The following is a 72,089-nucleotide window of genomic DNA, read 5'->3' on the forward strand; positions in this document are numbered from 1 at the left end:
ATATGTTATATCATACGGCTTGGCTAATTTCAAAACTTGATCCATTAAAGTACATGATAGAATCAACAGCACTAAATGGAAGAATGGCAAGGTGGAAAATATTGCTTTCAGAATTTGACATAGTCTATGTGAGTCAAAAGGCTATAAAAGGAAGCGCGATAGCAGAATTTCTGGCTAGCAGGGCTCTAGAAGATTATGAGCCATTGAACTTTGATTTCCCTAACAAGGGGTTGATGTATGTGGTAGTCATTGAAGAGTATCCTTAGAAGATGAACTTTGACGGTGCATCTAACGTAGTAGGAAATGGAATTGGGGCAGTCTTGGTATCCCCAAATGGTGATCATTATACATTTACATGTAAATTGGATTTTGACTGTACGAACAACATGGCCGAATACGAAGCATGCATTATGGGAATTCGAGTAGCCAAAGAGCGGAAAATTAGAACCTTGGAAGTATATGGAGACTCTGCATTGGTAATTTACAAACTTAGGGGTGAATGGGAGACAAAGGGCCCTAAAATGATCAATTATCAAAGGGTAGTTTTGGAGTTACTTGAAGAGTTTGATAACGTTACTTTCAGTTATCTCCCATGGGATGAAAATCAGATGGCGGATGCTTTGGCGACATTGGCCTCCATGATTAAAGCAAATAAATAAGAGGATATGAAACCAATTCAATGAGTATTTCGAGGTTCCAGCTCATTGCTGTAACATCGAAGAAGAGGAAAAGGATGACCATCCTTGGTATCAAGATATATTACGGTATGTGAGAAATCTTGAATATCCTGAGAAGGCAACTGAAAACGACAGAAGAACTTTAAGAAGGTTAGCCTACGAATATATGCTAGATGGGGATATCCTTTATAAAAGAAGGAAAGATCAGATACTTTTAAGATGTGTTGACACTGTGGAAGCTAAACAAATCTTTGAAGAAGTACATGAAGGAGTTTGTGGTACACATGCTAATGGTTTTATGATGGCAAGACAAATCATGAGGTTTGGATACTATTGGTCTACTATGGAAGGAGATTGTATCAGTTATGTTAAGAAATGTCATAAATGCCAGATATATGGAGACAAGATCCATATACCACCTTCACCCTTACATGTTATGACTTCTCCATAGCCCTTTTCCATGTGGGGCATGGATGTCATTGGGCCAATATCACCAAAAGCTTCAAATGGGCATCGTTTCATTTTTGTGGTCATCGACTACTTCATAAAATGGGTAGAGGTAGCTTCTTATGCTAGTGTCACCAAGTCAGCAGTAGGGCATTTCTTGAAAAAGGAGATCATTTGTCGGTATGGATTGCCTGAGAGGATCATATCAGACAATGCATTGAACTTGAACAACAACACGATTACGGAAGTCTGTAGCCAATTCAAGATTAAACATCATAATTCATCTCCATATCGCCCAAAGATGAATGGGGCAGTGGAAGCTGCTAACAAAAACATTAAGAAGACAGTGGGGAAAATGACTGAAACCTACAGAGATTGGATTCAATCGCGATATGACCAATTGAACTTGATCGAAGAAAAGAGGCTAAAAGCTATTCGCCATGGTCAGATGTATCAGAAGCGAATGATGGAAGCCTATGACAAGAAAGTTTGTCCAAGAGAATTCCATGAAGGGAACCTTGTATTGAAAAAGATCCTTCCTATACAGAAGGACTTCAGAGGAAAATGGATGTCGAATTGGGAAGGGTTGTATGTTGTAAAGAAGGCTTTCTCTGAAGGTGCTCTGATTTTAACATAAATGGATGGGAAAAGTTTACCCAATCCAGTGAATTCTGACTCAGTCAAGAAGTTCTTTGTCTAAAGAGAAGGGAAAACAAAGTGAAAACCCACAAAGGGTGCTTTGAGATTTCGAAAAAAAAAAATAGAGAGGCCAGGGTGAAATCCCACAAAGGGCACCTTGAGACCAAAGGGGTTTTTAGTTGAAAACCCGAAAGGGCTGCTCAAATATTCGAGAAACATGCGGTGACTTTGCTATACCAGATTTGACAAGAAATGGAGTGTGTTACATACCGGGGCATCAACAAAGTACTTTGGATCTTCTAAACACATGTTAAACTCAAAATAGTCTTTATGGAATTTTAGTACAGAAGCTCAAGCTGTGATATGTTGAACATCGAATTTTTGTTCTAATTACTATCTTTAGATTCTTTTTTTTCTTCTCAAAGATATGTTTTCAGATTAATTTTTTGTTGTACTCTGATGATTTCTTTGATTTTTCTCAAGATCAGATTACTTGTCTTCTAAAGTATGTTGTATTGAAATAATGATTGATGAACTAAATATTTTTACAAACGAAGTTTTGCATATTACTTTGGAAATCTCTAAAGAATACAAGAAACTAAAACAAAATAATTGTTTGAAGAATTCCCATGAGTAAAGGTCGGAGGTACTCAAGGAAATTTCTTTTTCAGTCCAAAGGATGATTGGATAATTCAAATGATTCAATCGTAGGAGAGGATTGCCTTCAGTAGGTCGTAATGTTAGGAGAATGGTATAATAGGACCAATTTGATTCAAAACACAAGAGCGGAGTATGATTGATACTTGGAGTAAAATAAAAGTGGAACTTTGATGGATGAACGAGTAAAGACATCCGAATTAGGAATCATTTTCGTAACATTTTGCATAATTAGGAGCATTTGATTCATTTCGAGCATGGCATCTTAATCATCAGGCATGAGTACATATGCATTCTACAGGTTATGTCCCCTAGGGGGTAATGTAAATCACCGGTGACAGATTTGGCGTCTCTGTATTGTCAGAGAGCAGATCGAAGGTGACAGATTTGGCGTCTCTGTATTGACAGAGAGCAGATTGAAGATAACAGATTTGGCGTCTCCGTATTGTCAGAGAGCAGATCGAAGATAGCAGATTTGGCGTCTCTGTATTGTTAGACAGCAGATCGAAGATAGTAGATTTGGCGTCTCTGTATTATCAGAGAGCATATCGAAGATAGTAGATTTGCCGTCTCTGTATTGTCAGAGAGCAGATCGAAGATAACAGATTTGGCGTCTTTGTATTGTTAGAGAGTAGATCGAAGATAGCAGATTTGGCGTCTCTGTATTGTCAGAGAGAAGATCGAAGATAATGGATTTGGCGTCTCTGTATTGTCAGAGAGCAGATCGAAGATAGCAGATTTGGTGTCTCTGTATTGTCAGAGAGCAGATCGAAGATAACGGATTTGGCGTCTCTGTATTGTCAGAGAGCAGATCGAGGATAGCAGATTTGGTATCTCTGTATTGTCAGAGACCAGATTCGAAGATAGCCAATTTGACATTCTTGAAGCTATCAGAATACCTCTGAGGAAGATGAGGATCAAGATTTGGAGACTTGGCCAGCCCCGACAAATTAGGTCCTTTTATAGTCTTTGCTCTATTCCTGTTACACAGTAATGAGCAAAGAGGGGCAGCTGTAATGACCAAAATTTGCCCGGCCCATAAATAAATAAATAAAAACTAGTAAAAACAAAAAATAATAGTTTTTATACAGTCCATGTACAAAGCCCAAGACCCGATTACTTTTTTAGCCCAAAGCCCCATAGTCGGTTACACTCTAAGCTCTTAGCCCATTACACCCAACCCACAAACAGGTACGGCCCAAATGGCCCAATTTTTTAATAGAGGATGGAAGACCTAGGGTTTCTGGAACCCTAGCCGCCGTAAACGGAATGTTCCAGAATTTGCACCGCAGGCCCGCCAATCGTCACACCCTTTTTGCGCCGTTCCAGTGACTTTCATCGTCACCACCATCAGTGCCGAGATTCCAGGCCCGTGTCGCGCCATGATCGGCGCACGGATCAACCCCAGCCCACTACTCGTTTTGAGATCCTCGATAGTACCTGCAAAAAAGGAAAGAGAAACAGCAAGGACGAATGCAAATATGGCAAGAATCGAGTAGAGAATATATGAACCTATAAATAGAGGCTATAAAAGCCGAATAATTTCACTGTAAAAGGGAGGCTTTTTTTGATACATACGAAATATATACAAAAGAGAACAAATATACGAATATTTAGAGAAGTTCAAGCAGTTTCTTTAAAAGGTGATTTAAATTTCATACTCTGTTATTTATTTTTCAACGAGTATACGAATCGTTTTTGCAAAAAAAAAACTGTTGATATTTAAAAGGAAGAAGAGGTTACCTGTGTTTCGCTTGAAAGGACAAGGGTTTCTAACCCTCCGACCACCGTGTGTGGTGGCGCGTGTGGCGCATGGGCATGTGCTGCTCAGTGGCCGGAGGCCGAAGCCGGGGACTCCTCTCTTCTCCCTTTTTGAGAATTTCAAAACTTTTTTTTTAAAACCCATTGTAAAATGAATTTTGGGTTAGAATTTGACATATATAGCATTACAAAAACGGTGTCGTTTTGCTTAATTCAATAAGCACTAAAACGACACCATTTAAGTAGAGGATCGACGTGTTGACCCGTGACCCGGGGAAGGATCCGCGTGTTTTTGGTAAATGGGCAAATTGCCCAATTGATCCCTCCGTTTTTTAGAAATTTTTAATTTCATTTTTATTTTTATTTTAAATTGGCCCTAACTTTTTACGTGTATGCCAATTTAGTCCCAGTGTCCATTAAAATCTATTCTGAGGAACGATGTCATTTTCTGGGATAAGGGCTAATTGCCCATTGAGTCCCTCTGGTTTAACGCGCCTTTTAATTTGGCCCCAAAATTTTCATTTATTCGTAATTAACCCTAAATTTTTAAATTAAATTAAATTTTTTATAAATTCAATTTATTCTAAATACTATATATATTTTTGTAAACATTGGTTATATAAAAGTGTATATATTATTTTTCTTTGTATATTATTTATTATATTATTATATATTATTATATATTATATTACGTACATTTTATTATATATATTATTTTATATATTACTTATCATATTGTTTATATTATTATATATTTCGTTTATGAATTTTATTATATATTATATTTTACCATATATTATCTCTTACATCACTTTTATTTTATTATAAAATATATATTATTTTATCACTCATTAATTACATATGTTTTTTTATTTTATTATTAAATAAATATGTGTAATATTAATATTTAGTACATTATTTTGTTAATATATTAAGTTATTATATCCTATAATATGATTTATTAATCATTTTTTTAAAAAAAGTTCTCCTTTATTATTTTTATATTATTCTAAATATTTCCAAATATCTTTATTTTTTATTTGATTTGATTTATATTTTATATGTTTACAATTTGCTTATTTATTTTTGTTTTCTTTTCTTTTGATATTGTTTAGTAGGTTAAATTTTCATAGATTATTTGTTTTTTCATGTTATTGTTTTACATATTCGCACGAAATTAATTATTTATGTTAATTTAAGTTACAATTGTATAAAATATTATCATATATATTTTAATTTATATTTGTTGTATTCATTATGCACTATGTTGTATCTTGTATGTAACGATAATGCATGTACATTTTTGTTATTTATGATTTCATATGCATAAAATGATAACGTATATTGTGTAATTTATGCCATTATTCATTATTTTTATATTCTATTTGCGTGGAATGTTAAAGAAGGTATTAATTAGGTTAATTTATTTAAATATTGATCCTTTGTAATGTGTTAAATGCATCATCACTTTAAAGAATTTTTTTTATTCGATCCAAAAGATTTTAAAAATGATAAGGCAATGTTTTTTTGGTAGTTAGAAATTCGGGAAATAGTGCCCTAACATGCTGGGTTACGATGTAACACCCCGAACCCGAGACCGACACCGGAGTCGGACACGAGATGTTAACAAACTTTGAAAAAATTTTTCCAGACACTGCCCAGTCTGAGTACTAGTCACTTCAAAAATCATATCTTGAGTTTCACAACTCAAAAATCAGTTTTGTGATTTTTCCCTGAAACTAGACTCATGTCCCCACCTATGGATTTTTTTCTAGAATTTTTGGTCGGGCCAATTAGTACAGTTTATTAGTCAAAGTCTCCCATGTTACAGGGGTCGACTACACTGACCTTTTCCCATTACGACTGGGATATCTCTCTGCACAGAGCTTCAATACTGATGCCGTTTGTTTCTATGGAAACTAGACTCAGAGAGGAATCCATACATATATGGTATGACCCCTAATTATCTCTGGTCAATTTATAGTGAATTTCCAAAGGCGGAACAGTGAATCCAGAAACTGTTCTGGCCCTGTTCCACAAGAACCCGAATATCTCTTTCTGTACTGTTCCTATAATTGTTTCGTTACTTCCATATGAAAGTAGATTCATCAAGGTTCGATTACATAATTTATTCACTATTTAATTCCACTCCTACGAATTCTTGTGATTTTTCCAATCCACACCACTGCTGCTATCAGCTTCTGTTTTCAAAGTGAACCTTACCTAATTTGGGGTTTCATGGACCAACTAGGGCCTTGTCATACATAAGCCCACATATGATTATACTTAGCCATTCTAGTGGCTGATCATTTGCTCAACACTTCCATTCCAACATAGTTACATCATGAAACCATCTATACATTCACAAATACGAATGGTCTAATGCCATACTCCACTTCTACAAGCCATTTTCGCATGGCTGTACACTTATACATTTCATAAAGTACTCGAAAGACAACAATGGGTAGTCCTATACATGCCATAACAAAATTCAACCAAAATAGTACCCAAAAGAGCCTTTGATAGTGTGGGCGACTTCGACTTCAAGATCCCGAGTCCGATAGCTGGAGAACCAAAAATCTATAAAACAGAGGAGCAATGTAACAAGTAAGCAATTTATGCTTAGTAAGTTTGAGCAAGGAATTCCAGCATGCACAAAGAATAGCACACATTTAGCTAAACGGAATATTTCATAATACGCAATTTACCGATATCAAACTTGCTTCACAACATTAACAACCCTTATGTACATACACAATAAACTAACTTGGCCGAAGGCCGGTAGCTCGTTTATCAACTGAGCGAACATTTATTTGTAAGGGCTCGATTAAATTCAACACATACGTAACATATCCCCATATTGGGATGTTTTTCGAGTATTCGCTGAAATTTTACAGCAAGCTCATTCATTACCAAATCACGTACCTTCGGGATTTAACCGGATATAGCTCCTCGTTCAAATGCCTTCGGGACATAGCCCGGTTTTAGTAACTCACACAATGCCTTCGGGACATAACCCGGATTTAACAACTCGCACGAATGCCTTCGGGACTTAACCCGGATTTAATAACTCGCACGAATGCCTTCGGGACTTAACCCGGATTTAATAACTCGCACGAATGCCTTCGGGACTTAACCCGGATTTAGTATCTCGCACAAAGGCCTTCGGATCTTAATCCGGATATATTCACTTAGCACAAAGCCTTCGGGACTTAGCCCGGACAGCATTCAATTAATCATGCACATCTAACAATAATTCATAGCACATTCATATTTCATTTTCGTTTACGAAACTCAAACACAAGGCACATATTGTCCTTGCACATTCGGCTCAATAGCCACACATAGAGCATGATTTAATCACATCGAAATTTAAGCTCTCTTACTCAAGAACTTACCTCGGGTGTTGTCGAACGATTCCGCTAGCTATTCAACCACTTTTTCCTTCCCTTTATCGGTTTTATTTCCCCTTTGCTCTTGAGCTTAGCCTAGCTACATGCATGGCCGAATCTCTTCACCTTTCTTCTTCTTTCCTTCTTAAAATTTTTGGCCAAGGATGAACCAAAGGATGAGAAAATTTTTCTTTGTTTTTCTTTCTAGTTTTGGCAAGCATGAAGATGAGAAAAGGATGAACAAAATTCCCCCCCTTTCTCTTCTTTAGCTCACGGCAATGGGGGGACAAACACTACACACACATTTTTTTTTCTTTTGTTTTCCATTTCTTTATTACCCATACTCCTTATTTTATTCTTCCACTAACAAAACATGTTTCATGACATGTTTTGCCCATCCTTCCTTGTCATGGCCGGCCACTACTCATTAGGGGGGGAAATTTGACATGCAAGTCCCCCCTTTGTCCACATGCACTAATAGGGCCTCACACATTGACCTATCACATTTTAGAATTTTCTCACATAAGTCCTATTGACTAAATTCACATGAAATCAACCAAATTGAAGCTTGAAATTTTCACACATTCATAATTACATATTCTACACAATAAGTATCACATTCAAACATTTCGGTGACTCGGTTTAGCGGTCCCGAAACCACTTCCCGACTAGGGTCAACTTTGGGCTGTCACAACTCTCCCCCACTTAAGAAATTTTCGTCCCCGAAAATCTTACCGGTAAATAGGTTTGGGTATCGTTCTTTCATCGAGCTCTCGGTCTCCCAAGTAGCTTCCTTGATCCCGAGTTTGAGCCATAACACCTTTACTAGCGGAACTCTTTTGTTTCGCAACTCCTTCACTTCACGAGCTAGGATACGCATCGGTTCTTCTTCATAGCTCATGTCGACTTGAATTTCAACCTCCGATGGGCTAATTATGTGCGATGGATCAGATCGATAGCGTCGAAGCATCGAAACATGAAAGACGTCATGAATCTTTTCAAGCTCCGGGGGCAAAATCAATCTATACGCAACCGGACCAACTCGTTCGGAGATTTCGTACGGCCCAATGAATCTTGGGCTCAACTTGCCCTTACGGCCGAACCTGAGTATCTTTTTCCAAGGTGAAACCTTAAGGAACACTTTGTCTCCCACCTGATACTCGATGTCTTTTCGTTTCAAATCTGCGTACGATTTCTGACGATCCGTGGATACCTTCAGACTTTCACGGATTACCTTTACTTTCTGTTCAGCATCTCTAATCAAATCAACTCCGAAAATTTTGCTTTCACCGAGCTCGGTCCAAAACAATGGTGTACGGCATTTACGACCGTACAAAGCCTCATAAGGTGCCATCTTAATACTTGATTGAAAACTATTGTTGTAAGCGAATTCAATCAAAGGTAAATACCGTTCCCATGAACTACTGAACTCGAGGATGCAACATCTCAACATATCCTCAAGTATCTGAATTATCCGCTCGGATTGACCATCGGTTTGAGGGTGAAAAGCAGTGCTAAAATGCAGCTTAGTACCCAGAGCTTCTTGCAAATTCTTCCAAAATCGTGAGGTGAATCTCGGATCTCTATCCGACACGATAGAAACAGGTACCCCGTATAATCTCACAATTTGATAAACGTACAATTCAGCTAGTTTATCCAATGAAAAATCCGTACGTACGGGGATGAAATGAGCCGACTTAGTCAGTCTATCAACAATAACCCATATCGCATCCTTCTTACTTGCTGACAAGGGCAGTCCGGACACAAAGTCCATTGTGACTCGATCCCATTTCCACTCGGGTATCATGATCGGCTGGAGTAATCCTGAAGGCACTTGATGTTCCGCTTTCACTTGTTGACATATTAAACATCTCGAAACAAAGTCAGAGATGTCCCGTTTCATACCATGCCACCAAAATTGACGTTTCAAATCATTGTACATTTTCGTACTCCCCGGGTGAATTGACATTCGGCTACAATGGGCTTCGTTCAGAATCATCGAAATGAGTTCCGAATTCCTTGGAACACACAAACGATTTCTGAACCTCAAACAATCATCATCATCAATTTGAAACTCCGATTCCTCGTTCGGAAAACACTTAGCCCGTTTTGCAACCAATTCATCATCGACTTTCTGAGCTTCACGAATTTGGTGAGTCAATAATGGTTTAGCTTTTAATTCAGCTACTAACACACTGTCTGGTAGAACAGACAAATGCACGTTCATCGCTCGTAAAGCAAACAATGACTTCCGGCTTAAGGCGTCCGCAACCACGTTAGCCTTTCCCGGGTGGTAATCAATGACAAGCTCGTAATCTTTCAACAACTCAAGCCAACGTCTTTGTCGCAGATTCAAGTCTCGTTGAGTCATCAAATATTTGAGACTTTTGTGATCCGAAAATACATGGCACTTCTCACCAAACAGATAATGTCACCATATTTTTAAAGCAAACACGATGGCAGCTAGTTCGAGATCATGGGTCGGATAATTCCTCTCGTGTGGCTTCAATTGACTCGACGCATAGGCCACGACTCGACCTTCTTGCATCAATACGCAACCCAACCCAAGTAGGGATGCGTCACTATAAATGACAAACTCTTTACCTGATTCGGGTTGCACCAAAATTGGAGCTTCAGTCAAATGAGTTTTCAGTTGGTCGAAACTTTTCTGACATTTCTCCGTCCACTCGAACTTAACATCCTTTTGAAGTAGCTTCGTCATTGGTGTGTCTATCATCAAGAAACCTTTGACAAATCGTCGGTAATAACCGGCGAGCCCCAAAAAGCTCCGAACTTCAGTAATATTTCTCGGAGGTTTCCAGTCAAGTATGGCTGAAATTTTGTTCGGGTCAACTCGAATACCCGACGCGGATACCACATGACCCAAGAAGCTAACCTCTCTTAACCAGAACTCACACTTACTGAACTTAGCATATAACTGCTTATCCCGCAAAATTTGCAGCACTAGCCTCAGATGCCCAGCATGTTCGGTCTCATCTCTTGAATAGACCAAAATGTCATCAATGAACACAACTACGAACTGATCCAAATACGGTCTGAAGATCCGATTCATCAAATCCATAAATACCGCAAGGGCATTAGTGAGCCCAAACGGCATCACTAAGAATTCGTAGTGACCATATCTCGTTCTGAAGGCAGTTTTGGGAATATCTGGATCTCGAATTCGCAACTGATAATAGCCCGATCTCAAATCTATTTTTGAGAACACTGAGGCTCCCTTCAGTTGGTCGAACAAATCATCGATGCGCGGCAACGGATATTTGTTCTTTATCGTCACTTTATTCAGCTGACGATAGTCAATGCACAACCTCAGGGTTCCGTCCTTCTTTTTCACGAACAATACTGGTGCACCCCAAGGTGAGAAACTTGGTCGAGCGAAACCTCTATCCGTCAGTTCTTGCAACTGAGCTTTCAACTCCTTTAACTCAGTTGGTGCCATACGATACAGAACTATCGAAATCGGCGTAGTCCCAGGTACAAGCTCAATACCAACTCTACCTCCCGAACAGGTGGTAAACCCGGTAATTCTTCCGGAAAAACATCCGGGTATTCACAAACCACCGGCACAGATTTGGGTTTCTTTTCTAATTCTTTGCCATCAAGCACATATGCAAGGTATGCTTCGCACCCTTTTCTTACATATTTCTGTGCCAACATTGCTGATATTACAGCTGGCATCCCCTCTAAGTCCGCAGACTCAATTCGGACTACTTCGTCATTTGCGCATCTCAAATAAATAGTCTTGCTCTTGCAATTCACAATCGCATCATGCGCGGTCAACCAATCCAAACCAAGGATAACATCAAATTCATCAAACGGCAAGAGCATCAAGTTCGCCGGGAAACAGGAACCTCGAATTTCCAGGGGACATTTCTTACACACTTTGTCGACAAGCACGTAACGACCCAAGGGATTTGACACCCGAATTACGAACTCAGTAGACTCAATAGGTAAAGTCTTACTGGATGCTAAGGTTTCACATATGTAAGAATGAGTAGAACTGGGGTCAATCAAAGCAATTACATTAGTATCAAAGAGGGTGAATGTACCGGTAATAACATCAGGCGAAGAAGCATCCTCGCGGGCACGTATAGCATAAGCTCTAGCAGGCGCACGGGCTTCGGATCTGGTTATATCATCTCTAGATCCTCTCTGACCACCACCAGCATTGCCCATATTTCCAGATGGTCTACCTCGAGCAGTGGTAGCACCCGGTCTCCCACTCTGATTTGCATTCTGTCCCGACAACCTCGGGCAATCTTTAATGAAGTGGTCCACTGATCCGCATTTGTAACAGGAGCGGTCAGGAAATCTACAACTCCCCGAATGCCATTTACCGCAATATCGGCATTTCGTCCTGTCTCGACGTTCATTCCCAACACTGGCGACCGAAGTGCCTCGTGTACCCACAGGGGGTCGATCACGATCTCGTCCAAAAAGGCCCGAAGTGCCTCTAAACTGGCCCGCATCATCTCGAAATCTCTTCGATGTCTGTTGAAGAGACCTCCCTGAGGATGTTTTACGAAACTCTCCAGTTCCCTCATCAACTCTTTGCTTTTCTTTTCTAAGCTCTTCGGCTTTACAAGCTCGTTCAACAAGTACCACGAACTCTTGTATTTCAAGAACGCCAACCAACATTTTTATATCTTCATTCAGCCCATCCTCGAAGCGTTTACACATAACAGCTTCGGACGAAACACATTCCCGAGCGTATTTGCTAAGTCTAACAAATTTTTGCTCGTAATCAGTAACCGACATGGAGCCTTGCTTAAGCTCAAGAAATTCCTTCCGTTTTTGATCAACAAATCTCTGACTGATATACTTTTTCCGAAACTCAGTTTGGAAAAACTCCCAAGTTACTTGCTCTCGGGGCACAATAGAAGTCAGAGTACTCCACCAATAGTAGGCAGAATCACGTAGCAAGGAGATAGCACACTTTAGGCATTCATCGGGTGTACAAGATAGCTCATCGAGTACCCGGATAGTGTTGTCCAGCCAAAATTCAGCTTGCTCGGCATCATCGCTATCCATAGCCTTAAATTCAGTAGCCCCATGTTTTCGGATTCTGTCAACTGGGGCTTATGTGACCTTATTTGGTCCGTTACCGGCGGTATTGTAGGTGCGGGGGTAGTATTTGTTCGGGAATGGAGGTTGTGGAACAGCCATATTAGTTCGAATGTATTGGTTAAACCAATCATTCATCACGCTATAGAATGCTTGTCTAGCTTCATCATTCTGATTACTAGCATTAGGTTGAGAGTTTGCCGGCACTGTCCCTTGTGCGGGAGCAGGCGCTACACTCTCAAGATCATCAGCTACCTCTCGGTCACGATCGGGATCCATTACTATAAATAAACACATTTACAATTGTCGGAAATCACCACACTATCAAGTAATCACATAAAATGGCATGTATAGCTAGACCCAAAACATTACGGTAGTCCTAGAATCGACTAAACCGTAGCTCTGATACCAATAAAATGTAACACCCCGAACCCGAGACCGACACCGGAGTCGGACACGAGATGTTAACAAACTTTGAAAAAATTTTTCCAGACACTGCCCAGTCTGAGTACTAGTCACTTCAAAAATCATATCTTGAGTTTCACAACTCAAAAATCAGTTTTGTGATTTTTCCCTGAAACTAGACTCATGTCCCCACCTATGGATTTTTTTCTAGAATTTTTGGTCGGGCCAATTAGTACAGTTTATTAGTCAAAGTCTCCCATGTTACAGGGGTCGACTACACTGACCTTTTCCCATTACGACTGGGATATCTCTCTGCACAGAGCTTCAATACTGATGCCGTTTGTTTCTATGGAAACTAGACTCAGAGAGGAATCCATACATATATGGTATGACCCCTAATTATCTCTGGTAAATTTATAGTGAATTTCCAAAGGCGGAACAGTGAATCCAGAAACTGTTCTGGCCCTGTTCCACAAGAACCCGAATATCTCTTTCTGTACTGTTCCTATAATTTTTTCGTTACTTCCATATGAAAGTAGATTCATCAAGGTTCGATTACATAATTTATTCACTATTTAATTCCACTCCTACGAATTCTTGTGATTTTTCCAATCCACACCACTGCTGCTATCAGCTTCTGTTTTCAAAGTGAACCTTACCTAATTTGGGGTTTCATGGACCAACTAGGGCCTTGTCATACATAAGCCCACATATGATTATACTTAGCCATTCTAGTGGCTGATCATTTGCTCAACACTTCCATTCCAACATAGTTACATCATGAAACCATCTATACATTCACAAATACGAATGGTCTAATGCCATACTCCACTTCTACAAGCCATTTTCGCATGGCTGTACACTTATACATTTCATAAAGTACTCGAAAGACAACAATGGGTAGTCCTATACATGCCATAACAAAATTCAACCAAAATAGTACCCAAAAGAGCCTTTGATAGTGTGGGCGACTTCGACTTCAAGATCCCGAGTCCGATAGCTGGAGAACCAAAAATCTATAAAACAGAGGAGCAATGTAACAAGTAAGCAATTTATGCTTAGTAAGTTTGAGCAAGGAATTCCAGCATGCACAAAGAATAGCACACATTTAGCTAAACGGAATATTTCATAATACGCAATTTACCGATATCAAACTTGCTTCACAACATTAACAACCCTTATGTACATACACAATAAACTAACTTGGCCGAAGGCCGGTAGCTCGTTTATCAACTGAGCGAACATTTATTTGTAAGGGCTCGATTAAATTCAACACATACGTAACATATCCCCATATTGGGATGTTTTTCGAGTATTCGCTGAAATTTTACAGCAAGCTCATTCATTACCAAATCACGTACCTTCGGGATTTAACCGGATATAGCTCCTCGTTCAAATGCCTTCGGGACATAGCCCGGTTTTAGTAACTCACACAATGCCTTCGGGACATAACCCGGATTTAACAACTCGCACGAATGCCTTCGGGACTTAACCCGGATTTAATAACTCGCACGAATGCCTTCGGGACTTAACCCGGATTTAATAACTCGCACGAATGCCTTCGGGACTTAACCCGGATTTAGTATCTCGCACAAAGGCCTTCAGATCTTAATCCGGATATATTCACTTAGCACAAAGCCTTCGGGACTTAGCCCGGACAGCATTCAATTAATCATGCACATCTAACAATAATTCATAGCACATTCATATTTCATTTTCGTTTACGAAACTCAAACACAAGGCACATATTGTCCTTGCACATTCGGCTCAATAGCCACACATAGAGCATGATTTAATCACATCGAAATTTAAGCTCTCTTACTCAAGAACTTACCTCGGGTGTTGTCGAACGATTCCGCTAGCTATTCAACCACTTTTTCCTTCCCTTTATCGGTTTTATTTCCCCTTTGCTCTTGAGCTTAGCCTAGCTACATGCATGGCCGAATCTCTTCACCTTTCTTCTTCTTTCCTTCTTAAAATTTTTGGCCAAGGATGAACCAAAGGATGAGAAAATTTTTCTTTGTTTTTCTTTCTAGTTTTGGCAAGCATGAAGATGAGAAAAGGATGAACAAAATTCCCCCCCTTTCTCTTCTTTAGCTCACGGCAATGGGGGGACAAACACTACACACACATTTTTTTTTCTTTTGTTTTCCATTTCTTTATTACCCATACTCCTTATTTTATTCTTCCACTAACAAAACATGTTTCATGACATGTTTTGCCCATCCTTCCTTGTCATGGCCGGCCACTACTCATTAGGGGGGGAAATTTGACATGCAAGTCCCCCCTTTGTCCACATGCACTAATAGGTCCTCACACATTGACCTATCACATTTTAGAATTTTCTCACATAAGTCCTATTGACTAAATTCACATGAAATCAACCAAATTGAAGCTTGAAATTTTCACACATTCATAATTACATATTCTACACAATAAGTATCACATTCAAACATTTCGGTGACTCGGTTTAGCGGTCCCGAAACCACTTCCCGACTAGGGTCAACTTTGGGCTGTCACATACGATTTCCCATTTGTCTAAATACTTAAAAGATCCTTCTAAATAAGTTTTGAAAATCACAAGATGATTTTAGTTATGAAAGTTTAAAAATATCGTGTCCAATCATGCTGGATATGATGATTATATTCTTTTGAAACAAAAGAATCTTGATTCTTTTTTAATTCATATTATTACGGTTTTAAAAGAGATCTTATTTCTAAATTCTTTCAAACTTTTGACATTAAGATAAAATTATTCAATTTGGTACCAATTTTGGGCGTTACGAGGGTGCTAATCCTTCCTCGTGTGTAACTGACTCCCGAACCTATTTTCTCGTAATTTCGTAGACCAAAACATTTTATAAAGTGATCCAATCATAGTTTAAAAGATTGGTGGCGACTCCCGTTTTTGTTTTTTTTTTAAAAAAACTCGTTTTTAAGGAGGTTTTGACATCATGTTTTCTAGAACATGAATTCTTCATTCAAACTGCTAGTCTATTTACCTATGGATTCACAAAATTATTTCCATACCTGAGGATAAACTTAAGTGTATGTAACTCAAATTATTCTTTAACTAATTAACCCATTCAGATTTGAAACAAATTAATCGATCTTATCTATCAAATAATAAAATTTCAAAGTAATCTCTTCTTCATGTTGTTAGAACAACTCAAATATACAATCTTTCATAATTCCCTCAACGTACTAGTCAAAGATCTTTACAAACTGCGTCAACTCAACAAATCATAATATGCCAATTTATCTCATGGACCTTAATCAAACTTGCCTGAGAAAAGAAAACCATTGTACAAATTGAGCTTGAACATCCACTATTTATACTTTTTCCGAGGTCAACCCCTTTCACGAAAACTAGGAAAACCTGAGATCAGCATCACCATGCTCCCATGATCAGACTAGAAATTATAACCATAATAGATATAATTATTTTCGATCATTGAATATCCTTTGCAGTTGTGAAGCTTATTTTGCATATGTGATTGATTCGAGAATGTTAGAAAAGAAAGTTGAATCTGTGCCTGTTGTCTGTGAGTTCCCTAATGTGTTTCCTGAAGAACTTCTATGATTACCTTCGGTTAAAGAAGTAGAATTTGGCATTGAATTGGTACCTGGTACTACTTCGATTTCAATAGCTCCGTATAGAATGGCTCCGACCCAACTAAAAGAATTAAAGTCTCAGTTGCAAGAATTAAATGATAGAGGACTTGCTAGAATGAGTTTCTCACCTTGGGGTGCTCTGGTTCTATTTGTGAAAAAGAAAGATGAAATGATGAGAATGTGTATAGATTATTGTCAGTTGAACAAAATGACTATCAAGAATAAGTATCCTCTACCTCGAATTGATGATTTGTTTGATCAGTTGAAAAGAGCTGTTGTGTTTTTGAAAATAGATTTGAGATCAGGTTATTATCAGTTGCAAGTGAAAGACTCAGACATTCTGAAAACTGCTTTCAGAACTAGGTACAGCCACTATGAATTTTTTGTTATGCCTTTTAGATTGACTAATGCACCTGTTATTTTTATGGATTTGATGAATAGAATTTTTAGACCGTATCTAAATCAATTTTTTGTTATATTTATTGATGACATATTGATTTACCCACATATGAATCCAAACATGCCAAACATTTGAGATTAGTGCTACAGATTCTGCGAGATAAACAGTTGTATGCGAAGTTCAATAAATGTGAATTCTGGTTGCGAGAAGTTGGTTTTCTGGGTCACATTGTATCAGCCTCTGGTATCCGAGTTGATCCGAGCAAAATTTCAGCTATTTTGGATTGGAAACCTCCAAGGAATGTCTCTGAAGTCTGAAGTTTTCTAGGACTTGCTGGTTATTATAGAAGATTCGTAAAAGGTTTTTCGATGATTGTGACTCCGTTGACAAAATTGCTTCAGAAAGATGTGAAATTTGTGTGGTCTGAAAAGTGTCAGAATAGTTTTGATCAGTTGAAAACTTTGTTGACTAAAGCTCCGATATTGGTATAGCCCGAATCAGGTAAAGAATTTGTGATATACAATAATGCTTCATTGATTGGTCTGGGATGTGTTTTAATGTAAAAGGCAAAGTCATTGCTTATGCTACGAGATAGTTGAAGCAGCATGAAAAGAACTATCTGACACACGATCTTGAATTAGTTGGGATTGTGTTTGCTCTAAAGATATGGTGCCACTACTTGTTCGGTGAGAAATGTAATGTGTATTCTGACCATAAGAGTTTGAAGTATTTGATGACTCAGAAAGATCTGAATCTGGGACAAAGAAGATGGTTAGAACTACTAAAAGACTATGAACTTGTGATTGATTATCATCCGTGAAAAGCAAATGTTGTTGTTGCCTTGAGTCAAAAATCGTTGTTTGCTTTACGTACAATGAATGCTCATTTGGATTTGTTCGATGATGGTTTAGTTTTAGCTGAATTGAAATCAAGACATTTGTTCTTACAGTAGATTATTGAAGTTTAGAAGATTGATAATGAGATTTTAGCTAAAAGAGCTCAGTGTGATGTAGACTCTGATTTAGAATTTAGAGTTGATAAAGATGATTGTTTGAGATTCTGAGATCGAATTTGTGTTCTGAGAAATTCAGAGTTAATTCAGATGATTTTGAGTGAAGCTCACAATAGTCGGTTATCTGTGCATCCGGGTAGTACAAAAATGTATAATGATCTGAAACAACATTACTGAGGGTCTGGAATGAAAAGATATATCACTGAATTTGTTTCTAAATGTTTGATCTGTCAGTAAGTTAAACCTGAGCATCTGGTGCCATCTGGTTTGTTACAACCAATTATGGTTCCAAAATGGAAATGGGATCAAGTGACAATGGACTTTGTTTCGGGTTTACCCTGTCTCCAAGAAAGAAAGATGCAATTTGGGTTGTAGGTGATCGATTGACGAAATTAGCTCATTTTATTTCGGTTCGATCTGATTACTCACTTGATAAATTAGCTATATATTTCTGATATCATGAGATTGCACGGTGTGCCATCATCTATTGTATCAGATAGAGACCTGAGATTCACATCACAATTCTGGAAGAAATTACAAGATGTTCTAGGTACTAAATTGCATTCTAGTACTGCTTTTCATCCGCAAACAGATGGTCAATCTGAGCTGATTATTCAAATACTTGAGGATATGTTGAGATGTTGCATTCTTGAGTTTGAAGGTACGTAGGAACAATAGCTACCTTTAATTGAATTCGCTTATAATAACATTTTTCAGTCGACCATTAAAATGGCACTGTACAAAGCTTTATATGGTCGCTAATGCCGTACACCTTTGTATTGGACGGAGCTCAATGAAAATAAGATTCACAGCGTTGATTTGATAAAAGAAACTGATTAGAAAGTAAAAGTGATTCGAGATAGTTTGAAAATAGCTTCCGATCATCAGAAATCTTATGCAGATTTGAGAAGAAAAGATATTGAGTTTGAGATCGGCGATAAAGTGTTTTTAAAGGTATCTCTATGGAAGAAAGTGCTTCGGTTCGGTAGAAAAGGCAAATTAAGTCCTAGGTTCATCAGGTTGTATGAGATTATCAAACGTATTTGGCCGGTAGCGTATAGATTGTTGATGCCACCAGAGCTAGAAAAGATTCATAATGTGTTTCATGTATCGATGCTTCGACGATACAGATCTAATCTGGTGCATGTAATTCCTTCATCTAAGATAGAAATTCAGTCAGATATGACTTACGAAAAAAAGCCGATCTGTATCTTAGCTCGAAAGGTTAAAGAACTGCTAAATTAGAAAATTTTATTAGTAAAAGTGATGTGGCATCGACACAGATTTGAAGATGCTATGTGGGAGCCTGAAGATATTATAAGGCAGCAATATCCGAATTTGTTCAATGGTAAGATTTTCGGGGACGAAAATCCCTAAGGGGGGAGAATTGTAACAGTCCAGTTCAGACCTTAGTCGGAACAGTGATTTTGGGACCACAAATCTGAGTCAGAGAAATGTTTAAATATTAAATTCTGTGTTTATGATGTGTGAATTAGCATGTGTGAAAGTCTCGTATGAAAATTTGAATGTTTGTGTGCTTAATTTAATAAAAAGGACCTAATCGCGTAAAATGTAAAAGATGTGTGCTAGATGTTAAAACTACCTATTTGATTTGGCTTTATAAATGAGGGATCCTTATGATGCAAATAGACCAATGGTTTAATGAATGGACAAATATGGACAATAGTTAGTGGAATTTTAATGAAATAGATAAGGTTAAAATTGGTATTTAGTAATTAAGTTATGTTAAATAAAACATATCATAAAATCATCCTTATTATCATCATTTTTGACTGAAAATTTGAAAAGAAGAAAGCTAATGGCTAGGTTTTTATTCGGCTATCGTTGAAGCTTGATTAAGGTATGAGTTTTGTTCGATTTTTTTATAATTTCAACGTTTTTGTGATCGTTGCTTAGTATACTATCAAGCCCATGTCTCAATTTCTGATTTTTTTTATGCTTTTGAGTTATGCCATTGATGAAACTATGAGCTTTGTGCTGTTAGTTGATGAATTATGAAAGATATGTTTTGGGTTAACATATGTTGTCTTTGAATTTTTGATGAAATTGAGAAATTTGGGCTAAATTGTAAAAATGTTATTTTGAGGGACTAAAATGTGAAATAAATGAAATGTATGGATTTTTATGAGAGCTATGAAAATTCAGCTAAGCTTGTGTACAAGCAAACTTTGTATATTTTGTGATTTAGTGAATTAGGGACTAAAGTGTCGAAATGTAAAAATGTGAGGGCTATTTTGCAAAATGCCCTAAATATGGGTCTATGGATTGTTTTGAATAATTTAGTAAATAAAAGGTTAATTTTGAATACTTATAGATAAAGAAAAGAGGAATTCAAACTTAGACCTAGGGAAGTCGAAGATTATAGAGTAGATGATCCGAGTCCACAATTTCGAGTACGAGGTAAGTTTGTACATAAAACATGATTTTATAAGTATGTTATGATGCTTTGTTTATACATAGATTGTATATACATTTAGCTTGGATGAATACGATGATAAATCAATGGTATTTGGCACTAAGTGTGCGATACCGAGATAGCTTTGGTTAATTGAGAAAACACTTAGTTTGCGGAATTATTATAGCTTTGGCTAATCTTTAAAGCACTAAGTGTGCGGATGTTTAAAGCATTGGTAATCTTTAGAAAGTCTTAAAATATCCAAACAAGAAGTGAGAATGAAAATGAATAAATACAGGAATGTTCAGGTAAGTATAATACCTATGTGGTAGATGGTATTATGCATATAAAGTTTATTGAATTGGTGTAAACATATGAATGATGTTGGCATTAAAATGAAAAATGAGTTGAGAATTTAAAAGTACTTATGTGTTGATATTTCATATTTTATATATTGTTTGCATTGTTTTATAGATATCGAAACTACTGTGAGCTCGGGGATCGTCAAGGATCATCACTACACTATCGAACCTCATTTTGGTCCTTTGAAAATGTATATATTAAAGTATGGCATGTATAGGCTAGAAGTTGTGGGATTTTATTTTTGTGATGTATATATATTTAGCCATGTGATATGGCTTTGTATGGTTGTGAATATGTCATGGTTTTGGTATAAGACATGTGATGCAATATGATATATTTGATATGTTTTAGTTGGACAAAAGAAATGGTAAATGTTGCTAAGTTTTGGCAAGTTTCAGCATGAAATTGAATGATGTATAGAAAGAAATGTTTTGACAAGTTTTTGACTTATGTTTTGATATATATTGGTAAGGCTTATGAGTATGTATTTGATTAGTTTTGATATGTCATGAGTGGCTTATGTTTTGGTTTGGAATTTGGCTAAATTGGTTGTGCATATATGCTTATTTCTTTGCTTGGAGGTTGACCCAAATTGGGGTGGCAAATTGGCTATTCAAATGGCCTATTTTTGTCCACACAGGCAGAGACACGGGATTGTGTCTCAGCCGTGTGTGACACACAGTCACGTCACATGGTCGTGTGTCCCTTGGGGTACTTTACGAATTAAAGGTAGTATACCCTCCAGTTTTGACATGGCCTAGGCACGCTCTATTAGCCGTGTTTCGTACACGGGTTGGCACACGGGCGTGTGGTCAGCCGTGTGGCCAAGTCAGTAGCCTCCCTAATTTTCACACGGCTTGGCACACAGGCGTGTCTTGTGGCCGTGTGGACAAGTCAATATGTATGCCATGTTTCCCCACTGTTTAGACACACGGGCATGTCTAATGCTGTGTAAGGCACACAACCTGTTCACACGGGCATGTGACATTTTAAAAGTTGAAAATTTTTATAAGTTCTGAAAAGTTCACATGTTATTGATTTAGTCCTAGACGCATGGATTAGACCTTGTATGCTCGATTTAAGTTTGTAATGAACAGGAATGAATGGTATTTTATAGAGTTGAGATGGTATTTGATATTTGGTTGTTTTGAGCTAAGTTACGAGTCCGGTAATGCCTCTTAACCTATTCCGGTGATAGATACGGGTTAGGGGTGTTACAATACCTGAATGACAACACTTGAACTCTTAATTTCACACTTGTGAGCTTATCCAATCTAAATCTTGTGAACTTCATTATATGATACTATACTGGTGAGGGGGTGAAGATTGTAAAGCCTCAAGATTTGACTCACATATATACACACATATAATACAACGTTTATCATCAACATAATATTAGGAAATTTTATTCAAGCCTTTATGAGTTTCAACTCATTGTAGACACATTTTTACTCAGATGGTTGAGTATCATTTTTAATATCATCGGAAATAGCTCGGTTGGAAAACATCTTTGTCTAAGAAAGACAAATCTCATTAAAGTCGGGAGAGATCACACTATCATAGTTTATATATGGCATGTATAGCTAGACTCTCACATATGCTACATTAGTCCTAGAATCAACTAAACTATAGCTCTGATACCAATAAATATAACACCCCTCACCTGTATTCAAAGTCAGAATAGGGTTATAAACCATTAATGAACTTACAACACACTTATACATCCTTTTCGTATACATTTTCTCAATTCAAACATTCATCATTCAATCTCAATCAATATGTCCCTATTACAAGCTTACAAGGCCCTAAACATGCTTTAAGAGTGGTTCGGGACTAATCCAATAACTTAAGAAACTTCCATAGATTTTTAATTTTTTTCTCAAAACAAGGGACACATGCCTGTGTGGCTAGGCCGTGTGCCTCACACGGCCACTAGACATGCCCATGTTACAGGCATGTGGACATTCGAAATGGGAGCACATGGCTGTGTCCCTGCCCGTGTCTAAACAAGTGAGGTTACTGACCTGGGTCACATAGCCAACCAGATGCCTGTATGTCTAGCCCGTGTGCTATTCGAAGTGGCCACACACGCTCGTGTGCCAGGCCGTATGCTAGGCCATGCCAAACCTGTAGGGTATACTGACTTATGCAACACGGCCAAGTCACACGCCTGTTTGCTAGGCTGTGTGTCAATTAGGGGTATATTGACTTGTTCCTCACGGTCGGTCACACGCCCGTGAGACCATGTCGAGCATATTGACTTCATTTTAATTTTGAAACTAGGGGACACATGGCCGTTTAACATGACCGTGTGTCACACACTGCTGAGACACACGTTCGTGTCTCTGCCCCTGTCGACAAAAATAGGCTGTTTACCAAGCCAATTGGCCACCCAAATTTATGCTCATTTAAACAACCAAAATGGCACCAATCCATAGTATAAATAAACATCCAATTTAGCCACAAACAAGGCTAATTCATACCAATTCCAAATACTAGCAACCAACATGCTTATAACTAAAGTTTTACTCAACCAAAACTTACTAAAATACATATACCAATCATCTAGTCAAACCTTCACCTAATACACCCCATTTTGTACAAATTCACAAGCACGATACCAATTCCACAAACTTCATAATATGGTCATTCACATATCCATTCATGAACTCAGTATCAACCATATATGTACATATAAACACATAACTAACCTCAATTTACAAAACAATGACTATAAGCACATATACGTGTACCAAGCAAATTAACTCAATTTAAGCCAACTCTCATGGCTATTAGATACAAACCAAGACATATATATTTACAAAGCGAAATCAAATGGCTAAAATCATTACCAAAACATAACCAACATGATCAAAGTTCCTCTACATGCCATATACTCAAAATTACCAAAATTCATAGATACCAAAATATAGGTGGATAGTGTGAAGCGATCTCAAACGATCCTCGAATCTGAGCTAGCTTCAATATCACTATAAAACACGGGAAAATACACAAAGTAAGCTATAAAGCTTAGCAAGCTCGAATAGAATAAACACAACTCAATCTCAAGATTACAATTCAACAATTTGAATATATTAACATTTAGCATATATTAACTAACAAACCTTTCATATACACAATTATGATATTAATCACCTTCTTCACAAGTTTCTTCGAATCAAAACTTATATCATTCTCATACCAAATCAGGTCTTTCATTTACCCATTGAACCATTCAGAATAGAAGTCAGATACTCGAAGGTCTCCTACGATAAGTACCTATACCATGGCCCGAAGCTAAACCAAGGTAACTTATCTGAAGTACTAATATCATGGCCCAAAGCCAAATCAGCTGATATGCATGGCCTGAAGCCAAATCGGTTTTTCTCGTACACAAAGTGTTATATCATGGCCCAAAGTCAACTCACTGTAATCCCTAATGACATGTCACTGGTATCCTAAACTATTCCTAAAGTTCAACCGGGATTTCAAATGCCAAATACCATTGAATCATTGTCGAATCATTGTCGTATCACTATCGATCATATCTATAGTTTTTATTCACAATTCTACAATATCAAAGCATACGAAATACATTTATATTAAAACTTATAATATACGAACTTACCTCGATTGCTAAAACGGCGAATAGAGTCAATTATTTCGTAACTTTGTTCTTTCCTTGTTCTAAGTCCGTATTTCTCCTTTCTTAATCTAATCATATTCAAAATTGACTTATTTAATAATATATCTATTCAATTTAGTCCAAAATACACTTTAAAACGCTTTTACACATTTTCCCCTAATGTTTCACATTTTTACAATTTAGTCCTTAGCTCGTAAAATGAAAATTCATGTAATTTTAATCATACCCAAGCTAGCTGAATTATCACTATATCCATATCAACCCATAATTCTCATTATTTCATATTTTTAACCACATAATTTACACATTTCTCAATTTAATCCCTATTTTGCATTTTTCTCAAAAATCACTTAACAAAACTTGTATAATGCATAGTAAATATTCATAGTCTATCATGAAACATCAAAACTCATACATATTCATCAATGGAAACTTTAAAATCTTTAACAATTTTGAAAAATAGTCCCTGGGCTAGCTAGTAGTAGTCGCAATGATCTCAAAAACATAGAAATCATAAAAAACGGATTAAAATTGCATACCTAATCAAAGAAATCAAGGTTTTCGAAACTTCAAACCCCCATGGCTGCCATTCTTCCTCAATTTCAGTTGCTAAAATGTTAGTGGAAGATGATACCTAATTTGTTTTATTATTATAACTTTTAATAAACCAAATTACTTAATTAACCTTTAACTTAATTCATCAAAATTCATTTATGCATGTCCATCTTTGTCCACTAATATTTCAAATGGTTTATTTACCACATAAAGACCTCTACTTTAAGGTTCTATAGCTATTAGACACCTTTAGCTCTTAGAACTCAAGTTTTACGCTTTACGTGATTTAGTCTTTTTTACCAAATTAAGCATTGAAACGATAAAATTAGTTAATGAAACTTTCACACATACATGCTATCATGCTGTAAAAACTTAAAATAATATTAAAATAATTTTTTGACCTCGGATTTTTGGTCCCTAAATCACTGTTCCAATTTGACCAAAAATGAGCTGTTACATGATCACTATGATCAAATGGTGTATTTTAATTTCCGAGCTTCAAAATAGTCTAAAACATAAACTCATTCTTCCATCATCTTTTCAGTAATCCAATATAGGAATGCCAATTTCCTTTTTCTTTTCCATTTCCATTTTTTGAAACCAACAGTTATTTCCAAATGATTTTATTTCTTCATTTTAGAGAAAACCTTAATCATTCCTAAATGTTTCCCGTTTCTCTTTTTCTATTCGTTCCATTCATTTTTATTCAAACACACAATTCATTTCTGGTTTCATTAAGCTAGCGTAGGGACCGATTGGACAGATGAGGTTGATGCTCAAATGATTTATAATTAAGTTTTGTCTTTCCGCCTATTAATTATAAACTAATTTAATCACGAAGTCATTCATTATAGTATTGTGACTCAGCTCTCCCCAACACATACCATTACGAAAGCAAATACTTAGTACTCGTATAATGACATTGTCATTAGTGTGTTACCCTTAAAGGATATCCTTGAACGCTTTGGGATAATATCTGTTCTCCTAATATGATCCTATTTTTTCTCATAGTAACCATTACATCTTCTTTCATGAAAAGTAAACCACTATCGAATAGTGATTAAGTCATCAATCACAAAGACAGACGACTCATGGCCACTTTTACTTTTCATCAACCATGTAATACCAATGAGAGGATATCTTTTACCCATATTTTGGGCTATGAATCCTACTATTTTGAATGGCGTTACATACTAAATAAGTAGTACAATCAACCCACCAGCTTTTGATTCCTTATCTACTCGAACTTAGGCTTTTACTTACATCAAGGTGTACAAGTCACGAATACATAGTCTGTCATCCACTTAGGAGTTATGCCACACTATGTATGTCACAACTGAATAAAACCATAAATGGATTTAATATCTATTATGCTTGGGTCCTATCCGATGTATTTTTAGTCTAGTTAGTCACATTTATGTCTCTATCTTCTAGGAGTTATCCACTTTGATGCCCAAGACAAGGCATCTCCCCAATAGAACTTAAGAGATCACATATTAGTCTTTCAATCAGCTTGCTCATTTTCAATTGGACTAATGACATGTTTAGGTTCTTCTACTAATACAAGTTTTCATTTCATACAATGATCCGACCACGTAATACCGCTTAGTATTAGTTAAACATTTAGACAAATAGTGAGCAACATTTGCTTCTATTTTGATTTGCATGCAAAAACTATTTGAGGAAAATAATACAGGGTATATTAATTTAATTCATGAATAATTTTATTAATCAATCTATTCGAAAAAATTACAAGTGTGACTAGACAAAATACTACACTTAGGACACCTGATCTAACAGTCTTCCGCTTGCCTTAATGAAGTAAGTGAGTCATGTTTCACATTCTTGTGCCCCTCCATATGTTTCCCAAAGAGATATCTAGTTATAAGAGTCTTAGCTAAACAAATCCTCAGGGTTTGTCCTCATATGCGACCTTTGATTACGTTATCAATCCGTCAAACACTACTATCTCCCTTATGTGTTTTTTCCTTATGTGGTTAATTTGGGTTTAGCTATATCCACACTATTATAATGTCATTGCTTTTTCTTACCTCATATTTGGCCCTCTATAGTGAAGTTAGCATTGCAACCCTACTTGACACTTGTTCACTCTATGGACTAGCCATCTAGGATAAAAACACAACATGAAGTCCATTTCCTCAAATCTCAAAACGTTTGGAAGTTATAATAAGTATATCCGTGTAATACCCCTAACCCATATCCGTCGTCGGATTAGGATTACGAGGCATTACCGATCAAAAATATAACTCAGATCAAACTTTCATTATTAACTATCTAGTAAAAGTTTAAACCAAACTATCATACTTCGATTTAATATTTCATATAATCTCCAGAATTTATAATCAAATAATACCATCAAGAAATCATGAAAATTTAATGTTAAACTCATAATCAAGTGCATTTCATTTCACATACTTATCATATATGTAAACTTTAGCTTTTATGACATTTGAATAATTTAAATGTAAAATATCTTATTATCATACAAATGTTATGCACATACCCTATAGAAGCAAACACACATCATTTCATTTCATATGAATGAAATATTTCATAATAACATTTATTTGCCTAATTACAACATTTGCATTTCATGAATGAATATTTATATATATATATCACCAACTCAACCAATTAAACTACTCAAATAAAATAACCAAAATTATTAGATAATGTACCATTAGAGACTGTTACAAAAACCATCTTAATCTTTTATCTATTCGGCTGACAAAGTTTACCTAAACATATTTATTAATTTTTGAATAGCTATCAAATCCACATACCCATACATATTTTTTTTACTTTACACAGTAAGCATATACCAATACACCTCATATAAATAACATGCATTTTAATTTACTAATGCATTACATGTTATAACACAATACTCATCCATCTATTACTCCATAACCGAAGCACATGATCAAACACAATATATCAAGTCAATTCATCATATGCATAAATATTTATACAAGAAAATGTCGAATAAAGTTGGTTATAATCGTCTCACATAATTTCATCTTATAATCGATTTACAAATACATTATTGTAATAATTTTCAAACCAACTCATGTTACAAATTATACTTCACAAGAATAAGGCATTAACCACAAATAAACATATATTCAAAACATGAATCTTGCATTCCATGTAATAAACAAATCAAAACAAACTTATATCATGTTCGAATATAGCCAAACAACCTTTAATGCCAAATCACGTATAACACATTGACCAAATACAACAACCAAATTCACATATGCTTTTATCTATGCATTCCATAGTCGAATCAACCACATATTCATCCAAAATCATTAACCATTTCCAAAACATATAACACCTATCACAAACACCATTCTTTCATAGCACATAACATTATAACTAAAATGACTCAAACCACAATCAAACATAACCAAATTCAAACATAGAAATTAAGCCATTTTCGCATGGCTCAATTATACATAAACCAAAAAAAACATTTCAAAAGTATAATCTAACCTATACATGCCATAGGTTCAAAAATTTAACTTAAAAAATACCGAAGACAGTTGATAGTGTGATAGGCTTTACTGCTCGTAACTTGATCCAAAATCTATAAAACAGAAACAAACATACACACACAGAGTAAGCTTTTATAGCTTAGTAAGTCACAAGCAAAAAAACTATTCAATGACATGAACAATTCATTTAAAGTAAGTCTAATTATACAAACATAATTATATTAAACCAAAATCTTAAGATTTCACATATAACATGTACTTTTGCATATAGATTTACTTATGCCTGGATACATATATATAAATATTGACAAAGTATCTTTCAATTTCAAAGCTAAATATCATTAAATGAACACATATACATATACTCTTTAATCATAATATGATATCTTATGCAGATACGTAGCAATGGCCGAATATACTTCACTAGGCACACATGTTCACATTAGTAACCCACTTACCTTATTTCAAGTAGGTAATAAACCAATTCATACATGACCATTTTACCTCATTTTGCACATTCGATCACAACCTATCGTTGCCCGATGAATCATTCGAAATTGGATAGGGCACTCAGATAATCACATATATTGTACAATGCCAATGTCCCAGACGTGGTCTTACATGTAATCACATATCGATGCCACTATCCCAAACAGGGTCTTACTCGTATACATATATCGGAGGCACATATCGATGCCAACGTATAAAACGTGGTCTTACTCGCACACATATATCGATGCCATGGTCTAATCGCACATCACATATAGGAATCCTATGTCATGACATATGTATCCTAGCTATTCCTTAGGTTCATACGAGACTTTCAGACGTCATAACTCGATCGAATCGAATTCATAAACATAGCTGCCAAACTTGTACAGATTCGGCTAATACATGTATTTATTCACGTATTCATTTTAGCATATATAGTTCACATTTAATTAAAATTAACAACGTCTATTTGCTTATAAACTTACCCCGGAGATAAGAAACCGGAACGGGACGGCTAGTCAACAACTTTAGTTTTCCCCCGCTCCAAATCTGATTTTCTCTTTTCTTGATCTAAATTAATATAAATTAAAATTATTTAATCAAATATTCAATCAAATTCATCCAAAAACACATAATTGGGTAAATTACCATTTTACCCCTAACATTTTACACTTTTTACAATTTAGTCCAAATTGCAGAAAACACAAAATATGCAAAATTTGCACACACCATGCTTAGGCCGAATACTCCTAGTGTTCATACAAGTCCATAAATTTCATTTATTTCACATTTTAGTCCCTCAATTTATCATTTTTGTAAATTAGTCCTAATTACTCAGAATCATCAAAAATTCTAATACAAAACATGTTAATTTATCACATATATTTTATTTTCTACCATCAAACAACAAAAATCACAAGCTATCAACAATGGCATAACTCAAAATGTTCACCAAAATAAAAAATTCAAGCATGGGTCTTGTAAATAACTTAGCAATGATCTCAAAAACGTAAAAATTATCAAAAACCGAGCTAAAACTCACCTTGAATCAAGTTGGAGAATAGCCGAAGCCTAAAACCCTTTTATTTTGTTTTTCTTTTCTTTTGTATTCGGCAAGAACAATATGAACACCAAAATAGCTTTATTTTTTGTTTATGTTTTATGTTATATTATAACATATATTAACTTAATGTTTAATTTACTTATTTAACCCTAATGGTTTTATAATAAAACCATATATTATAAGTCTAATGCCGTCCAAACATAAAGCTAATGGCTTAATTACAATATAAACAATTCCTCTTATAAATACATATTCATCTTGGCCCTTTTATAATTAACCATCAAATTTTTATTTTATGCGATTAAGTCCTTTTATTTAATCGGACCCTCAAACAATAAAATTAGAACACGAAAATTTCACAGATATAAATTCACATATAATAAACACAGAAAATAATTTTAAAATATTTTTGTGACTAAGATTCGTGGTCCCGAAACCACCGTTCTGACTGGGGTCTAAATCGGGTTGTTACAACTCTCCCCATTAGGGATTTTCTTCCTCGAAAATCTTACCAGTGAATAGGTTCGGATAACGCTCTTTCATTGTATCCTCTTGCTCCCATGTTGCTTCCTCAACTCCGTGTTTATGCCACAATACCTTAACTAATGGGATTCTCTTATTTCGCAATTCTTTAACCTCACGAGCCAGAATGCGAATCGGTTCTTCCTCATATGTCATATCAGACTTAATCTCAATCTTAGACGGACTAATCACATGTGAGGGATCAGATCGATATCTACGAAGCATTGAAACATGAAATACATTGTGAATCTTTTCTAACTCAGGTTTATAGCAACAATCTAGAAGCAACCGACCCAATACGTTCTATAATCTCATACGGTCCAATGAATCTCGGACTCAACTTGCCTTTAAGACCAAATCTGAGTATTATCTTCCACGATGAGACTTCCAAAAAGACTTTGTCTCCGATCTGAAACTCTATATCTTTTCGTTTCAAGTCCGCATACGATTTCTGACGATTTGATGCTGTCTTCAGACTTTTACAGATTACTTTAACTTTTTGTTCAATCTCTCTAATCAAATCGACCCCGTGTATCTTATTTTCACTGAGCTCAGTCCAATACAATGGTGTACGACATTTACAACCATATAAAGCCTCATAAGGTGCCATTTTGATACTCGATTGAAAGCTATTATTATACGCAAATTCAATCAGAGGTAAATATCGTTTCCACGTACCTACAAACTCGAGAATGCAACATCTCAACATATCCTCAAGTATCTGAATAATTCGTTCGGACTGTCCATCTATATGCTAATAAAAAGCAGTGCTAAAATGTAATTTAGTACCTATTGCATCTTGCTGTTTCTTCCAAAACCGCAATATAAACCTCGGATCTCTATCCAAAACAATAGAAATAGGCACACCGTGAAATCTCACAATCTGAGAAACATATAACTCAGCAAGCTTGTTAAGTGAATAATCTGTACGAATCAGAACAAAGTGAGTTGATTTAGTAAATCTATCATAATAACCCAGATTGCATCTTTCTTGCTCGGTGTCAATGGTAAACCAGATACAAAATCCATCGTGACTCTTCCCACTTCCACTCAAGTATCGTGATAGGTTGAAGCAATCCAGAAGGTACCTGACGTTCAGCTTTTACTTGCTGACTGACTAAGCATTTCAAAACAAAGCCAGAAATGTCTCATTTCATACCATGCCACTAGTAAAGCTATTTCAGATCATTATACATTTTCGTACTACCCGGGTGAATAGATAACCAACTACTGTGAGCTTCGTTCAAAATCATCTGAATCAACTTTGAGTTTCTCAGAACACATATTCGGTTTTTGAACCTTAAACAACCATCAGTATCAACTTGAAACTCAGATTCAACATTCGATTCACATTGAGCTCGCATTGCTAACAAATCGTTATCAACTTTCTGAGCATCAAAAATTTGTTGAACAAATAACGATCTTGCTTTTAATTAAGCTATTATCGAACCATCATCAGACATAGCCATATGTGCATTCATTGAACGCAAATCAAATAGTGATTTTTGACTTAGAGCATCAACAACAACATTAGCCTTTCCCAAATGGTAATCAATCAAAAGCTCGTAGTCTTTTAACAACTCTAACCATCATCACTTCCTCAAATTCAGATCTTTCTGAGTCATCAAGTATTTCAGGCTTTTGTGGTCAGAATAAACATGACATTTTCACCGAATAGATAGTGACGCTGTATCTTCAATGCAAACACAATAGTTACCAATTCTAGATCGTGTGTCGGATAGTTCTTTTCATGCGGCTTTAATTGTTTCGAGGCATAAGCTATGACTTTGCCTTCCTGCATCAAAACACAACATCACTATATATAACAAATTTTTTACCTGATTCTGGCTGAACTAACACTGGAGCTTCGGTCAACAAAGCTTTCAATTGATCAAAAATTTTCTAGCACTTTTCTAACCACTCGAACTTAACATCTTTATGAAGTAGCTTTGCCATCGGGGTTGCAATCATAGAGAAACCTTTCACAAATCGTCTATAGTCACCTGAAAGTCCTGAAAAACTCCAGACTTCAAAAACATTTCTCGGAGGTTTCCAATCAAGTATAGCTGAAATTTTACTTGAATCAACCCGATACCCGACAATGATACAACATGGCCCAGAAAACTGACTCTGCGTAACCAAAATTCGCACTTACTGAACTTTGCATATAACTGTTTATCTCTCAAAGTCTGTAACACAAGTCTTAGTTGTTCGGCATGCTCAGTTTCATCATGGGAGTAGATCAAAATGTCATCTATGAATACAACCAGAAATTGATCCAAATACTGTCTAAAGATCCAATTCATCAAATCCATGAAAACAGCAGGTGCATTAGTAATTCTGAAAGCCATAACCAAAAACTCATAGTGTTCGTACCTCATTTGGAAAGCAGTCTTTGGCACATCGGAGTCCTTAACTCGCAACTGATAGTAGCCTGATCTCAAATCTATCTTCGAGAATACTGTGGCCCCTTTCAACTAATCAAACAGATTGTCAATCTGTGGCAACGAATATTTATTCTTTATAGTCACTTTATTGAGCTGTCTATAATCGATGCACATTCTTATAGTTCCATCTTTCTTTTTCACAAATAAAATTGGTGCACCCTAGGGAGAGAAACTCGGTCGCGCGAAACCTTTATCTGTCAACTCTTGCAACTGAGCTTTCAAGTCTTTTAATTCAATAGGAGCTATCGATATTGGAGTTGTCCCTGGCACTAACTCAATACTAAACTCTACCTCTCGAATAGGTGGCAAACCCGACAATTCTTTAGGAAACACATCCAAATACTCACACATAACTGGTACTGATTCAATCTTTCTTTCAGTCATTTTACTATCAAGCACATAGGCAAAATAAGCTTCGCAACCTTTCCTTACATATTTCTGAGCTAACATCAAAGAAATCACTACTGGTAAACCATTCAGATCATTAGATTCAATCCGAATAATTTCATCATTCTGGCACCGTAAATAAATAGTCTTTCTTTTGCAGTTTACAACAGCATCATGCAAAGTCAACCAATCCATACCCAGAATTATGTCGAACTCATCGAATGGCAACAACATCAAATCAGCTGAAAAGCACGAATCTCGAATCATCAAAGGACAATTCTTACACATTTTATCAACCATAACACACCGGCCAAAGGTGTTTGATACTCTAATCATAAACTCAGTAGACTCAATAGGCAAAGTCTTACTGAATACTAAAGTCTCACACACATAAGAATGAGTCGAACCAGGATCAATCAATGCAATTACACTAGTATCATAGAGAGTGAATGTACGAGTAATAACATCTGGGGAAGATGCCTCTTCGCGTGTGCGAATAGCATAGGCTCTGGCAGGTGCACGACCCTTGGATCTAACTGCTGTATCTTTAGTCCCTCTCTGACTACTACTCACATTACCCGTATTCCTAGGTGGTCTACCTCGAGCTACAGTGTTACCCAATCTAGCATTCTATACTTGATTTTCTTCAGCTAATCTGGGCATGCACGAATATAATGATCCATCAATCCACATTTAAAACAGGCCCGATTATGCAACCTGCAACTACTAGGATGTCATTTACCACAATGTTTACACTCGGGTCGATTTGATCTGGCATTACCCACACTAGCTACTAAGGTAGCTCTCAAGCTCATAGATGGTCTATCCCGATCTCATCTAGAATAACCCGATGTAGCTTTAGAACAGCTAAAATCATCTCAGAACTTCTTTGGTGCCGACTGAAATGACTTACTTGATAATCTCTTACGCGAATCTCTAGCTTCAAGGTCAGCTTTTCTTTTCTCTTTTCTGAGCTATTCGGCTTTGCAGGCTCGCTCAACTAGTACTACAAACTCTTTTATCTCAAGTATGCCAACAAGCAGTTTAATGTCTTCGTTCAAACCATCTTTGAATCTTTTACACATGATAGCTTTGGTCGAAACACACTCGCGCCCATATCGACTGAGTCTCACAAATTTTCACTCATATTCTGTCACTGTCATCCGACCCTGTTTCAACTCCAAAAATTCTTTGCACTTCTAGTCGATAAATCTCTGGCTGATATATATTTCTTACAGAACTCAATCTGGAAGAACTCCTAGGTCACTCACTCTTTAGGAACCACCGATACTAGTGTATTCCACCAGTGATATGCGATGTCTCGAAGCAAAGATATGGTACATTTCAAACATTCATCTAGATTACTAGATAGCTCATCGAACACACAGATAGTATTATCAAGCTAGAATCCAGCTCACTCAGCATCATCATTATTAGTAGCTTTGAACTCTTTAGCCCTGTGTTTTCTAATTTTATCAACAGCAGGCTTAAGTAATCTCAACGGATCACTCACTTGAGGTATTGCAGGTATCAAAGATGGATTATTCGAGGGTGGAAGTTGTTGTGTAGCCAGATTAGACCGAATTTATTGAGTAAACTAGTCATTCATCATTTGGTAAAAGGCTTGTTTAGCCTCTCCCTCTTGGTTACTCAAGGTTGGTCAAGAATCAACCGGCGCTGTCCGTTGCACGGGAGCAGGCGTTATGCTCTTGACATCATAAGCTACGGCTCTGTCAGGATCCATTTACTATACGAAAACACATTTTCAAATGTCATAAGTCATCCCACTATCACAGTATATAATATGGCAAGTATAGCTAGACTCACATGTGCTATGTTAGTCCTAGAGTCAACTAAATCGTAGCTCTTATACCAATAAAATGTAATACCCCTAACCCATATCCATAGCCGGATTAAGGTTCCGAGGCATTACCGATCAAAAATATAGCTCAGATCAAACTTTCATTATTAACTATCTAGTAAAAGTTTAAACCAAACTATCATACTTCGATTTAATATTTCATATAATCTCCAGAATTTATAATCAAATAATACCATCAAGAAATCATGAAAATTTAATGTTAAACTCATAATCAAGTGCATTTCATTTCACATACTTATCAGATATGTAAACTTTAACTTTTATGACATTTGAATAATTTAAATGTAAAATATCTTATTATCATACAAATGTTATGGGCATACTCTATACAAGCAAACACATATCATTTCATTTCATATAAATGAAATATTTCATAATAACATTTATTTGCCTAATTACAACATTTTCATTTCATGAATGAATATTTATATATATATCACCAACTCAACCAACTAAACTACTCAAATAAACTAACCAAAATTTTTAGATAATGTACCATTAGAGACCGATACAAAAACCATATTAATCTTTTATCTATTCGGTTGACAAAGTTTACCAAAACATATTTATTGATTTTCGAATAGCTATCAAACCCACATACCCATACATATTTTTTTTACTTTACACAGTAAGCATATACCAATACACCTCATATAAATAACATGCGTTTTAATTTACTAATGCATTACATGTTATAACACAATACTCATCTATCTATTACTCCATAACCGAAAACACATGATCAAACACCATCATATATATACCTTAAGATGATATATATATCAAGTCAATTCATCATATGCATAAATATTTATACAAACAAATGTCGAATCACAAGTTGGTTATAACTGTCTCACATAATTTCATCTTATAATCGAATTTACAAATACATTAATCTAATAATTTTTAAACCAACCCATGTTACAAATTATACTTCACAAGAATAAGGCATTAGCCACAAATAGACATATATTCAAAACATGAATCTTACATACCATGTAATAAACAAATCAAAACAAACTTATATCATGTCCGGATATAGCCAAACAACCTTTAATGCTAAATCACATATAACACATTGACCAAATACAACAACCAAATTCACATATACTTTTATCTATGCATGCCATAGCCGAATCAACCACATATTCGTCCAAAATCATTAACCATTTCCAAAACATGTAACACCTATCACAAACACCATTCTTTCATAGCACATAACATTATAACTAAAATGACTCAAACCACAATCAAACATAACGAAATTCAAACATAGTAATTAAGCCATCTTCGCATGGCTCAATTATACATAAACCAAAATACAACATTTCAAAAGTATAATGTAATAGCCCAAAATTGGGTCTAGTTGGAACAAAGGTTTTGGGACCACAAAATACAAGATAGAAATAGTTATTTTATGATTATTTTGAGGTCTATGATATGATTTCATGATTGTGTGAAAATTTCGTGAAGAAATTCTATGCATAAAGTGCTCAATTTGAAGTTAGGGACTAAATTGAATAAGTTGCAAAACTTGCATTCTAGAAGTTTCTAGTATGAAATTGCTTTGAAATATTAATTAGGAGGTCTTAAATAGCAATTTGACCAATTTATAAGTGATAGACAAAAATTGGACATGGATGGAATTTTTGAAAGTTTAGTAAGGAAGGGCATTTTGGTTATTTGGTAATTAAAAGAAATAAAACGGGAAAATAAAGCCAAAATTGACTCATCTTTTTCATGGAGGCCGAAATTAGCATGGGGGAAGCCATGGCTAGGGTTTTCAAGCTTTCCAAGCTCAATAGTAAGCTTTCCAAGAACTCCTTACGCTTCTGGTCAATGAACCGTTGGCTAATAAATTTCTTCCGGAATTCCGTTTGAAAGAAGTCCCAAGTTACTCGCTCGTTCGGGACTATGGAAATCAAGGTCCTCCACCAATAGTAGGCTGAGTCTCGCAACAAAGATACAGCACATTTTAGACATTCATCGGGTGTGCATGACAATTCATCGAACACCCGAATGGTGTTATCAAGCCAGAACTCGGCCCTTTCGGCGTCATCAGTTACTATGGCCTTGAACTCCTCGGCCCCACGCTTCCTAATCAAGTCTACAGGTGGCTTACTCAGCCTCACAGGATCAGCGACTGATGGCCTTACAGGCTCTTGGGGTGGATTATTCAAATTTGGGAATTGTTGGACAGCCGGGTTGGCTCGGGCATATTGCGCGACCCACTCATTCATCATGGTAAAGAAGGCTTGTTTAGCCCCCTCACCTTGATTATTCGCAGATGACTGAGGTTCAACAGGCGGCGTCCCTTGTGCAGGAGCAGCCGCTACGCTCTCAACGTCATCCGCTAGGGTTCTTTCTTCACCGGGATCCATTTACTAATCAAGACAAAAACATTTCAACCGTCAGAAGTCATCACCCTTTTAAACATTAACATTATGGCATGTATAGCTAGAATCATACGTGCTATGGTAGTCCTAGAACCGACTAAACCATAGCTCTGATACCAATAAAATGTAACACCCCGAACCCGAAACCGACACCGGAGTCGAACACGAGGTGTTAACTGGCTTTAACCCCTTACAAAATTTATTTTCCAGACACTGCCCAATCTGTGTACTAGCCGCTTTAAAAATCATATCTTGAGTTTCGTAACTCGAAAATCAGTTTCGTAATTTTTCCCAGAAACTAGACTCACGTGCCCATCTATGTATTTTTTTCTAGAATTTTTGGTTGGGCCAATTAGTACAGTTTATTAGTCAAATTCCCCCAAGTTGCAGGGGTCGACTACACTGACCTTTTCCCATTACGACTGGATATCTCCCTGCACGGGGCTTCAATACTGTTTCCGTTTATTTCTATGAAAACTAGACTCAGAGAGGAATCTGCACATATATGGTACGACCCCTAATTATCTCTGGTTAATTTATAATGAATTTCCAAAGTCGGAGCAGGGAATCCAGAAACCGTTCTGGCCCTGTCCCACTAAAATCTGATTATCTCTTAATATACTGCCCATATGATCTTTTCGTTACTTCCTCATGAAAGCAGACTCATCGAGCTTCGATTACATAATTTATTCATCAATTAATTCCACTCCCACTATTTTTAGTGATTTTTCAATCTCATGACACTGCTGCTGCCAGCATCTGTTACGAAAGTAACTAGGTCCATTTCATGCCTACCCTTGATCCAATTCAATCGAACATTCGTGCCATTTTCGCATGGCTTAAAGTTTACATGCCATAATTCAAACACAACGTACTAGCTTATACATGCCAAAATGATCTTTTAAACACACTAAGAAGAAAGTACCAAAACTTGCTATCCGGTGTGATGACTTCAATGACGGCCCGACCCCGCAAAAATAGATGAGTCCAAGCAACCTATAGTGGGTGACAAGGAAACATCGAGTGAGTTTATAACTCAGTAAGTCATAAGCAATGCACTACCATCTATCAACAACATTATCACAAGAGGAAACAAAATGGAACGAGACAATTTACTCCATCCATACCGAACCATACCATAGTTCCTCCAACTTATCAATTCAATTTCATATCAATTCATGCATTCACATTCTATATACTCATCAATAGGACATTGAAGCAATTTCATAAATCGATTTATTTTCGTTACAATCAAACGACTATACGGCCTTTCACCCATCCTACGATAAGACTTATGTATGTGACTTCAAGTATATTTGTCACATAGGTTCGAACTTACCGAGCTCAACACCAAGTATAAGCATAGCACCTATTAGCCACGTACTCAAGACACTTACCCGACCCGCTGTCCGCGATCGACTCAATAGTGTCGCACACATAGTGTCCATAATAATTCACGAATGTATATTGAGCCCGCACACTCAGTGCTATATAATCAACTCGCACACTTAGTGCCACGTAATCAAATCGCACACTTAGTGCTACATAGTCAGACTCGCACACTTAGTGCCGCATGGTCAATTCGCACACTTAGTGCATCATATTCATTTCGCACACTGAGTGCAACATAGTCAAATCGCACCCTTAGTGCTGTAAAATTTAATCCCGCGCACTTAGCGCCCATCTCATGGTCATAAATGGTTATCCCGCACGTTTAGTGCCGAGATCAACAACTCAGTACATCTTACCTCTTTTCATTCATTCAACAATTTCATCATCACATACGTACATGCATATATATATGTATATTTATTCATTCCAATCAGCATCAATACATACACATTATGACCATTTGAAATACTACCCACTACATGCTTAATGACTTACTTTATGTTGGGTAAAATAATTCCGAGTCGGCTACTCGATGACCTTCGATTTCCCCTTGTTGGACGCCTCTTCTTTAGGTTCTTGAGCTTAAATAATACAAATAAGAGTATTCAATATTTAACTCAATAACATGAATTTATTTATCACATTCGGCAATCACACATCATTAAATTTTCAAACCAAGATGTCATTATATGACCACATATACACATATCCATATACTCAAGCTCAATAATTATAATGTAATATCATGTACCCACTTTAAGTATATTGCCGAATATACTTAATCATACATACACCTAACCAAAACAATTTCCTAAAATCTTCATATCATTTATACACTAGGCCGATTGCCCTCACCAAGTTCACCTATGTTCTTCAACAATTCCTTCATTGATCAAGCACATATTCGGCTAAGAAATGGCAATTTTAGCAACCTTCGATTTAGTACTTAACTTTTACCACATATCAAATAACTCATTTCCTTACTCATGTGACCACGTATATTCGGTTATGCATACACACATAAAATCAATTTGGAGACTCTATCAATCCAACATACATTCGGCACCTTCATCCACCATTCTACCAAGCATGTAATATTCAAACACAACCAAACCCACATTCGGCCCTAGCTCATAACAAGGTAGCCGATTTTTTTTTTTATAGTTCAAACACTCCTCTATCATCATTCACCTAACTTTAACATGAAACAACAAAACTCACCATTTCTCATCCAAATAACATGAACAACAACCATTCCTTGAACCCTTTCTCATGACCGATTGCTCATGTTATCAACAAGATTCAAGGTTTAAACATGGGCTATTTAAAACATGCATGTATCTCAAAGACAACATCAAACATACCTTAGTCTAGCAACCACCATAGCCGATTTTCTCAAGCCTTTTTCCCCCTCCTTTCTTTCCTCTATTCGGCCAAGGATGTTCAAGAATGAACTCTTTTTTTTTCTTTCTTCAATTCACGGCAACAAGGGGGGTGAGACCATGTTATTTTTTTTTCCATCACCCTTCCTTTCATTTTTTTAATCACCATGCTTATTATTTTATTTTTCTTAACATGCATCACTAGCATAACATGTTGGAGACATGTTTCCACCTATAGCATGGCCGGCCACTACATATTAGGGAGGGGGAATTTGACATGCAAGTCCCCTTTTTCTTCCACATGCACTAATAGGTCCTCATGCATTGACCTATAACATTTTTAAATTTTCTCATATAAGTCCTATTGACTAAATTCACATGCAATCGACTAAATCGAAGCTTGAAATTTTTACACATTCATGATTACATATTCTAGACAATAAACATCACATTCAAACCTTTCGGTGACTCGGTTTAGTGGTGCCGAAACCACTTCCCGGCTAGGGTCAATTTTGGGCTGTCACAACTCTCCCCCACTTAAGAAATTTTCGTCCTCGAAAATCTTACCAGTAAATAGGTTTGGATATCGTTCTTTCATCGAGCTCTCGGGTTCCCAAGTTGCTTCCTCGATCCCGTGTTTGAGCCACAACACCTTAACCAACGGAACCCTTTTGTTTCGCAACTCTTTCACCTCACGAGCTAGGATACGTATCGGTTCTTCTTCATAACTCATATCGGCTTGAATTTCAACCTCTGATGGGCTAATTATATGCGACGGATCAGATCGATAGCGTCGAAGCATCGAAACATGAAAGACATCGTGAATCTTTTCAAGCTCAGGGGGCAAAATCAATCTATACGCAACTGGCCCCACTCGTTCGGAGATTTCGTACGGCCCAATGAATCTCGGGCTCAACTTGCCCTTACGGCCAAACCTAAGTACCTTTTTCCAAGGCGAAACTTTAAGGAACACTTTATCTCCCACCTGATATTCAATGTCCTTCCGTTTCAGATCCGCATACGATTTCTGACGATCTGTGGCTGCCTTCAAACTTTCACGGATTACTTTTACTTTCTGTTCGGCATCTTTAATCAAATCAACTCCGAAAATTTTACTTTCACCGAGCTCGGTCCAAAACAATGGTGTACGGCATTTACGACCGTACAAAGCCTCGTAAGGTGCCATCTTAATACTTGATTGAAAACTATTGTTGTAAGCGAATTCAATCAAAGGTACATACCGTTCCCATGAACCACTAAACTCAAGGATGCAGCATCTCAGCATGTCCTCGAGTATCTGAATTATCCGCTCGGATTGACCATCGGTTTGGGGATGAAAAGCGGTGCTAAAATGCAGCTTGGTACCCAGAGCTTCTTTCAATTTCTTCCAAAATCGCGAGGTGAATCTCGGATCTCTATCCGACACGATAGAAATAGGTACTCCATGTAATCTCACAATCCGAGTAACATACAATTCGGCTAGTTTATCCAATGAAAAATCCGTACGCACGGGGATAAAGTGAGCCGACTTAGTCAGCCTATCAACAACAACCCAAATCGCATCCTTCTTACTTGCGGACAATGGCAGTCCGGACACAAAGTCCATTGTGACTCGGTCCCATTTCCACTCGGGTATCATGATCGGCTGAAGTAACCCTGAAGGCACTTGATGTTCCGCTTTCACTTGTTGACATATTAAACATCTCGAAACAAAGTCGGAGATGTCTCGCTTCATACCATGCCACCAAAACCGACGTTTCAAGTCGTTGTACATTTTCGTGCTCCCCGGGTGAATTGACATTCGGCTACAATGGGCTTCGTTCAGGATCATCGGAATGAGTTCCGAATTCCTTGGAACGCACAAACGACTTCTAAACCTCAAATAACCATCATCATCAATATGAAACTCCGATTCCTTGTTCGGAACACACTCAGCTCGTTTTGCAACCAATTCATCATCGACTTTCTGAGCTTCATGAATTTGATGAGTCAATAATGGTTTGGCTTTTAATTCAGCTACTAACACATTGTCAGGTAGAACAGACAAGTGTACATTCATCGCTCGCAAAGCAAACAGTGATTTCCGGCTTAAGGCGTCCGCAACCACATTAGCCTTTCCCGGGTGGTAATCAATGACAAGCTCGTAATCTTTCAACAATTCAAGCCAACGTCTTTGTCGCAGATTCAAGTCCCGTTGAGTCATCAAATATTTGAGACTTTTGTGATCCGAAAACACATGGCACTTCTCACCAAACAAATAATGTCGCCATATTTTCAATGCAAACACAATGGCGGCTAGTTCGAGATCATGGGTCGGATAATTTCTCTCGTGTGGCTTCAATTGTCTCGACGCATAGGCCACAACTCGACCTTCTTGCATCAATACGCAACCCAACCCGAGTAGGGATGCGTCACTATAAACGACAAACTCTTTACCCGATTCGGGTTGTACCAAATTGGAGCTTCAGTCAGATGAGTTTTCAGTTGATCGAAGCTTTTCTGACATTTCTCCGTCCATTCGAACTTAACATCCTTCTGAAGTAGCTTCGTCATTGGTGTGGCTATCATCGAGAAACCTTTGACAAATCGTCGGTAATAACCGGCGAGCCCTAGAAAGCTCCGGACTTCGGTAACATTTCTCGGAGGCTTCCAGTTAAGTATGGCTGAAATTTTGCTCGGGTCAACCCGAATACCCGATGCGGATACCGCATGACCCAAGAAGCTAACCTCTCTTAGCCAGAACTCACACTTACTGAACTTAGCATATAACTGCTTATCCCGCAGAATTTGCAACACTAGCCTCAGATGCTCAGCATGTTCGGCCTCATCTCTTGAATAGACCAAGATGTCATCAATAAACACAACTACGAACCGATCCAAATACGGCCTAAAGATCCGATTCATCAAATCCATAAACACCGCAGGGGCATTAGTGAGCCCAAACGGCATCACTAAGAACTCATAGTGACCGTACCTCGTTCTGAAAGCAGTTTTGGGTACGTCCGAATCTCGAATCCGCAACTGATAATAACCCGATCTCAAATCTATTTTTGAAAACACCGATGCCCCCTTTAATTGATCGAACAGATCATCAATACGCGGCAATGGATATTTATTCTTTATCGTCACTTTATTTAGTTGACGATAATCAATGCACAACCTCATGGTTCCGTCCTTCTTTTTCACGAACAATACTGGTGCACCCCAAGGTGAGAAACTCGGTCGAGCGAAACCTCTATCCGTCAATTCTTGCAACTGAGCTTTCAACTCTTTTAACTCGGTTAGTGCCATACGATACGGAGCGATCGAAATAGGCGTAGTTTCAGGTACAAGCTCAATACCAAACTCTACCTCCCGAACAGGTGGCAAACCCGGTAACTCTTCAGGAAAAACATCCGGGTATTCACAGACCACCGGCACCGATTCGGGTTTCTTTTCTAACTCCTTGTCATCAAGTACATACGCGAGGTATGCTTCGTACCCTTTCCTTACATATTTCTGGGCCAACATTGCTGATATTACAGCTGACAACCCCCTTAAGTCCGCAGACTCAACTCGGATTATTTCGTTATTTGCGCACCTCAAATCGATAGTCTTTCTTTTGCAATTCACAACCGCATCATGCGCGGTTAACCAATCCAAACCAATAATAACATCAAACTCGTCGAACGGCAAAAGCATCAAATCAGCCGGAAAACAGGATTCTCGGATTATTAGAGGGCATCTCTTACACACTTTATCAACAAGTACGCATTGACCCAAAGGGTTTGATACTCGAATTACGAGCTCAGTAGACTCAACAGGTAGAGTCTTACTGGTTGCTAAGGTTTCGCATACATATGAATGAGTAGAACCAGGGTCAACCAATGCAATCACATTAGTATCAAAGAGAGTGAAGGTACCAGTGATGACGTCGGGGGAGGATGCCTCCTCTCGTGCGCGAATGGCATATGCTCTAGCAGGAGTACGGTTCTCGGCGCGATCAGCCGTATCAGAGGCCCCCTCTGACTACCACCCCTGCCTCCTAATATTCTCGGTGGTCTACCTCTAGATGTCACTCCACTAGGTCTTGCACCTTGAATCTTATTCTTCTCATCCAGCTCCGTGCAATCTCTAATGAAGTGGTCCTTCGAACCGCATCCGTAACAGGCCCTGTTAGTAGACTTGCCCCAACATTCACCTAGGTGTCGTCTTCCACATTGGGGACATTCAGGTTTATCGTGACGATTATTGCCCACACTAGCTACCGAAGTAGCTCGGGAGCCCATCGATGGTCTTGCCCTGATGGAAATTCCCGCAGTCGCCCTCGACTTATTAATGTCCTCCCTGAACTTCTTCACAGCTGAGAACGGAGCTTTACCCGTCGATCTTTTACGATAATCTCTAGCTTCAAATTCAGCCTTCCTCTTCTCCTTTCCAAGTTCCTCCGCCTTGCAGGCTCGTTCGACTAGTGTTACGAATTCCTTTATTTCCAAAATACCCGTTAGTAGCTTTAAATCTTCATTCAATCCTTCCTCGAATCTTTTGCACATAGCAACCTCATCAGCTACACACTCCCGGGCATACCTACTAAGTCTTACGAATTCATGTTCGTATTCAGATACAGTCATACGGCCTTGCTTGAGTTCCAAGAACTCCTTACGCTTCTGGTCAATGAATCGTTGGCTAATAAATTTCTTCCGGAATTCCGTTTGAAAGAAGTCCCAAGTTACTCGCTCGTTCGGGACTATGGAAATCAAGGTCCTCCACCAATAGTAGGCTGAGTCTCGCAACAAAGATACAGCACATTTTAGACATTCATCGGGTGTGCATGACAATTCATCGAACACCCGAATGGTGTTATCAAGCCAGAACTCGGCCCTTTCGGCGTCATCAGTTACTATGGCCTTGAACTCCTCGGCCCCACGCTTCCTAATCAAGTCTACAGGTGGCTTACTCAGCCTCACAGGATCAGCGACTGATGGCCTTACAGGCTCTTGGGGTGGATTATTCAAATTTGGGAATTGTTGGACAGCCGGGTTGGCTCGGGTATATTGCGCGACCCACTCATTCATCATGGTAAAGAAGGCTTGTTTAGCCCCCTCACCTTGATTATTCGCAGATGACTGAGGTTCAACAGGCGGCGTCCCTTGTGCAGGAGCAGCCGCTACGCTCTCAACGTCATCCGCTAGGGTTCTTTCTTCACCGGGATCCATTTACTAATCAAGACAAAAACATTTCAACCGTCAGAAGTCATCACCCTTTTAAACATTAACATTATGGCATGTATAGCTAGACTCATACGTGCTATGGTAGTCCTAGAACCGACTAAACCATAGCTTTGATACCAATAAAATGTAACACCCCGAACCCGAAACCGACACCGGAGTCGAACACGAGGTGTTAACTGGCTTTAACCCCTTACAAAATTTATTTTCCAGACACTGCCCAATCTGTGTACTAGCCGCTTTAAAAATCATATCTTGAGTTTCGTAACTCGAAAATCAGTTTCGTAATTTTTACCAGAAACTAGACTCATGTGCCCATCTATGTTTTTTTTCTAGAATTTTTGGTTGGGCCAATTAGTACAGTTTATTAGTCAAAGTCCCCCAAGTTGCAGGGGTCGACTACACTGACCTTTGCCCATTACGACTGGGATATCTCCCTGCACGGGGCTTCAATACTGTTTCCGTTTGTTTCTATGAAAACTAGACTCAGAGAGGAATCTGCACATATATGGTACGACCCCTAATTATCTCTGGTTAATTTATAATGAATTTCCAAAGTCGGAGCAGGGAATCCAGAAACCGTTCTGGCCCTGTCCCACTAAAATCTGATTATCTCTTAATATACTGCCCATATGATCTTTTCGTTACTTCCTCATGAAAGCAGACTCATCGAGCTTCGATTACATAATTTATTCATCAATTAATTCCACTCCCACTATTTTTAGTGATTTTTCAATCTCATGACACTGCTGCTGCCAGCATCTGTTACGAAAGTAACTAGGTCCATTTCATGCCTACCCTTGATCCAATTCAATCGAACATTCGTGCCATTTTCGCATGGCTTAAAGTTTACATGCCATAATTCAAACACAACGTACTAGCTTATACATGCCAAAATGATCTTCTAAACACACTAAGAAGAAAGTACCAAAACTTGCTATCCGGTGTGATGACTTCAATGACGGCCCGACCCCGCAAAAATAGATGAGTCCAAGCAACCTATAGTGGGTGACAAGGAAACATCGAGTGAGTTTATAACTCAGTAAGTCATAAGCAATGCACTACCATCTATCAACAACATTATCACAAGAGGAAACAAAATGGAACGAGACAATTTACTCCATCCATACCGAACCATACCATAGTTCCTCCAACTTATCAATTCAATTTCATATCAATTCATGCATTCACATTCTATATACTCATCAATAGGACATTGAAGCAATTTCATAAATCGATTTATTTTCGTTACAATCAAACGACTATACGGCCTTTCACCCATCCTACGATAAGACTTATGTATGTGACTTCAAGTATATTTGTCACATAGGTTCGAACTTACCGAGCTCAACACCAAGTATAAGCATAGCACCTATTAGCCACGTACTCAAGACACTTACCCGACCCGCTGTCCGCGATCGACTCAATAGTGTCGCACACATAGTGTCCATAATAATTCACGAATGTATATTGAGCCCGCACACTCAGTGCTATATAATCAACTCGCACACTTAGTGCCACGTAATCAAATCGCACACTTAGTGCTACATAGTCAGACTCGCGCACTTAGTGCCGCATGGTCAATTCGCACACTTAGTGCATCATATTCATTTCGCACACTGAGTGCAACATAGTCAAATCGCACCCTTAGTGCTGTACAATTTAATCCCGCGCACTTAGCGCCCATCTCATGGTCATAAATGGTTATCCCGCACGTTTAGTGCCGAGATCAACAACTCAGTACATCTTACCTCTTTTCATTCATTCAACAATTTCATCATCACATACATACATGCATATATATATGTATATTTATTCATTCCAATCAGCATCAATACATACACATTATGACCATTTGAAATACTACCCACTACATGCTTAATGACTTACTTTATGTTGGGTAAAATAATTCCGAGTCGGCTACTCGATGACCTTCGATTTCCCCTTGTTGGACGCCTCTTCTTTAGGTTCTTGAGCTTAAATAATACAAATAAGAGTATTCAATATTTAACTCAATAACATGAATTTATTTATCACATTCGGCAATCACACATCATTAAATTTTCAAACCAAGATGTCATTATATGACCACATATACACATATCCATATACTCAAGCTCAATAATTATAATGTAATATCATGTACCCACTTTAAGTATATTGCCAAATATACTTAATCATACATACACCTAACCAAAACAATTTCCTAAAATCTTCATATCATTTATACACTAGGCCGATTGCCCTCACCAAGTTCACCTATGTTCTTCAACAATTCCTTCATTGATCAAGCACATATTCGGCTAAGAAATGGCAATTTTAGCAACCTTCGATTTAGTACTTAACTTTTACCACATATCAAATAACTCATTTCCTTACTCATGTGACCACGTATATTCGGTCATGCATACACACATAAAATCAATTTGGAGACTCTATCAATCCAACATACATTCGGCACCTTCATCCACCATTCTACCAAGCATGTAATATTCAAACACAACCAAACCCACATTCGGCCCTAGCTCATAACAAGGTAGCCGATTTATTTTTTTTTATAGTTCAAACACTCCTCTATCATCATTCACCTAACTTTAACATGAAACAACAAAACTCACCATTTCTCATCCAAATAACATGAACAACAACCATTCCTTGAACCCTTTCTCATGACCGATTGCTCATGTTATCAACAAGATTCAAGGTTTAAACATGGGCTATTTAAAACATGCATGCATCTCAAAGACAACATCAAACATACCTTAGTCTAGCAACCACCATAGCCGATTTTCTCAAGCCTTTTTCCCCCTCCTTTCTTTCCTCTATTCCGCCAAGGATGTTCAAGAATGAACTCTTTTTTTTTTCTTTCTTCAATTCACGGCAACAAGGGGGGGTGAGACCATGTTATTTTTTTTTCCATCACCCTTCCTTTCATTTTTTAATCACCATGCTTATTATTTTATTTTTCTTAACATGCATCACTAGCATAACATGTTGGAGACATGTTTCCACCTATAGCATGGCCGGCCACTACATATTAGGGAGGGGGAATTTGACATGCAAGTCACCTTTGTCTTCCACATGCACTAATAGGTCCTCATGCATTGACCTATCACATTTTTAAATTTTCTCATATAAGTCCTATTGACTAAATTCACATGCAATCGACTAAATCGAAGCTTGAAATTTTTACACATTCATGATTACATATTCTAGACAATAAACATCACATTCAAACCTTTCGGTGACTCGGTTTAGCGGTCCCGAAACCACTTCCCGGCTAGGGTCAATTTTGGGCTGTCACATGTAATTTATATTTGAAAGTTAAATTTAGTGAATTAATTGAATTATGTTAAATTAAATGATTATGGTGCCAAGTTTATGAATTGATTTAAAAATATGTCTATGGTGCATGAAGTGCATTGAATTATCATTCATAAATGTGATTTCTATGATTATGGATATTATGGGAAATTGTAAGTTCATATGATTTTTAATAAGGCGATGTGTAATTTAATGTTATTGCCTTGATATTAAATGAGATGTAAGTTTATATGTAAGTAATACATCAATATTACTTGTATTATGATATTTTATAATAATATTGGAAATATGTTTGTGGATAATTACTTGATCGGTGAAATTGTTGGAAAAGAGAGAGAAATCCCAGTTGAACCTTCGAAAAGATTGGATGATACAGATAGTGTGTAGCTAGGTCACATGTATGGTGCTGAGTGCACATCATGTGTACAAGAGAGCTACAAGAAATTATGATGTAGCTAGGTCGCATGGGTGATACTATGTGTACACCATGTAGACAAGAGAGCTACGGTATATATGTAGCTAGGTCGCATGTGTGGTTCCAGGTGAAGGACACCATGTAGACAAGAGAGCTACGAGATAAATTGGCTAGGTCACATGGGTGGTACTGAGTGTTCACCATGTGTACAAGAGAGCCGAACTATATGATGGGTGGAGCTATGTGTTGAAACCACCAAGTATCAAGGATTGATCCGAAGTGTTCAACGGGAGACTCTCTATGTATTGCTTTGTGAGTTTTGTGATGAATAAGTGCATGAACTTGGTTATGTGAATGATGTGTTCATTAAGTGACCAGGATGTGGTAAGGTTATAAACAAGCAAGTTATACATGAGGATGATTTTATGGTGACCTCGTGATCATGGGCCTATACTTGTGATGTATGAAATGTGGTGAAAATGATTTGTGATATGTATGATAAAATGAGGTTAATACAAAGAAAGTGTGAAAGAGTGAATTAGCAATAAAACTGTTTTGGACAGTAGTAGTGACGTGATTTTGAAAAATCACAAAAAATAGTATAAATTGAATCAGAGACTTAATGAGATATAAAATTAAAGCTTAATGAGTCTATTTTCATATAAAAGAAACAGAGTAAGAAAATGAGTTCTATATTTTGAGATATTTATGTTTTTGTGAGACTAGTTCAGAATGATTACGTGATCCCCTGTTCTGACTTTGGAAAATCACAAAAATTTGGATAAAAATAATTAGAGGCTTAAACTTATATTTTTAAAATCCCAAATGAGTCTATTTTCAATATAAATCAACAAGAATATTATCATATTTCTGTATTGTGAGATAATTAATTTTAAGTGAAGAGAGGTCAGAACTGTCAGAATGTGAAATAGGGGAAATTTTAATGAATAAACTGTACTAATTTGCTAAACGAAAAATTATGAAAATTTTATGGTGGAACGATATGTGAGTCTAGTTTTAGGATAAATTTACGAATCTTAATTTGGACTCTATAGCTCGAATTATAAATAAGTAAGTGACTATGACTCGTGTGGATAGTTTGATGTGAGCATTTATTAGTAAATTGTGAAATCGTACTTACAAGAATTGTGACAGCCCTAAAGTGACCCTAGTCGGAAAGCAGTTTCGGGACCGCTAAACCGAGTCACCAAATTATTTGAATATGATATTTATTGTCTAAAATATGTGAATATGAATGTGTGAAAGTTTTAAGCTTCGATTTAGTCGATTGCATGTGAATTCAGCTAATAGGACTTATGTGTGACACTTTTGAAATGTGATAGGTTAATGTATAAGGATCTATTAGTGCATGTAATAAAAGGGTGGACTTGCATGTCAATTTCCCCCTTAATTTAGTAGTGGCCGGCCATGACAAGGAAGGAGGACAAAATGTTATGGCCAAAACATGTCATAAACATGTTATGTTAGTGATTTATGTTAGGAAAATAAAATAAGGAGTATGGGTAATAAAATAATAATGCAAAGGGAGGAGTGATGAAAAAAAAATTGTCTCATCCATGTTTCCCCCCCCATTGCCGTGAATTGAAGAAAGAAAACAAAAAAAAAGTGTTCATTCTTGAACATCTTTGACCGAATAGAGGAAAGAAAGGAAGGGAAAGAGCTTGGAGAAAATCGGCTATGGTGGTTTGCTAGACTAAGGTATGTTTGATGTTGTCCATGAGATTCATGCATGTTTTTAGTTGTTAGTTTGAGTTCTACCTAGCCCATGGTTTAAATCTTTGCTATAAGATGGAGATGATATTCGGCCTTGGGTGTTATCTTCTTGGTTGATGTTTGATGTTGTGGTGACGAGGCATGAAGATGAGTTAAGTTTCGGCTAAGGTGGATTTGTGTTGATGTCATTTGCATGCTAAGTGTGAAGCTTTGTAATGATACATGTGATGGATATTGATGACTCTTGGATTTTCTTTTTGGCATTTTTGAGTTAGACATTAAGTTCTTTGTGTAACCCATGACCAAAATTGAATGGTATGGTGTCTTGATGCATTCGGCCATGGTAGAAAGTAGATGTGAAATGGTAGTAAGGTGAAGTGCAAAATGTTAGTATTTGATTACTAGTGTATATATGCGTATTAGCCGAGTTTTGAACTTGAAATAAGATGATATATAATCAATACAAGTAACCATACTTGTAGGAAGTATTAAGCATATAATCGACCTCAACATAGACATGCATATTCGGCCATAGGAAGAAGATTAGTGTTGCATGTATTCGGTTAGAGGCAAGCATATTGATGCTTTTATCTTGGCTTAGACAATCGGCTAAAAGGAAGTGTGGGTTAATATGTTAAGTTGATTCGTGATTTCATATGTATGTGACTTTAATGTCTAATGTACATATATATATGGGCTAAGTACCTTGAGTTCCTCTTTTCGATGCTCAAATGATTAAATCAATTTATTTGTTAAATTAAGCTCAAGAGCAAAGGGGAACTAAATCCGATAAAGGGAAGGAAAAAGTGGTCGAATAGCCATCGAAATCGTTCGACAACATCCGAGGTAAGTTTTCGAGTAACGAGACTTAGTTTACGATTTGATTAAGTCATGACGTATGAGCATAACAAATATACGGTGATATGATGATCCTACTTGAATTATATGTTGAGTTAATTAGTCTATACGTATGACGGGTAGCCGTATGTTCATAGAGATTGTGTCATAAAGCAAACTAAACCATGTTGTTTGTATGTGGCTAGTGAGCCGAAAATGGGATTGCTTAATACGTGACTTGCGTTTGAACTCTAATTATGAAAATGAAATATGGATGTGTCATGATTTATTGATATGTGCATGAATATTTGGATGATAACCGGGCTAAGTCCCGAAGGCATTTGTGCGAGTTACTATATCCGGGCTAAGTCCCGAAGGCATTGGTGCGAGTTACTATAACCGGGCTATGTCCCGAAGGCATTCGAGCAAGTAGCTATATCCGGTTAAATCCCGAAGGTACTTGGCTTGGGAATGAGCGACCTTGCTATAATAGTTTCAATTAATACGCTCGTAAAATCCCAGCGATGAGGTATGTTTCGTATATGCATTGAATTAGTTGATCCCTTACAAATAGTATTCGCTCAGTCGATAAATGAGCTACCGGCCTTTGGCTAAGTTGATCTTTTGTGTATGAATATAAGGGTTGGTAATGTGAAGTAAGTATGATATTGAGAATTTGTGCATATGAAATTATCCATTTAGCCATATGAATGCTACGCTTTAGTTGTGTCTAATTTCATGGCTCAAAACTTACTAAGCATTTAATGCTTACTCCGTTTCTTTGAATCTCTGTTTTATAGATTTTGGTTCGTCAGCTATCGGACTTGGGATTGTCGAAGTCGAAGTCGTCCACACTATCAAAGCCCCTTTTGGTACACTTTTGGTTGAACTTTGAAATGGCATGTATAGGACTACCCTTTTTGATGTTGGTCATGTACCTTTCGGTATTGTACAAATTTGGATAGCCATGCGAAAATGGCTTATATACATATTTTGAGCATAATGTTATAATCATCTTGTATGTATATGGTTATTGAGAGGTGTGGATGTGCTTGGCAATGATTGGCCATTGGAATGGTTAATCACAATCATGTTTTGTGCTATATATGCTAAAGGGTTAGTTAAATCATGGAAACTATGTAATAGGTAAAGTCTACCCTAAAGGCAGATGCTGACAGCAGCAGTGGTGTGAATTTGAAAAATCACTAAAAAATAGTAGGAATCGAGTTAAATAGTGAATAAATTATGTAATCGAACCTTTATGAATCTACTTTTATATGGAAGAAACGAAACGGTCATATGAGATGGATTTTAAGAGATATTTAAGCTTTTGTGGAACAGGGCCAGAGCGATTTCTGGATCCCCTGATCTGACTTTGGAAATTCATTATAAATTAACCAGAGGTAATTAGAAGTCATTCCATATATTTATAGATTCCTTTTCGAGTCTAGTTTCTATAGAAACAAACGGCATCAGTATTGAAGCCCTGTACAGGGAGATATCCCATGAAGGTCAGAATAGTCGAACCCTATAACAGGGGAGACTTTAACTAATAAACTGTACTAATTGGCTTGACAACAAATTCTAGAAAAAAATTTGTAGATGGATATATGAGTCTAGTTTCAGGAAAAATTTACGGAACTGGTTTTCGAGTTTTGGAACTCAAGATATGATTTTTAAGGTGACAGTGACGCAGTTAGCCAGCTCGTCTGGAAATTTAAAATGGACTGTGCAAATAAGTGAATTAAGTCTGTTAACCCCTCGTGTCCGACTCCGGCAACGGTCTCGGGTACGGGGTGTTACAAGAATGCTATATACATTAAGGATGTGGAATGGAGAGGAGGAGGAGGAAAATAAATATATGTGGAATACATGGAAACTATGGTATATGAAATATTGATATAATGAAATAAATGATATGTGTTTATAAGAAAACAGAAAGAGAATGATATGTATCATGACATGTATATATATATATGTATATGACTAGTCTCAATGTAATGCTTGTTGGGTATGGAGTTGAATTGAAATGTTTCAGGCAAACATGTTATTTTGCACATCTGAATTGTGGTATTTTATAAAGATATGATTTAGTTTTAAATATGAATGCTTGATGATTAAGCTGAAGATATTTGGTAAGATGATAATCTTGGTATAAATGTATAAGTGGTACTATAATAAACAAGGTAAAATGAGTATGAGATACACATGTATGATGACATACAAATGCTATGTTTGTGATTTAGTTGAGAATATTTAATCATTAAATGAATACCATGTTATATGCTTTTGATTTTGTATAAGTGTGTAAGAGATTAAGGTTGACCAAAGCTTGGAAAATAGCCTAGGTATATTCCACACAGGCAGAGACACGACCATGTGTCTCAGCCGTGTATGGAACACGACTTTGGGACACAGGCGTGTGGAGCCTTAAAGCATGAAATTTCCAAGATTTTTGTAAGTTCTCGGTTTAGTCCCGAACCCTTTCTAAAGTATGTTTTGGGCTTCGTAGACTCAAATAAGGGACTATGTGTAAGTGAATGAACGTTTTGAAATATGAATGAAATTTTATGGCCCGTATTTTAGTTTAATGTTTGTATGTTTGTCCGGTAACACCTCGTACCTTATCCCGGTCTCGGGTACGAGTAAGGGGTGTTACATATAATCTAACCTATACATACCATAGGTTCAAAAATTCAACTTATAAAATACCGAAGACAGTTGATTGTGTGATAGGCTTTATTGATGATCCCTGAGCTCGTAACTTGATCCAAAATCTATAAAACAAAAACAAACATACACACACAGAGTAATCTTTTATAGCTTAGTAAGTCATAAGCAAATAAACTATTCAATGACATGAACAATTCATTTAAAGTAAGTCTAATTATACTAACATAATCATATTAAACCAATATCTTAAGATTTCAGATATAACATGTACTTTTGCATATAGATTTACTTATGGCCGAATACATATATATAAATATTGACAAAATATCTTTCGGTTTCAAAGCTAAATATCATTAAATGAAAACATATACATATACTCTTCAATCATAATATGATATCTTATGCATATACATAGCAATAGCCAAATATACTTCACAAGGCCCACATGTTCACATTAGTAACTCACTTACCTTATTTCAAGTAGGAAATAAACCAATTCTTACCTGACCATTTTAGCTCATTTTGCACATTCAATCACAACCTATCGTTGCCCGATGAACCATTCAAAATTGGATAGGGCACTCGGATAATCACATATATCGTACAATGCCAATGTCTCAGACGTGGTCTTACATGTAACCACATATCGATGCCACTATCCCAGACAGGGTCTTACTCGCACACATATATCAGAGTCACATATCGATGCCAACGTATAAAATGTTGTCTTACTCACACACATATATCGATGCCATGGTCTTACTCGCACATCACATATAGGAATCCTATGTCATGACATATGTATCCTAGCTATTCCTAAGGTTCATAAGAGACTTTCGGACGTCGTAACTCAATCGAATCGAATTCATAAACATAGCTGCCAAACTTGTACGCATTCAGCTAATACATGCATTTATTCACATAATCATTTTAGCATATATAGTTCACATTTAATTAAAATTAACGTCTATTTGCTTATAAATTTACCTTGGACGATGAAAAATTGGAACGAGATGGCTAGTCGACAACTTTTGTTTTCCCCCGATCCAAATTCGATTTTCTCTTTTCTTGATCTAAATTAATATAAATTAAAATTATTTAATCAAATATTCAATCAAATTCATCCAAAAACACATAAATGGGAAAATTACCATTTTATCCCTGACATTTTACACTTTTTACAATTTAGTTCAAATTGCACAAAACACAAAATATGCAATATTTGCACACACCATGCTTAGGCCGAATACTCCTAGTGTTCATACAAGTCCATACATTTCATTTATTTCACATTTTAGTCCCTCAATTTATTATTTTTACAATTTAGTCCTAATTACTCAAAATCATCAAAAATTCCAATACAAAACATGTTAATCTATCACATATCTTTTATTTTCTACCTTCAAACAAAAAAAATCACAAGCTTTCAACAATGGCATAACTCAAATTATTCACCAAAATCAAAAATTCAAGCATGGGTCTTGTAGATAACTTAGCAACGATCTCAAAAACGTAAAAATTATTAAAAACTGAGCTAAAACTCACCTTGAATCAAGTTGGAGAATAGCCAAAGCCTAAAACCCTTTTATTTTCTTTTTCTTTTCTTTTGTATTTGACAAGAACAATATGAATACCAAAAGAGCTTTATTTCTTTTATGTTTTATGTTATATTATAACATATATTAACTTAATGTTTAATTTACTTATTTAACCCTTATGGTTTTATAATAAAACAATATATTTTAAGTCTAATGCCGTCCAAACATAAAGTTAATGGCTTAATTGCAACATAAGCACTTCCTCTTATAAAGACACATTCATCTTGGCCCTTTTATAATTAACCATCAAATTTTTATTTTACGCGATTAAGTCTTTTTATTTAATCGGACACTCAAACGATAACATTAAAACATGAAAATTTCACAGATATAAATTCACACATAATAAACACAGAAAATAATTTTAAAATATTTTTCTGACTCGAATTCGTGGTCCTGAAACTACCATTCTGACTAGGGTCGAAATCAGGCTGTTACAATCCGATATGAGTGAGATCTCCTCTAGAATACACAAGCATATAATCCCTCGTTCTCCGTAAATACTTGAGTATATGCTTAACTTCTTACCAGTATCTTAGACTTGGATTTGTCTGATATCGACTTACCAACCCCATTGTAAAACAGATATCTGGGTATGTGTATAGCATAGCATACATAAGACTTCCTACTGCCCAAGCATAAGGAACATTTCTCATGATCTCTCTTTCTTCCGCTGTCTTAGGATAGTACTCTAAAGAGAGATGAAATGTAACACCCCTAACTCGTATCCGTCGCCGGAATAGGGTTACAGAGTATTACCAAAATTTACAGAATAATTATAGATAATTCATGTTAAATACTATTCATTTTTGAAACTTTCATATTGTCCCTTGAATGGACCCTCAAGGCCCATTATAAACGTTGGAATCAAGTTGGGACTAAATCAGGAACTCAAGAAAATTTTCACAAAATTCCACAATTTCTCTCATATAAAGGGATCACGCGCCCGTGTGGCTCACACGGTCAAGTGACACACCGATGTCCTAGGCCGTGTAGTGTATGAAATAGGTCACAGTCGTGTCCCCAACCCGTGTAACTCTCTGACTTGCAAAACATTAAGGTGCAGGTTTCACACGGCCAGGACACACGCCCGTGTTCTAGGCCATGTAACACACACGGCTGAGACACACGCCTGTGTCTCTGCCCTTGTGCTCAATTCTGAGCATTCGGTTTCTCAAATTTAAGATGCAGAGGACACATGGCCAAACTACACGCCTATGTGCCAACCCGTGTATCACACACAGTCAAGACACATGCCCGTGTGTCTACCAGTGTGGACAAAATAAATCAATTTTCTAACTTTATTTCTCACCCAAAATTTGCCAATGACCTACACCAAAAATTTCATTCATATACCAACCAATTCAAGCATCATAACCAAGTTAATTCAAACATCTAACATGGTACATCATTACATACATTCATGATTTTAATTTTACCTTCTATAGGCATACTTGTTTAACCTATCTCGATCAATCAATAATAAACACTTATGTTATCACTATGAAATATTCTTAATATTTATATACCAAAACATAATCATCACTAGCCATTCCAATGGCTAGCTTACAATAACCATTTACATTTACATGCCAATATGGCCAATTAACCTATACATGCCATTATAATTATAATTGATTTACCATATGTACCAAAATGAGCCGATGGATAGTGTGAGTGATATCTGCCAAGCTTCTAATCCAACGAGCTTCCAATTTACTATAAAACAGGGAAATAAAACTAAGCATATAACATGGTACTTAACTTACCATTCATTCTATTTCAAGATAAACATGTAAGACACATTCAATCAATTTGATCTCAAGCCCTACACATATCCTCATTGCCCTTGTTAGTCATACATTCCACAATATCATTAAGAAACATATATGGGCTCAACAACAATCAGATTTCCAAATATATATACTTTCCATATTACGTATTCATATAACATGTATAAATCATAAGTTTATATTTCAAGTACATATTCATAATAATTTATATTAAGTTCAGATTATTTCATGTTAGGACTTTACCCATTAAATCATTCAAAATATCAATGTCAGACAAGTAGTACACTCAAGGTGTACAAATATATAATCAAGGATGAACATTTTCATCATATAAATTCCATGTACAAATATCATCATCTCATATGTCAATATATCAATTATCATGTATCATCATTTTCATGTATTTTAGGAAAATACGTGTAATAACTCATTTCTTATTCATATCTTCTCATGTCATGATTTTTACCCGTTAAATTTTTCTGAAATATCGATAGATACACAAGTAGTACACTCGAGGTGTACAACTCAAGATCTGTCAATTCATATTCAGGGGTACCCGTTAGGGCACATAATCAGGGAGCACACTCTCGAGCCACATATCAAGATGCTTAGATGAGCCATGTAATAGGACATTTATCCAGGCTAAACAGAAAACTCATAAGATTTTTACTCAAGAAACTTATAGAGCTTATTAGATATCTCTGAAGAGATAATATCAGGGAGCACCGGATATGGTAACAAAGAGTTCATGCAAGCCATGTCAGGAAGCCCATAATAGCCTATATCAGGACGCTCATGTAGAGCTGTGTTTGTGTTCGCATTATATGCTGGATCACAATCGATCGAATCATGTAACAAGAAGCTCACAAAGAGTTGCGGTAGTACGCAACACATGCTAAATCACTACCGATCAGGATGCTCGCAGGAACTATATAATAGGATGCTCGAGAGGCTATATCAGGATTACTCGTCTGAGCTAAATCCCTTCTGCAACATATGTAGAATCACATTCACATACGGGAAATCACATGTAGCCATCGATTTTCATTTATTCAAAGAGGATTTAACATTTTTCAAGCATTATCAGGCATGTGACTCTTTCATGCATTTATAATATTCATATAATTCAAATAACTACGTTCCATATTCATTTCAAGCATAAAAATAACATTTTTATATCATTTATCATTTATCGGGCATTATCATTTATTTTAGGCATTATCACTTATCGGGCTTTGTTGGATATGTTTTCAATGTCATATAGATATGATATTTTACCAATTCACAATCACAATATTTAACTCATGCATATAAATATACACAATTTAGTTACACAAACTTACCTCGTCAAATGTTCATGTACGTAAAATCTACTAATCTAACATTTTTCTCTTTTCCATTGTTCTAACTTTGAATTTAGTCTATCTAATTTGGCCAAGAAAGCTTCATTTCTCTTTCTTATGGTTTGCATGCAAAATATTTGGGGAAGATGATGATAAATGATGATATTTTGTTATTTAATTAATTTATCATTTTTAATTATTTTGATTTCCAATTTAGTCCTTAGCCTTTTTCTAATTTTCCATGGATGAATCATCCAAAAATATCTACTAACATTTCATTGATGGTCTAATTACCATAGAAGGACCTCCAATTTAAAGTTCTATAGCTATTTAATTCCTCTAGCTATTAGAACTCAAATTTTGTACTTTGTGCAATTTGGTCCTTTATCAAATTAAACATGTAATTGATAAAATTTCTTTACGAAAATTTCACACAATATTATTATCATACTGTATATCATAAAATAGTATTTAAATAATTTTTCTTTCCTGACTCAGATTTGTGGTCCCTAAACCACTATTCCGATTTTATCAAAAATGGGTTGTTACATGAAATCTCAATACGAAGGGTTGATCTCCCTTCTTCGAATCGGTCATTGCGTAATACTCCAATATCTTGTCTATGTATGCACCTTGAGACAGTGTTATCACTTTTTTCTTTCAATCCCTTATGATTTAAATACTAAAACAAAATTTTTTTCTCCTAAGTCTTTCATGCTAAATTGTTGGGTTAATTACAATTTAACCAATGACAATATCCCTACATCATTTCAAATGAGTAGAATGTCATCGACATATAGAATGAGAACGACCACATTTCCATCCTCTAAACGTTTGTAAACACAAGATTCATCTACATTTTGCTAAAATCCAAAAGTCTTGATCGTTTGATCATATCTTTGATTCCATGAGTGGGATGCTTGCTTAAGTCCATATATGGATCTCGTTTCCATCAGTAGGATGTTGTCTTGACATCTATTTGCCAAATCCCGTAATTGAGAGTTATCGCAATTGATAGTAATATGTGGATTAACTTGAGCATGACAATCAAAGAGAAAGTTTCTTCGTAATCGATACCTTCTTTCTGAATATAACATTTTTCTACAAGTCTGACCTTATAAGTTTCCACTTTTCTATCTGTATTTCTTTTCCTCTTGTAGATCCACTTACTCCTTATAGGTTTTATCCCTTCTAGCAAGTCCATAAGTTCACACAATGAGTTGGACTATATGGAGTCCATATTAGCTTTCATTGCTATTTCCTAGAGCTGGGAATGGACACTATGCAACACTTCATCATATGTGAGTGGGTCATCATCTTTCTATTTGCCAGAATTAATGTTAAAACCACTTTTTCCAAATTGGAAGAACTCAGCCCTACGAAAGGTGCTCCCACTGCAACGAAGCTCCCTATGCTGCTGATCATTTACAGGTCTACTATTAGTAGTTGGTTCTAGAACCATTTCCATAGGGTTTTGTATATTTCTCGAAAACTTCTTAAGTACCTCTTTACTCCATGGTTTGAAGTCATTCATGTAACTTTCTTCAAGGAAAGTAGCATGAGTTAACATTATAACAGTCTGCTCTTTCAGGTTATAAAACAAACCACCCTTAGCTCCCTTTGGATATCCTACAAACATGCACAATTCTGTCTGTGAGTCCAACTTCCTCATATCTTTATTCAATATTTTTGGTCGGGCATCCTCAAATCCTAAAATGATTAAGATTCGACTTCCTATCATGCCATAATTCATATAGGGTTATCGATGCTTCCATAGTTGGCACATCATTCAAAATATAACAAGCTGTTTGTATAGTGTATCCCTAAAAAGAGATTAATAGCTTCGAATAACTTAATATTGAATGTACCATGTCTAACAATGTTCAATTCCGTCTCTCTGCCATACCATTCTGTTGTGGAGTGCCCTACGTGGTTAACTAGGATAGAATTTCATTTTTTATAAGGTACCTTAAGAACTCATTAGATAAATATTTCCCACCTCGATCATATCTAAGTGCTTAGTTGTTTCTCCACTTCCGCATGAATTTATCAAAGGTTTCACTCTTGCGGTGCATCAGGTATACATACCCATATCTGGAATAGTCATCAATAAAGGATACATAATACTCGTAACCACCTTTTTCACTAACACTCATAGGGCCACAAAAGTTAGTGTGCACAAGTTCTAGAGGTTTTCTGGCCCTCGTTCCTTTTGCATTAAAAGGTCGTTTAGTCATCTTACCTTTCAAGCAAGATTCACATTGTGGAAGATCAACTTTTTTAAGCGACCTTAAGATGTCATCTTTCACAAATCTAGTGGTTCTTTCTTGGTTAATATGAGCAAGTCTCAAATGCCAAAGGTACGCCTCATTGAAGTAAGAAGTTTTAAGTATTTTAATCAATATTTCATTCTCAAGCAGTTTGTACATCTTTGATTTAATAAAATAGAGATTATTTGATATCCATCCATTACAGATAATATTGCAATTTCTAAATATTGCAATTCCATTATTAAAAGTCACGATCAAGCCGTCTTTATATAAGCATGCAATGAAAATTAAGTTTCTTTTGAAACTTGGTACATAGAAAATGTCTCTTAAAATAATCTTTCAAAAATTATCAAAATAAAGATGTACACTTCCCACTGCTTCAAATATTACACTTGTCTCATTCCCGATCTGCAATGATAAGCTCTTATCTTTAAGATCTTTTGTCTCCTTGAACCCTTGTATAGAAACACAAAAATGATTAGTGGCTCCCAAATCAATGACCTAGTGATCTATTGAATCTTCCACTAAACAAGCTTTTATCATCAAGAGTTCCATACATTTGCCTTTGGTAGCTAGGTATTCCTTCCACTCTTTACAGTTCTCCTTAAAGTTTCATTTTTTATTGAAAAAGAAGCATTTAAACTTAAATAAGTCTTTAGGCTTTCTGGTTCCCTTCCTTTCCACTTATAGTGGCCCAGAGATCTTAGCTTTTCCTTTATTAACATGCTTTCCCTTCCCTTTTGTGGAAAAGTGATGACTATATTCACTTTTACTTTTCAAACTAAATGAATATTGTTCAACATCAACTCATAGGATTTTAACTCTTTCATGAGTTGTGTAAGTGTTAGGTTTTTGTTATCAATGTTATATGGGGCTTAAAAACCAGGAAAATCCTTGGAAAAAATTTTGAACACCATCCCAATTTAAGTGTTTTGGTCCAAATTGGCCTCATTGCCCGCAGCCTCAGTAAAGTAGCCCATAAGAGTGATCATATGGTCGTTGACTGAAGTGTCAAGTTTTTGCTGGGTATTCATCAAACTAGCTATGACAGACAGTTGAGCCAAGGCAGCTTGGCCTCCGAACATGTCTTCTAGCTTATCTAGAATCATTTTATCATTCTTATAGCTCTCTAATTAAATCACTTTCTTAATCAACTAGTAAAATCATGGATTTCCATTCAATTAATACATGACCTTAATTCCCTAGGCATTCACATGTACTAATGATCACTTCACGTTTGACCATCATTCTAACTTAAGCATAACTTATTAGTAAGTTACTTAACTAGAATGATATTAAGTGTATAATCATCAACTCAAAATTTATCATTCCATGTACCACAATTGAGTCATCTTGGGACAATCTTAAGGAGTAAAATGTACAACAAGTTGCCTCTATAAAAAAGAAAACTTCTTTGGTGAATTCCACATGATAATACAGTCTGACAAACTATCATATGTTATCACAACAAAGTTATCTCTTTTAAGAAAATCTCTTTAGGGTTGGCAAATTGTCATGCCATCACAAGGGACCATTGATTGAGGTCGTAAGTCTTGTTCAGTGACCTATTCTCACTCAATCTTTTAAAAACATATAAGGTTTTTATTTTTGGTTTCAATCATGAATGGTTAATAAATGCATGACAAGTACATGTGACATTCTTTTCCTAAAAGGTATGGCATTCTTATCATGCATATGCATGAACGTGCTTTTGCAATCAATTTAAATATCATTATGCTAATACAGAAAAGCATAAAATTAAATTATTCTGACTAGCCAAAGTTTTCATGATTTCATCCTAAAAAAGGTAAAATAATAAAGAAAATTATTACAATTATTACACCATAGCATACTTTGGCTTTTCTAGGTGAAAGCCAAATATCATGATTTTTGGGGTTTTCCTCAAAACCAAAAATGACTTGAAAAACACTGAAGGGATTTGCTGTTGAATTGCTATCACCACCATGGACTTCTGTTTCCACGACGATTGATGTTGCCATCGTCATTGTCGAGCTATCCCTGGCCAACATTGTCAGCCACTGCCGGATCACCGCTAATCGATCTATCGTTGGTCCTTTCCCAGTTGGCTGGGTTGGGTTTCCATTATCTCAACCAATCCTGGATACGTCTTGGTTCTCTGGGTTTCACTAAAAAAATCGGTTACATAAAACTTATGTCTATTTTTGGTTCACATGTATTATTGTAAAATAAAATAAAATAAATTCTTCGTGGAGATGATAGTCCACGATCTAATTACATATCTCAAAAATATTAAAATAATAATAATTACAACTACTTTAATTTCTAGGAATCACAACTTTGGTAAATTTACTTTATCATATAAATAATAAAATAATAAAATACATTTATTTACATACATAACCTAAAACATGTTAAAAATTATAAGAATGTCATATCTTATGAAAAATTCACCAAACATGACGAAGAGAGAAAATTCAAAATCATTTTATATTATAAACATAGAACAACATGACTTTGATACAAATTATTAGAAAAAATTTGGTTTAAAAACAGTTTTCTATTCCAATGAAAAAAATTAAAATTTTGTAAATCGAGTCTATTTGTGATATTTATAGTAATAAAATTTTCCTAAAATGTATCTGTGCTTTGAGTAAGACGAATCTTGGTCGTTCCTGACTTACAATCGAATGACCTTCTTCGCTATTCTCTTACAACAAATCTCTTTGAGTGTGAACTCAAATAATCACGACTCAAATACATAACCAGAAACAATTTCTTCAGTAGGAAAGCAATTCTCTCTCAATAGAAATCGATAGAGTTGCCATTCCCAAAAAATAAAATTTATATTTAGAAAATGAATTTACACTATTTTCAGGCAGAATAATAATATCTCAAAATTGTATTTCTTTAGCCTACCAATGTCATCTATTTATAGAGAGAGATCTCATAATCTTGGTTAAATTATAAGAATACAAATAATATTTATCTGATAAAAAAAATTGTCTTCTAGTTCTACTAGGAGAGAGGGGTGACAACCCTAATTACCTCAAATGTATTATGAGAGTTTTTGGGCCTCTATTGTATTGCAACCAAATGAACATAAATTGATGGAAATGATAAAATTAGGGAAATGAGTTACATTCGGAAATGAATGTGTTTTCTCATTATATATGGAAATGACATGAGAATTAATTCCATTTTTTTGAATTATTATTTAATTAAATAATTGAAGTTCAAAATTAAATTAAATTAATTGGTCATTGTGGATCCGTTGAATATGGAAATTAAATATATTTATTATAGATTTTTTACGGTAAAGTTGCAATGACTTTAACGGAATTAGAATTGGGCTGAGAAAATTATTTAATTAGAAAATTAGTTTATTTAAATTAATTTGATAAATAATATTTATTTTGGGAAATATGAAAACATACATTGAGTTGGATTAGATTATAAAGTGTTCAATTAAAAGTCCAATATATTTAACTAAAATTTATGGGGGGGGCGACAACCCTAGTAATTAGGGCTTAAATGATTCATAATTAAGTCTCAGCTTTTTACCTATTAATTATAAATTGATTTCGTCATAAAGTCATTCTGTGACAGCCTAAAATTGACCCTAGTCGGGAAGTGGTTTCGGGACCGCTAAACCGAGTCACCGAAAGGTTTGAATGTGATGTTTATTATCTAGAATATGTAATCATGAATGTGTGAAAATTTCAAGCTTCGATTTAGTCGATTGCATGTGAATTTAGTCAATAGGACTTATATGAGAAAATTTTAAAATGTGATAGGTCAATGCATGAGGACCTATTAGTGCATGTGGAAGAAAAAGGGGACTTGCATGTCAAATTCCCCCTCCCTAATATGTAGTGGCCGGCCATGCTATGGGTGGAAACATGTCACCAACATGTTGTGTTAGTGATGTATGGTAAGGAAAATAAAATATTAAGCATGATAATTAAAATAAATTAAAGAAAGGAATTAAACAATGAAAAGGAAGGGTGATGAAAAAAAAATGGTCTCATCCATACCCCCCTTGTTGCCGTGAGTTGAGGAAAGAAAACAAAAAAAATGTGTGTTCATTCTTGAACACCTTTGGCCGAATAGAGGAAAGAAAGGAAGGGGAAGAGCTTGAGAAAATCGGCTATGGTGGTTTGCTAGACTAAGGTATGTTTGATGTTGTTCTTGAGATGCATGCATGTTTTAGTAGTTGACTTGAGTTCTAAAAACCCATGGTTCAATTTTGTGGATTGATGATGATTTTGTGTTTTGCCATTGATGAGTGCTTGAGCTTTTTGATAGTTGTTGATGAAAAGTGAAAGATATGTTAAAGATTAATATGTTTTGTGTTGAAGTTTTTGGTGATTTTGAGTAGTTAGGGCTAAATTACAAAAACAAATTTTTGAAGGACTCAAAGGTGAAATAAATGAGATGTATGGACTTATATGGGCACTAGGAAGATTCGGCCCTTAAGGAGTGTGACCAAACTTTGTGTATTTTGTGTTTTGTGGAATAAAGACTAAATTGTGAAAGTGCGAAATATTAGGGGTAAAAATGTAATTTACCCATTTATGCGTTATTAGACTAAATTGAATGAAAATATGTTAAATTAAGGCTTGGCAATCTAGCTATTAAGGTGAAATGCTAATGTTAGTATTTGATTCGGTAATAATCTGTTTGGGGACAGCAGCAGTAAGGTGATTTTGGAAAATCGCCATAATTTGTAGGAGTTGAATTAGAAGCTGAGTGAATTATGCCATTAAAGCTTGAAGAGTCTATTTTCTTACAAAAGAAACTATGAAAACAAAAGAGTTAACGATCTTGAGATATTTGAAGTATTGTGGGGCTGAGTCAAAATGACTACTAGATTCCCTGTTCTGTTTTTAGAAAATCATTATAAATTGTACAAAAATGATTATAAGATAAAATTTATATGCTTAGACTCCTTAATGAGTCTAGTTTCAAATGAGATCAAATACAACACATTTTGAATTCTGTAAAATGAGAAATTTGATTCGTAGTGAAGAGTGGTCAGAATAGTCAAACAGTGAAATAGGGGAAACTTTAAGAAAAATCTGGTATTGATTGGCCAAGCCAAAAATTCTGAAAATTTTATGGATGGAAGATATACGACTCTATATTCAGGGAAAATTAACGGCTAGTGATTTGGAGTTTTGTAGCTCCAGTTATAAACAATTTAGCGACTACTGCTCAGGAAAACAGCTCGTAGTGAATATGTGATTTTGTTGTAAACATTAATGAAAATTCGCCAATGAGTTATTTATTGACTATTATAAAGCTTACTATAATCTATGTGTGTGAAAGTCAAATCAATATATATATTATTCTGAAAGTAATACTTGAATAGTCGATTAATGACTATTTTAAATTATTGATTTGGCTCAAGGAGTTAAAGGAGGTGAATCGAGCAAAGGCAAAGAAAAGGTTATCGAGTAGCCGAGTTGGAACCGTATTACCCAACACGAGGTAAGTCATTAAGCATGTAGTTGGTATTATTTCAAATGGTCATAATGTGTATGTATTGATGCTGAATGGAATGAATAAATATACATATATATATATATGCATGTACGTATGTGATGATGAAATTGTTGAATGAAAGAAAAGAGGTAAGATGTACTGAGTTGTTGATCTCGGCACTAAACGTGCGGGATAACCATTTATGACCATGAGATTGGCGCTAAGTGCGCGGGATTAAATTGTACAGCACTAAGTGTGCGATTCGACTATGTTGCACTAAGTGTGCGAAATGAATATGATGCACTAAGTGTGCGAATTGACCATGCGGCACTAAGTGTGCGAGTCTGACTATGTAGCACTAAGTGTGCGATTTGATTACGTGGCACTAAGTGTGCGAGTTGATTATATAGCACTGAGTGTGCGGGCTCAATATACATTCGTGAATCATTATGGACACTATGTGTGCGACACTATTGAGTCGATCGCGGACAGCGGATCGGGTAAGTGTCTTGAGTACATGGCTAATAGGTGCTATGCTTATACTTGCTGTTGAGCTCGGTAAGTTTGAACCTATGTGACAAATATACTTGAAGTCACGTACATAAAATTTATCGTAGGATGGGTGAAAGGCCGTTTAGTCCTTTGATTGTAACGAAAATAAATTGATTTATGAAAATGCTTCAATGTCCTATTGATGAGTATATGGAATGTGAATGCATGAATTGATATGAAATTGAATTGATAGGTTGGAGGAACTATGGTATGGTTCGGAATGGATGGAGTAATTAGCCTCGTTCCATTTTGTTTTCTCTTGTGATAATGTTATTGATGGATGGTAGTGCATAGCTTATGACTTACTGAGTTATAAACTCACTCGGTGTTTCCTTGTCACCCATTATAGGTTGCTTGGACTCATCTATTTTTGCGTGGTCGGGCCGTCATCGAAGTCATCACACCGGATAGCAAGTTTTGGTACTTTCTTCTTAGTTGGCTTAGAAGAACATTTTGGCATGTATAAGCTATTACGTTGTGTTTGAACTTTGGAATGTAAACTTTAAGCCATGCGAAAATGGCACGAATGTTCGATTGAGTTGGATCAAGGGTAGGCATGAAATGAACCTAGTTACTTTCGTAACAGATGCTAGCAGCAGCAGTGTCATGAGATTGAAAAATCACTAAAAATAGTAGGAGTGGAATTAATTGATGAATAAACTATGTAAGCGAAGCTCGATGAGTCTTTTTTCATGAGGAAGTAACGAAAAGATCATATGGGCAGTATATTAAGAGATAATCAGATTTTTGTGGGACAGGGCCAGAACGGTTTCTGGATTCCCTGCTCCGACTTTGGAAATTCATTACAAATTAACCAGAGATAATTAGGGGTCGTACCATATATGTACAGATTCCTCTCTGAGTCTAGTTTTCATAGAAACAAACGGCATCAGTGTTGAATCCCCGTGCAGGGATATATTCAAGTCGTAATGGGCAAAGGTCAGTGTAGTCGACCCCTGCAACTTGGGAGATTTTGACTAATAAACTGTACTAATTGGCCCAACCAAAAATTCTAGAAAAAAATACATAGATGGGCACATGAGTCTAGTTTCTGGGAAAAATTACGAAACTGATTTTCGAGTTACGAAACTCAAGATATGATTTTTAAAACGACTAGTACACAGATTGGGCAGTGTCTGGAAAATAAATTTTATAAGGGGTTAAAGTTAGTTAACACCTCGTGTTCGACTCCGGTGTCGGTTTCGGGTTCGGGGTGTTACATTTTATTGGTATCAAACCATAGCTCGTATGAGTCTAGCTATACATGCCGAATGTTAATGTTTAAATGTGTGATGACTTCCGACGGTTGAAATGTTTTTGTTTTGATTAGTAAATGGACTCCGGTGAAGAAAGAACCCTAGCGGATGACGTTGAGAGCGTAGCGGCTGCTCCTGCACAAGGGACGCCGCCTGTTGAACCTCAGTCATCTGCGAATAATCAAGGTGAGGGGGCTAAACAAGCCTTCTTTACCATGATGAATGAGTGGGTCGCGCAATATGCCCGAACCAACCCGGCTGTCCAACAATTCCCGAATTTGAATAATCCACCCCAAGAGCCTGTAATGCCATCAGTCGCTGATCCTGTGAGGCTGAGTAAGCCACCTGTAGACTTGATTAGGAAGCGTGGGGCCGAGGAGTTCAAGGCCATAGTAACTGATGATGCCGAAAGGGCCGAGTTCTGGCTAGATAACACCATTCGGGTGTTCGATGAATTGTCATGCACACCCGACGAATGTCTAAAATGTGCTGTATCTTTGTTGCGAGACTCAGCCTACTATTGGTGGAGGACCTTGATTTCCATAGTCCCGAACGAGCGAGTAACTTGGGACTTCTTTCAAATGGAATTCCGGAAGAAATTTATTAGCCAACGGTTCATTGATCAGAAGCGTAAGGAGTTCTTGGAACTCAAGCAAGGCCGTATGACTGTATCTGAATACGAACATGAATTCGTAAGACTCAGTAGGTATGCCCGGGAGTGTGTAGCTGACGAGGTTGCTATGTGCAAAAGATTCGAGGAAGGATTGAATGAAGATTTAAAGCTACTAATGGGTATTTTGGAAATAAAAGAATTCGTAACACTAGTCGAACGAGCCTGCAAGGCGGAAGAACTTGGAAAGGAGAAGAGGAAGGCTGAATTTGAAGCTAGAGATTATCGTAAGAGATCGACGGGTAAAGCTCCGTTCTCAGCTGTAAAGAAGTTCAGGGAGGACATTAAGAAGTCGAGGGCGACTGCGGGAATTTCCATCAGGGCAAGACCATCGATGGGCTCCCGAGCTACTTCGGTAGCTAGTGTGGGCAATAATTGTCACGAGAAACCTGAATGTCCCCAATGTGGAAGACGACACCTAGGTGAATGTTGGGGCAAGTCTACTAGCAGGGTCTGTTACGGATGCGGTTCGAAGGACCACTTCATTAGAGATTGCATGGAGCTGGATGAGAAGAATAAGATTCAAGGTGCAAGACCTAGTGGAGTGACATCTAGAGGTAGACCACCGAGAATTTTAGGAGGCAGGGGTGGTAGTCAGAGGGGGGCCTCTGATACGGCCGATCGAGCCGAGAACCGTACTCCTGCTAGAGCATATGCCATTCGCGCACGAGAGGAGGCATCCTCCCCCGACGTCATCACTGGTACCTTCACTCTCTTTGATACTAATGTGATTGCATTGATTGACCCTGGTTCTACTCATTCATATGTATGTGAAACCTTAGCAACCAGTAAGACTCTACCTGTTGAGTCTACTGAGCTCGTAATTCGAGTATCAAACCCTTTGGGTTAATGCGTACTTGTTGATAAAGTGTGTAAGAGATGCCCTCTAATAATCCGAGAATCCTGTTTTCTGGCCGATTTGATGCTTTTGCCGTTCGACGAGTTTGATGTTAATTTTGGTTTGGATTGGTTAACCGCGCATGATGCGGTTGTGAATTGCAAAAGCAAGACTATCGATTAGAGGTGCGCAAATAACGAAATAATCCGAGTTGAGTCTGCGGACTTAAGGGGGTTGCCAGCTGTAATATCAGCAATGTTGGCCCAGAAATATGTAAGGAAAGGGTGCGAAACGTACCTCGCGTATGTACTTGATGACAAGGAGTTAGAAAAGAAACCCGAATCGGTGCCGGTGGTTTGTGAATACCCGGATGTTTTTCCTGAAGAGTTACCGGGTTTGCCACCTGTTCGGGAGGTAGAGTTTGGTATTGAGCTTGTACCTGGAACTACGCCAATTTCGATCGCTCCGTATCGTATGGCACTAACCGAGTTAAAAGAGTTGAAAGCTCAGTTGCAAGAATTGACGGATAGAGGTTTCGCTCGACCGAGTTTCTCACCTTGGGGTGCACCAGTATTGTTCGTGAAAAAGAAGGACGGAACCATGAGGTCGTGCATTGACTATCGTCAACTGAATAAAGTGACGATAAAGAATAAGTATCCGTTACCGCGTATTGATGATTTGTTCGACCAACTGAAGGGAGCCTCAATGTTCTCAAAAATAGATCTGAGATCGGGCTATTATCAGTTGTGAATTCGAGAATCGGACATACCCAAAACTGCCTTCAGGACGAGATATGGTCACTACGAGTTCTTAGTGATGCCGTTTGGGCTCACTAATGCCCCTGCGGTGTTTATGGATTTGATGAATCGGATCTTCAGGCCGTATTTGGATCGGTTCGTAGTTGTGTTTATTGATGACATCTTGGTCTATTCAAGAGATGAGACCGAACATGCTGAGCATCTGAGGCAAGTGTTGCAAATTTTGCGGGATAAGCAGTTATATGCTAAGTTCAGTAAGTGTGAGTTCTGGTTAAGAGAGGTTAGCTTCTTGGGTCATGTGGTGTCCGCATCGGGTATTCGAGTTGACCCGAGCAAAATTTCAGCCATACTTAACTGGAAGCCTCCGAGAAATGTTACCGAAGTCCGGAGCTTTCTAGGGCTCGCCGGTTATTACTGACGATTTGTCAAAGGTTTCTCGATGATAGCCACACCAATGACGAAGTTACTTCAAAAGGATGTTAAGTTCGAATGGACGGAGAAATGTCAGAAAAGCTTCGATCAACTGAAAACTCATTTGACTGAAGCTCCAATTTTGGTGCACCCCGAATCGGGTAAAGAGTTTGTCATTTATAGTGATGCATCCCTACTTGGGTTGGGTTGCGTATTGATGCAAGAAGGTCAAGTTGTGGCCTATGCGTCGAGACAATTGAAGCCACACGAGAGAAATTATCTGACCCATGATCTCGAACTAGCCGCCATTGTGTTTGCATTGAAAATATGGCGACATTATTTGTTTGGTGAGAAGTGCCATGTGTTTTCGGATCACAAAAGTCTCAATAT

Source organism: Gossypium hirsutum, chromosome A09 (genome assembly GCF_007990345.1).
Source record: "Gossypium hirsutum isolate 1008001.06 chromosome A09, Gossypium_hirsutum_v2.1, whole genome shotgun sequence".
Lineage (NCBI taxonomy): Eukaryota > Viridiplantae > Streptophyta > Magnoliopsida > Malvales > Malvaceae > Gossypium > Gossypium hirsutum.